The sequence below is a fragment of the Lithobates pipiens genome, unplaced genomic scaffold, assembly GCF_037356315.1.
Source record: "Lithobates pipiens isolate NorthernLeopardFrog02 unplaced genomic scaffold, aLitPip1_a1.2 Scaffold_23, whole genome shotgun sequence".
In the NCBI taxonomy this organism is placed as follows: domain Eukaryota; kingdom Metazoa; phylum Chordata; class Amphibia; order Anura; family Ranidae; genus Lithobates; species Lithobates pipiens.
In genome coordinates, this window is record NW_027507785.1 from 26,572,574 (window position 1) to 26,644,662 (window position 72,089).

At 45.9% G+C, this 72,089-nt stretch overlaps 1 protein-coding gene across 1 annotated transcript; it reads left to right on the top strand.

Moving 5' to 3' along the window:
* The first annotated feature begins 8,514 nt into the window (after positions 1-8,514).
* Positions 8,515-58,626, top strand: USP35 (ubiquitin specific peptidase 35). The gene is made up of 10 exons (XM_077451377.1): positions 8,515-9,241; positions 10,986-11,121; positions 18,222-18,351; positions 21,286-21,387; positions 22,894-23,052; positions 35,097-35,290; positions 46,403-46,496; positions 50,023-50,129; positions 51,975-53,208; positions 56,703-58,626. The coding sequence occupies exons 1-10, from the start codon at positions 8,560-8,562 to the stop codon at positions 56,868-56,870; spliced, it is 3,006 nt and encodes a 1,001-aa protein (XP_077307503.1). The 5' UTR covers positions 8,515-8,559; the 3' UTR covers positions 56,871-58,626.
* The last annotated feature ends 13,463 nt before the right edge of the window (positions 58,627-72,089 follow it).

Here is a 72,089-nt window from a genome sequence, read left to right on the forward strand (position 1 = left end):
TGGGATAGTCACATTCAGCTATGCATTCTGTTTTTTTAGCCCTGAACACGTCCTCTTTAAATGATGGCGAGGGCCAATCCAAATTCTATGCCTTGTTTATTATTCATAAGAATTATCTTGCAAGAATTTATTGGCACAGCAAAGCATGATCTCAGCAAAAGAGGATCAGAGATATAGGGTGAGATAGCAAGATTCTATTTAAAACCTGATCTACGGACGTATTAAGATGTGCTAGCTAGGAAGATTACTGTCAGCCTGAGGAAAGAGATAGCAGAAGTTAAAGCACAACTCCGGTCTCCTGTATGACAGTATACTCAAGTTTCAGTATGTACACAAACATATATTTTTCTTGCACTTTTTGTTTACAAGTTTAAATCGGTATTTTCTTGCTAGAAAATTACTTAGAACCCCCAAGCATTATTCTTTTTTTTTTAGCAGACACCCTAGGGCAGTGATGGAGAACCTTGGCACCCCAGATGTTTTGGAACTACATTTCCCATGATGCTCATGCACTCTGCAGTGTAGTGGAGTATCATGGGAAATGTAGTTCCAAAACATCTGGGGTGCCAAGTTTCGGCATCAGTGCCCTAGGGAATAAAATGGCGTTCATTGCAATATTTTATGTCACACTGTATTTACGCAGCTGTTTTGCAAATGCAATTTTATTTGAAAAAATACACTTTCATGAATAAAAAAAAAAAAAAAAACAACAATATATATATATATATATATATATGACAATTTTTTTTTACAATGTGAAAGATGATGTTACACCAAGTAAATAGGTGCCTAACATGTCACTCTTTAAAAATCATTCAAGCTCATGGAATGGCGACCAACTACTTTAAACGCCTTTACAAGTTACCTGTTTTTACAGAGGAGGTCTAGTGCTGGAATTATTTTTCTTGCTCTAACGTTCATGGCGATGCCTCACATGTGTGGTGCGAATACCGCTTACATATACGTGTGCGACTTACGTATGAGTTCACTTCTGCATTTCCCACGGACAAAGTGCCACGCATGCTCAGATCAAATTACGAGACCAAAGCTATTGGCTACTAGCCTCTACGTAGTCCCATTGTACACAAGAACGTCACCACATTCCGAATGATCAGATTTTCTGCAACGTTGTCTGACCGTGTGTATGCAACACCAGTTTCGGACAAAATCCGTCGGAAAAAAAATCCAACGTATTTTGTGGTCGGAATGTCCGACCGTGTGTACAGGGCATAACAGACTAAATATTGGTAGTTGGCCACACTCAACTGAAATGGTTCTGGAAGCCGGGCACTCACATCGGCTCGGGGGGCATGCAGCGGTCACCCCTAGTGGCCACAGGGAAAAACAACGTAACATAACGTTGCTTCGCCCAGCCGTGCCATTCTGCCGCAGTACAACTGCAGCGGCTGTCGTCAAGTGGTTAAAAGAGAAGTTTGTGTTTTTTTTTTTGATTTTTCCTTTTTAGTAATCATACTTACCTAGGTGGATGCTGCATCTGTCTTCAGCCGGCTCTAAGGATGAGAACTGAGCAATCCGTAAGCAGAGAGCTGGTGAATGTCAAGGACTGACCCTCTGCTCTGCCTCCCCCCAATGCTCGCTGGATTGCTGAGCTGTGGAGGGGGTGAAAGCAGCTGGCTCAGGATCTCAGCGGCTCGCTGAGTGGATCCTGACCAAATGCTCATGATATATACAATAAAGGCTTTGTGATGACAGCTGACAGCGGGCTTCAGCCCGCTGTCAGCTGAAAAAGGGGTCACAGGAGTGCCGAATGAACTGCATGCTGTACTTCTCCTTTAAATGACAGATTAGAGTAGACTGATGTGCTTGAAATTCCAAACAATGGCCATGATTTTGGAAGCCATGATGTGTTCTTCTTATCCCATGTACGTTAAGCAAAGCTGGATTGAGGCCTTCAAGCAGCCCATTGAGAGCGAACAATGCTGGTCACTGCTGGAACATTTCTCCAAGGCCTTCTTCTTGGGTGAGCCCCATCTAACTACTACTAGATATACCATGAACTGGATAAATGAGTACCTTCACAGACACTGATAGACTGTTTAAATGTTTCAAAAAACTTACGAAAGACTGCTCACGTTTGACTGCCTTGCATTTCCCTGAATAAAGCAAGTACATCCTATTGGAGATCACTTTGCAATGCAGGCAAAGCAGGTCAAATGCAACCTTTCCTGACAGACTCCATGGCAGCAACGTGTGGGGTTAAGTCCCGCCTCCACTACCCATAGGACACTACTCCCATAAATCTTTGCTCCCTGCCCCTGGCCGTGTTCTTTTTTTGTCCTCCTCCGAAGGACCCAGAAGTGGTCTTCCTACCTGAAGATTTATCATCCCCACGATCGAGGTCGGCCGGTCTGCGACTCTGGGTCTGGAAAGTCGCATTACTCCGCTAAGCCCTAGCTATTAGCAGGGTATGGAGTGGGCAGTGGAAGAGGCGCTGTGAAGAAGCCACATGTCCTGGCCACTGGCAGGCAGGCTGCGCATTGGTCGGATAGCCAGCTATTAGCAGGTGACCTGTTTTGCCCCCTGGAAAGTCCGGTGTCATCTTACCTTATCTTCGGCCGAGTGATCGATCGTGGTGGGAGTGGTGAGAGGTTCTAAAAGTTCTTTATGGCAGCAGTTTTTGTATCTTATTATTTGTCTTCGTTTGTTTCTGTTTGTTTGTATGTGCAGGCATGGCGGCTGGTTCTTCCGCGTTCCAGCCGCCGTTCTACTTCCGGGTTTGCGTTTTCGGCCGTACTGCGCATGCGCGAACGCGGTTGAGATCGAGGCTTGGTTTCGCGCATGCGCGATAGCGGCAAAATGCCGCTGTTTCGCGCATGCGCACAGGCACGGCGGTGACATCACAGGGGCGGGCTATTTAAATGTGGAATTTGTCTGCAAGCTTTGGGAATGCTTGCGGGCTGTTGCGGTGACTTCCCCCTGCCTCTGTGTTGCATCCACTGGTAAGTGGCATTCTGGGATAGGGAGGCTATCCCTTCCCTGTCCCTTGCACTGATCCCTTGTCATCTTTTCAGCGCGTATGGATATCGCTGAGGACATGGATTCCTTACCGCCTGCTTGTGGCCAGCCCTCTCATAAAAGGTATTTCTAATGATCACCTGAAGGTCTGGTGGGGGAGGGGTATGTATCTGTTAGCTCTGTCCTGATGTCTTGTCTCTTGTGGTTTCTTGTCTTGTGTCTTTTTCAGCCCTTCCAGGTCAGAACAGCATCGCAACTCTCATAGAGGGAGCGACTCCTCCAAGTCGCATCACCGGCACTCCTCTTCCAAATCTAAACATTATGGTTCCTCCTCAAAATCAGGACACCGTAGTGAAGAAAGATCGCACTCCTCGAGGACTCAATCTAGTCACTCAGCTAGTGCTTGTTGGGGGTGCAGAGCTCTTGTACCGGCAGGAAAATCTTTATGCGATCCTTGCTATGCCAAGGCTTCTAATGAAAGGGGTGACGCGGATCAACAACTTAAAACCCTGGTGGAGAAAGTTGTTAAGGAGTCCCTCAGAAATATTGAGGGCCAGTCCTATGTTCCCCCGGCAGAGCTGCCACTTTCTCCAGGAAGGGAGACTCAGCTGCAGGATACTTGGGAATCCTCTGCGCATAGCCACCCCTCAGCTGCCATATCTGACAGTGACTCTGATAAAAGTGATCCCTGTGTGGGCTTTGATTTCGCTCTACTGCCTCCTCTGGTCAGAGCTGTTAAAGAGACACTGAACTGGGAAGATTCTGTGGCTGCTCCTTCCAAACAAAGAAAATTCTTTAAGCAATTAAAGAAGGAACGGATTAATTTTCCTTTTATTTCTGAGCTAGGTGAGATTATCACAGATGAATGGGGCAAGATGGAGAAGAAAAATTCCATGCTATCAAAGGTTTCGAAACTCTATCCTTTCAATGAAGAAGAGGTGAAGCATTTGGAGTCAGCACCGTTGGTAGACGCAGCAGTCATGCGGCTGGTGAAACATGTCACACTTCCCTTAGAGGATACCGTGTCTTTTAAGGACATTCTGGACAGACGAATTGATGCTGATTTGAAGAGAGTGTATCTCACAGCAGGAATGGCCTGTAAGCCAGCGTTGGCTCTGGCCGCTATGTCCAAAGCAATGGAGATATGGACAGATAGTGTAGATGAGACACTTAGAAATATCTCTGAAGATACAGCTAAGAGCTCGCCTATCCAAGAGCTTAGGCTGGCCTCCGCCTTTCTTGGGGAGGCCTCTATCGACATTATACGCCTGGTGGCTCGGGTGATGCTTTCTTCTGTTACGGCTAAACGGGCTCTTTGGCTCCGCCCCTGGCTGGCAGACCCAGCCTCAAAACAAGTATGGTGCCGCATCCCCTTTGAAGGGTCCTCCCTTTTCGGCAATAAGTTGGATGAGGCTATTACCCGAGCCACTGGTGGAAAGTCGGGGTTCCTCCCCCAGGACCGGCGTTTGCAAGCCCAGAGAAGGTCTTTTCCAAAGAGACAGTACCAGGAACGAGCCAGGGAAGCTCGCAGTTACAGACCAGGCCGTGAATTTTCCAGGTCCTGGAAATCAAGACAATCCTCTTTTAAAAAATCTACAAAAAGTGATTTGAAGGGAGAGAGGGAACCAACTAAATCCTTTTGAGGTTGGGCCTGCTCAGACAGGGCAGGTGGGGGCTCGTCTTTTCCACTTTCGCCATGTCTGGGCGGCCTCGATCCAAGACTTCTGGACCATCAAGACAGTCTCCTCAGGTCATGTTTGGACCTTCAAGGAATCTCCCAGACTCAGATGGGTCCCCACCTCTCTCCCAGCCTCAGACGAAAAAAGGCTAATTCTTCTAGCCTACGTGGAATCTTTGTTGGCTCAAGGCGCCATTATCCATGTTCCAGTCATTCAGCGAGGCATGGGAATCTACTCTCCTTTGTTTATGGTCCGGAAAAAGAGCGGGGCCTGGAGGCCGGTCATAGATCTAACCCACTTGAACAGTTTTATCAAAAAAGAAAAATTCAAGATGGAGTCTTTATCCACAATTCAACAATCGGTCCAAGCAGGGGACTGGATGGTCTCCATAGACCTCAAGGACGCCTATTTTCATGTCCCAGTTGCAGAAAATTACCAGCAGTATCTCCGCTTCTCCGTGGGCGAAAGCCATTTTCAGTTTACTTGCCTTCCCTTCGGGCTATCAACTTCTCCTCGTGTATTTTCAAAAGTATTGTTGGCAGTGGTAGCTCTCCTGAGAACCAAAGGGATTCGTCTACATCACTACCTAGACGACCTTCTGTTGTTGGCTCAAGACAAGGATCAACTTCTGGTACACAGGAAGCAGGTCATCTCCACCCTACAGGAATTTGGGTGGATCTTGAACTTGGAGAAGAGCCAGCTGGTCCCATCTCAGCGGCTGGTGTTCTTAGGGGCCCTATTCAACACTGTCAGAGGCACCATCTCATTGCCAGAAGAGAAGTTGTCAGTGGTCAGGGACAGAATCCGTCCAGCCCTCTCTGCCTCTCATCTCCAGGCTCTCCAGTGCCTGAAAATTATAGGCACTATGGTAGCGACAATTCCGATGGTGAGGTGGTCACAGTGGAGGATGAGGCCCTTTCAGAGGGGTTTCCTTCTTCAATGGTCAGGCAGCAAAACCCAGCTGATTCGGATCACCTTATCCATGAGGAATTCCCTTCTGTGGTGGCTCCAACGGGAAAATCTCTGCAACTGCCATTCCATTCTCCCCATCTCATGGGTCACCATAACAACAGATGCCAGCAACAGGGGTTGGGGCGCCCACTGTCTGGCGGAAATGGCTCAGGGCACCTGGATTCTCCCCTCCAGAGGGACGGTGTCGAACATCCTGGAGTTAAGGGCAGCCTTTCAAGCTCTGCTAGCCTTTCGGCATCTGATTTCAGGAGCCTCGGTCTCTCTCAGGCTAGACAATACCACAGCAGTGGCGTACATAAGAAGGCAAGGGGGTACCCGAAGTCTATCCCTTCTCCAGGAGGTGGAACCGATCATGACCTGGGCTCAGAGGAACTTGAAGGATCTGACAGCATCTTATGTCCCAGGGATTCAGAACGTTCAGGCAGACTTTCTTTCCCGGATACTTCTGGACAACAACGAGTGGTCTCTCCACGAGGAAGTGTTCAGCTGGATCCTGACAATGGGGTTCTCCCCAGAAGTCGACCTGTTTGCCTCCCCTTGCAACAAAAAACTAGAGAAGTATTATTCAAGGTACAGGGATCCTCAAACCTACGGGGTGGATGCCTTGACGGAGAAATGGTGGTTCCACAAGGCCTATGCCTTTCCCCCAACTCCTATTATTCATCAGTTCCTGAGGAGACTCAGGTCAGAGACAGCAGAAGTGATAGCCATAATCCCTTATTGGCCCAACAGACCCTGGTTTCCGCTTCTGATGCTCCTCAGTGTCAGGGATCCAATTCCTTTACCATCCAGGCCAGACCTTCTGTCTCAAGGGTCGAGATTACATCCTTGCCCGGATCACCTGCGCCTAAAGGCTTGGTTTTTGAAAGGGGACGGTTGAAGGCTTTAGGCTGTCCTGAAGAAGTCATTCCCACTCTTCTTAGTGCTCGAAGAAGCAGTACTAACCGGGTATATGAGAGAATTTGGGCGAAGTTTGCAGATCACTTGTCTTCAAGATCCAGTTCCTGTAATACCCTGACAGTCCGGGACGTCTTAAGCTTCTTGCAATCGGGATTGGATATCTCCCTTTCGGTTAGTTCTCTCCGGGTCCAGGTTTCAGCAATTTCAGCCTTTTCCGGAGTCGCATGGGCCAATCATCCCTTGGTCCAACAATTCTTCAAAGGAGCAGTCAGGCTTAGGCCACAAAGGAAGCCTAGATTCCCCAAATGGGATCTTCCATTGGTTCTAGATTTCTTCTCTCAACTTGTCAGATCGCTCTCAATCAGAGAATTAACCCTTAAAACCTCTTTTCTGGTAGCCATAACCTCGGCGAAGAGAATCTCCGAAATTCAGTCTCTAGGTGCAAAGGAACCTTTTCTCACCTTCTTTCCAGATAGGGTGGTCCTAATTCCGATGTTGGGGACAAATCCCAAGGTGACCTCTGTTTTCCATGAAAACCAGGAAATCACTCTTCCTACCTTCAATTCTGCTGGAAGTCAAGATCCACATCCACTCGATTTGGGAGTTACTCTAAAACAATATCTGGATATTACAGCTTCTTTTCGTCAATCTGACTTCCTCTTCGTGCTATTTAACGGGAAAAGTAGAGGCGCCAAGGCCTCCGTTAGATCCATCGCTGCTTGGGTGGTTCAAGCAATTCAATGGGCTTATAGAGAGAAGGGCTTGGCTCCTCCTGAGGCGGTTACAGCTCACTCTACCAGAAGTCTCTCAACCTCATGGGCGGCTTCACGCCACGTTGCACCTGATGTAATCTGCAGAGCGGCCTCCTGGTCTTCTATTCATACTTTCATGTCTCACTATTGTGTTGAGCCAGCTTCTTTATCCTCTGTTGATTTTGGTTTGAAAGTCCTGTCGGCCGACAGTGTTAAATAAATCTTTTGTTCAGCATTTTTTGCCCACCCGGGTGTGTTTGGCGAGTTATTTCCCACACGTTGCTGCCATGGAGTCTGTCAGGAAAATGGAAAATTCCTATCAAAATACTTACCGTAATTTTCCTTTCCTGATGGACTCCATGGCAGCAGGAGTTCCCTCCCAAAATGGCTGGAGTAGGCTAGTTACCGAACACGGCCAGGGGCAGGGAGCAAAGATTTATGGGAGTAGTGTCCTATGGGTAGTGGAGGCGGGACTTAACCCCACACGTTGCTGCCATGGAGTCCATCAGGAAAGGAAAATTACGGTAAGTATTTTGATAGGAATTTTCCATTTTTACGTTTTGTAGGCCTATGCCTTTGAACTGCGTTGCATTCAAATGTAAGCCCTTGTACACACGGTCGGACATTACGACAACCAAATCCGTCGGATTTTGTCCGTCGGATTTTGTCCGAAACTGTTGCATACACACGGTCAGACAAAGTTATCAGAAAATCCGATCGTTCAGAACGTGATGATGTTATTTTGTTACGACGGGACTACGTTCAGGCTAGTAGCCAATAGCTTTGATGTAGGAATTTGATCTGAGCATGCGTGGCACTTTGTCCGATCTGAATTCTCTACACATGATCAAAGTATGTCCGATCGGAGCATTTTGTCGGAAAATTTTACCAACAAGTTGGAAAACTTGGTCCGTCGGAGTATAGACAACACACAGTCGGAATATCCGACAAAACGGTCCGATCGGACACATTGCGTCAGAATCTCCGACCGTGTGTACAAGGGCTTACAGTCAGTGTTCAACAGCAACACCTGTACATAAACCCCTAGCCCTCCTTGTAATATATTTTGATAAAAAAAAAGATTTTTCCTTGTGATAGAGGATCTGAAATAATCCCTGGACATCTGAAATCCTTAGCAAATATGCCCTGTGCAGTCATATACTGTATGTTCCTTGCAACCGTTTATGTTCTCTGTAAATGTAAATTTCTCAAATTGTCTTACAGCTTCCCTGTTGGTAATTTATAAACAAGAATAGATTGTAGCGCCTGGACAAGAAACCATGGACAAGATTTTGGAAGCCGTCATGCAGTCTACGTACCCCATGTATGTCAAGCAAAGCTTGGCTCGAAGAGTGATTGAGGCCTCCAAGCAGCCCATTGACAGTGAGCAGTGCTGGTCAATGCTAGAACTTTCCACCAAGCTTTTCTTTTTGGGTGAGTCACGTTTTGCAAGGGAAACTGCCAGAGAGGTTCTGGAGGTCTATGGAAGGTACCATCCAGAGGAATTTGAAGAATTTTTCAATGTCAGGTTCATCTTGAACCTCCTGCAAGAAGGATATGGATCTCTTGGAAAGAGGCATGCCTTCATATTGGACTACATCCATCTTGGGCTTCAGTTTGTTTCAGAAAAACCCTCCACAGAGGATATTTTCAGACTGCTGAGGGTTGAAGTGCTCCGTATTGTCTGCGAAAGGCCAAACCTTAAAATTTGTGTGAGGATCAGCAAACTTCTAACTTCCTACTCACAGTGCATCCCAATGGGACATCACCAGGTCTTGTTCTGTCAACAGCTAATCCGATGCTTGGGTCAGTTTCATTGCCATTCTGAAGACGAGGAGGGGGTGATACAGTTCCTGGACCAGGTTAACAGAGTTAGTGGGCTACTGCAGAACATCTGGAAGCTAGAGACATCTTTGATCCTGCCATCCTTAAAAGAATTATTTGCTGTCATCTCATCAACAGGTATGAAATACTATGTAAGCCATAAATACTTTACATATAGCCATGGCTATGGTCAGCAAAGCTTTCAAAGAGACGGGGACAGATTATTCTGATTTTGCTGAACCTCTGGCTTTGAAACCTTGGGTCCATAAGCCAGAACTAGTATGAAGATAAGTACTTCGGCCTTTACTCTTAAGCCGCGTACACACTGGCGGACTGTCTGTCCAACTTAGTCCACTGAAACACATTTCATCGGACAGTCCGCTCGTGTGTGGGCTTCAGCGGACTTTTTCAGCGGACAGTCTGGCGGACTAAGTCTTTCGGAATTTCCGTAATACAGTCCGTCCAACTTTGGTTTCAGCGGACAGTCCGCTCGTGAGTAGGCTAGTTGGACGGACTAAGTATGGCGCATGCTCAGAAAGGATTTACACGGCCGAAGGTTGCATTGCTGAGTATTGGACGTCCTATTTCTAGTCCCGTCGTACGTGCTGTACACGTCATCGCGCAAACTTTCGGCGGACTGTCTGTTCATCGTGTGTGGTCAAGTCCGTTCATTCAAAAGTAGGACGGACTGTCCGTCGGATTGTCTGACGGACTTAGTTGGCCAGACAGTGCGGCTTTACTTTCCTGATCTTTAATGTTCTCTCTGTTCCATGTATGTGACCTAAAAGGTATTGAAGCTAGAAGGTCATAATATGTTCACAAGGAGCTCAGCAATGGTAGCCTCCATATTTCTTTTAGGAATTATTCACTTTAGGCAGTAATTGTACAATGTCAGATGGTTCTCATTTATAACTTCATCATGGCATTAGGATAGCAATGCCTGTTCTCCTGTGTCTGACATTATCATTCAGTAGCCAGATTGTCAAACCTAGTGTAAATTAGGGTAACCTTGTCATTCCCCTAGCGCCATTATTATTATACATGATTTATATAGCGCCAACAGTTTACGCAGGGCTTTACAATGTAGAGGGGGGACAGCACAATTACAATACAGTACAATACAGAAAGGACAGGCCCTGCTCATAGAGCTTACATTCTAAAGGGAGGGGGTGGTACAAAAGGTAATAGATGCCGGGAATGATTTGATGGGGATGGCTCGGGGACAGTTGTTAGGTGGGTGTGGGATAGGTTTGCCCCAATAAGTGAGTTTTCAGGGATCTCCTAAAGGTGGACAGGGTAGGGGCTGATCGGATATACCAGGGCAGGGAGTTCCAGAGGATGGGAGAGGCTCTGGAGAAGTCCTGAAGGCGAGCATGAGAGGAGGTAACAAGGGAGCTAGAGAGCAGGAGGTCCTGGGAGGAACGGTGGGGACGATTTGGGTGATATCTGCAGATGAGGTTGGTGATGTAGATGGGGGCGATGTTGTGGATGGCTTTGTATGTTGTGGTTAGCATTTAGAATTTTATATGGTGGGGCAGGGAAAGCCAGTGAAGGTATTGGCAGAGAGGGGTAGCAGTCACAGATCGGTTATAGAGGTGTATTAGTCTAAAAGCAGCATTCATAATAGACTGAAGAGGGGATAGCCTGCGTAAGGAACATGAGCAACATAAGCATAAATGTAAGCAACATAAACTAAGCTAAAAATGTTAGGCACCAGATTTACTTTTTAGATCTCTTGGCTCATTGGGCTCTGAGTTGTTCCAAACCCTGCAATGAGCATTGTGGCTTGGTGTTCAGACTCTGAGCTGCAAAGATAATAAATAATTAAATAATAAAATAATAGGAGGTGTGCAATTTAAGGATCTGTTGATGTGCTTCACAGATGAGTTGGAGACTCCCTCTAATTCCTTGGCGAGTGTGGTCCAGTACATTCCACTGGAGCTCATGGAAGGTGTTGTCCGAAATCTGGCCAATGCTGACAGCATCACAGATGCACAGATGATGACTGCCATCAACAGGTAAGTGTATCTGAAACACCTGCATTGCTACATGCCATGGTAAAAAAAAAAAGAAAAAAAAATCAGGATGTTACATTAGGAACAAGATTTTCCAGCTACCATCGTTGGGTTTCTATTGACCTTTAAATAATAAAATTTTACCACCAGCCAAAGGTAAAGTTGGAAACCCGTGTATCGGACTGCTGTTGCCACCAGGGGCCTAGCTATGTGTGATGAGACCCCATTACAAAACCATTCAGGCATAGGCATATTAAGGTAGAATGGGGCCCTGGGTAAGGTGGCAACTGTGTTCCCCCCATTTCTTCCATCAACATTGATAAGGGTTGCAAACGGTAAAGAGAAACTTCCCCATTTGCTTTTTCTATACTGTATGTGCATGGCTCCACCAGACACCAACAGTCAATGAGTCTATTCTCCTTATAAAATGGCCGATAGGTGTAAAGCTTTGTTTTCAATAATAAGTAATGTCACTTCAGCGCTCACTCAGTCCTACATCCAATGGGGTACATGTGGTGCGCCAAACAATGCTGCCCTCCTCAAGCAGGGAAAGTCCAGAGATAACTGTAAAAAGACACAAGGGGGGTGCAAACGCCTAGTGCATTGCCACCACCAATATTTCTTCAATACAGAAGCCAAAAAACACTCACAAAGATGAGAAGGTACAAGTGTAACAATACACCTCTCCAGCTTCGGGCGGTACAAACATGGCTGCGGTTGGAAGGCTGATGCGTTTTGGTGGACAAGCAACCTTCCTCAGAGCTGACCCAACCAGATGCAGTTCCACAATTTATATCTTCACATATTCCAAAGAACCTTCCCTTGACATGCTAAGGTGGGGCTCTATGAGAAGATATAAATTGTGTAACTGGATCAAGTTGGGGCAGCTCTGAGGAAGAGAGCTTGTCCCCCGAATTATGGAAGCTTTCCAACCGCAGCCATGTTGGTATTGCCCCAAGCTGGAGAGATGTATTGTTACACTTGTACCTTCCCATGTTTGTGAGTATGTTTTTTGGCTACTATATTGAATACAATGTGGTGGTGGTAATGCACTACATGTTTTTGTGACCCCCCCCTATGTATTTTTACAGGTGTACAGCTTTGGCCAATCGTGGTCTCCCCTGGTTTACTGCAGAAAGGGTTTATTTGGGCCCCCTGAACAATCACTGGGCCATAGGCTCCAGCCTAGGTCACCTAGGATGATCTGGTAGAAACCACTAGCATTATTATCCTCAACTATGGCTATAGTAAAATCACTATGTTGGAACCACCCTGCAAGGCATTCAAAAGTAGGGCGGGGACAAGGGGTGGCTGTCCTGGGCACTTTGGTATCATGAGAGGTGGGGGGACATCACAAGGATGTTTGGGGTAGGGGATTTGTGTTGAGGTGGGGGTGAAGTGGGCAGAGGAGGACACTACACTACCGTGAGGGGTGAAAAGTGGGCAGAGGAGGAGTCTGGGGGGGGGGGGGTTACTGATGAAGGGGGTGAATACAAAAATGTAAGGGAGCACGGATATAAATGTCCCCCCTTATATCAGAACCTCCCCCTAACCTTAGTATATTCACTCAGCGGAAGGTGGTCTCTGGTCACCAGCAGAGTTCCCCACATTAGAGTTCCTGGCATTGCCTTTTACATGAGAGTCTGCAGGATTCCCCCTTACAGTACAAGGGGGAACTCAGTCTGCAGACCCTGATGTAAGTGGGAACTCTGATGTAAAGGGGAACAGAGGGGACTCTGATATAAGGTGGTCTCTGGTCACCAGAGGACCCCCTTACATCAGAGTTCCCCCTTAGATCATGATCTGCAGCGTTCCCCTTTATGTCAGAGTTCCCTTGCACTGTAAGGGGGGATCCTGCACACTCTGATGTACGGGGGAACTCTGTGCTGGTTGGGTTATATTACCCTGACCTTCATGTAAATGGAAAAATATGTTTTTTGACTTTTTTGTTTAACTTAAACACCTTGCTGATAGCACTAGCTACATGTTTATGGCTTAAATATTGACATTTGCACTGTTTAGCGCTGAAAACAGCCATTTTTGGTACTTTTTGCCACATCAGTAAAAGAATGTGACTCTGTCAGTAAATATCATGATTTTTGCCAGTAAAAAAATTGGTGCCGCTTGTACATTTTCTTAGAGATTCCACCCAAAATTAATATTTTAATTGTCAGTAAATCCAAATTTTTGTCGCGTTATAAGCTGCAACAATACTTCCCCTTGCTGAGCTTGCTTTAGGTTTCTTTCTAAAAATGCGTCGTCAAATATTAGATAGTAAATACCTGGTGACCCAACCAGTTCCCATTTTTTCCGTATGGAGAGTGGCAACGCTGTGCTAGCTAATTCTGAGTCTTAAGTGTCGCCGCTCTTTCTGCACATCAGTGTTGCCATCAGCGCCCCCCCCCCCCCCCCCAAGTGAAATTTTATGAGGGGGGGGGGAGGGGGTTGACAATACTGATGTGCAGAAAGAGCGGCGACACTTAAGACTCAGAATTAGCTAGCACAGCGTTGCCACTCTCCATACGGAAAAGCTGGGAACTGGTTGGGTCACCAGGTATTTACTATCTGATGATGCATTCTTAGAAAGAAACGTAAAGCAAGCTTAGCTAGGGGAAGTATTGTTGCAGCTTATAACGCGACAAAAAGATGGATTTACTGACACTTAAAATATACGTTTTGGGGGGAATCTCTAAGAAAAAGCAAAATTGTCCTTTTATGCCAGGTGAGAAAAGAAATAATATTCTTTCATCGTGTATGAGATTTGGACGGCACAATTCTCCTAAGATATTGATTGTTGGGGGAGGAGCCTCTGGAGACATATTATTATTACTGACCTTGAGTGCGCCTTTCCTGTGCGGGTGATGCGGTGGACGGAGAGTACTGAACAGTAAATGGAAGTTCTTACATGGGATTTAGCAACCAGGCTGTTGATGTCCGTTATCCCTGATAAATGCAGTATACATACACTTTTATTAGTAGTAGAATTTTTTTATGTTTTTTTTTTTTCCTGATTTGATCTTTTTCCTGTAAGTTGAAGTATTGAAGTCTGAATCCCTTTTTAACCACTTCAGCTCCGGGAAGGTTTTACCCCTCCTCTTCCTGACCAGGCCAATTTTTGCGATACGGCACTGCATTACTTTAGCTGACACTTTCGCGGTCGTGCGACGTTGTACATAAATAAAACTGATGTATTTTTTCCCCACAAAGAGAGCGTTCTTTCATGGTGTTTGATCACCTCTACAGGATTTTATTTTTATTTATTTTTTTATTGTTTTTTACTACCGGTACTAATGGCGGTGATCAGCGATTTTTAGCAGGACTGCGACATTGCGGCGGACAAATCTGACATTAATGGCCCGTACACACGATCCGAATATCGTACGACCGTTTCCGCTTAATAGTTGCAAGTAGAAATTGAATAGCTAAAGTCACGAAAATTCTCGTGCGACACAATCGGAAGTGACGTCATGTGTTGTAATGTATTTGTATTGAGTTTTCGGATGACAACTGTACTGACTAACCGAAAATCATACGATCTGGAATCGTACGAGGAAAATTATCGCGCATGCCTGATCGAATAAGATCGGATGAACGGTCGTGATCGGCTGTCGAAAGTAGTGTACATACGTTCCGAAAATTGTACGATCCTCGGACAACCGTTTTTCGTACGATATTTGGATCGCGTGTACGAGCCATAAGTGACACTTTTTTGGGACCAGTGACACCAACCCAGTGGTCAATGCTAAATAAAATGCACTGTCACTCTATAAATGACACTGGCAGGGGAGGGGTTAACACCAGGGGAACGATCAAAGGGTTAAGTGTGCTCCTAGGGAGTGCTTTATAACTGTGTGGGGGGGGGGGAGAAAAACAGAGATCTGTTTCTGCTTAGCAGAAACAAAAGATCTCAATTTTTCCTCCCTCACAGAACGGTGGTCTGCCTTGATTACATAGGAAGAACGCCGCTCTGCCTCTCCTGTGAATGATCAAGGGGTCCCGGTGGGCATCGCGGCCGCCAGACACACTGATTGGCTCCCGCTATGACCAATCACAGGGGGAGTGAGGCTCCGGAGGCGTGCGTGTGCGTGCTCCAGAGCCGAGAAGAGGAATCACTTACAGGGGGGGCTGGGGGCTGCCCTGCCGCAGTATATGTATAAGTAGAAGTCTAATTATAACTGAAGCCCCTTTCTTCAATCCAAAATATTAATGTGCAAAGTTTCATATTTTTCAATATCATATTTTTTGGGTGCTGACCATAATAAAGGATATATATATATATATATATATATATATATATATATATACCTTTATATTCCCTTTAAGAGGTTACTCCCACCTCCAGGTGACCAGGATATTGACAATCAAGTATTTTCGGCGTGTGCACTGTTTGCCCCCACCCCCCCAATTTTTTTTTACCACCACCTGCCACTGCTTGCCACCACCTCCTAGTTGCAATTGAGCAGCTCTGCCCCCACCCCCAGCATTGACTCTTCAGCTCAGCTCCCCCCCGCCCCACAGAAATGATTTGGCAGTTTAGTTCCTCTTCTCAGAGACCCTGATCTGAGATCAGAGGGCTGAAAAGCTTTCTGAATTACTACTGGTGTGGGGGGAGGGGGGGGGGGGTCAAAGAGAACTGAGCTGCTGATTTACTGCTGGGAGGGGGAGCAGGATGAGCTAAGCTGCTGAGTTGCTGCTGAGAGGTGGGAGCAGAAGAAGCTGAGCTGCTGCTGGGAGGAGGGAAGTAGGAAGAGCTGAGTTGCTGAGTCACTGCTGAGTGACAGAGTAGGGGTGATAAGCTGTTGGGTCACCGCTGGGATGGTAAGCAGGTAGAGCAGAGCTGCTGAGTCACTGCTTAAGGGGGAGCTGAGCTGGTGAGTCCCTACTGGTGGGGGAAGCTGAGGTACAAAGTCACTGCTGGGAGGGGGAGCAGAGAGAGCTGAGCTGCTGAGTTACTGATATAAAGATGAATTGGAGCTGCTGAGTCCCAGCTGGAGGAGGTAAGCAGGGAGAGAAGAGCGGCAGAGTCACTGCCAGCAGGGGGAGCAGGAAGAGCTAAGCTATTGAGTCACTCCTGGGGGGGGGGGGGGGGGCGAGCTGTTGTTTGGTCATTGTTGGGGAGGGGGTCGTGTTGTTTGGTCATTGTTGAGGGAGGGAGCTGTGTTGTTTGGTCATTGTTGAGAGGGTGGTCATGTTGTTTGCTCATTGTTGGGGGGGTTGTGTTGTTTGGTCATTGTTGGGGGGGCCCGGTTGTGTGGTTATTGTTGGGGGGTTGTGTTGTTTGGTCATTGTTGGGGGGGCCCGGTTGTGTGGTCATTGTTGGGGGGGGCCCGGTTGTGTGGTCATTGTTGGGGGGGGGGCCCGGTTGTGTGGTCATTGTTGGGGGGGGGCCCGGTTGTGTGGTCATTGTTGGGGGGGCCAGGTTGTGTGGTCATTGTTGGGGGGGTTGTGTTGTTTGGTCATTGTTGGGGGGGCGGTGTTGTTTGGTCATTGTTGGGGGGGCCCGGTTGTGTGGTCATTGTTGGGGGGGGCCCGGTTGTGTGGTCATTGTTGGGGGGGGGGGCCCGGTTGTGTGGTCATTGTTGGGGGGGGGGCCCGGTTGTGTGGTCATTGTTGGGGGGGCCAGGTTGTGTGGTCATTGTTGGGGGGGTTGTGTTGTTTGGTCATTGTTGGGGGGGCGGTGTTGTTTGGTCATTGTTGGGGGGGTTGTGTTGTTTGGTCATTGTTGGGGGGTTGTGGTGTTTAGTCATTATTGGGGGGGGGGCCCGGTTGTGTGGTCATTGTTGGGAGGGGAGCTGTGTTGTTTGGTCATTGTTGGGGGGGTTGTGTTGTCTGGTGGTCATTGTGGAGGGGGGGGGGCTGTGCTTGGTCATTGTTGGGGGGGGTTGTGGTGTTTGGTCATTATTGGGGGGGGCCTGGTTGTGTGGTCATTGTTGGGGGAGTTGTGTTGTTTGGTCATTGTTGGGAGGGGAGCTGTGTTGTTTGGTCATTGTTGGGGGGGTTGTGTTGTCTGGTGGTCATTGTGGAGGGGGGGGGGGCTGTGCTTGGTCATTGTTGGGGGGGTTGTGGTGTTTGGTCATTATTGGGGGGGCCTGGTTGTGTGGTCATTGTTGGGGGGGCCAGGTTGTGTGGTCATTGTTGGGGGGGTTGTGTTGTTTGGTCATTGTTGGGGGGGCGGTGTTGTTTGGTCATTGTTGGGGGGGTTGTGTTGTTTGGTCATTGTTGGGGGGTTGTGGTGTTTAGTCATTATTGGGGGGGGGGCCCGGTTGTGTGGTCATTGTTGGGAGGGGAGCTGTGTTGTTTGGTCATTGTTGGGGGGGTTGTGTTGTCTGGTGGTCATTGTGGAGGGGGGGGGGGCTGTGCTTGGTCATTGTTGGGGGGGGTTGTGGTGTTTGGTCATTATTGGGGGGGGCCTGGTTGTGTGGTCATTGTTGGGGGAGTTGTGTTGTTTGGTCATTGTTGGGAGGGGAGCTGTGTTGTTTGGTCATTGTTGGGGGGGTTGTGTTGTCTGGTGGTCATTGTGGAGGGGGGGGGGGCTGTGCTTGGTCATTGTTGGGGGGGTTGTGGTGTTTGGTCATTATTGGGGGGGGCCTGGTTGTGTGGTCATTGTTGGGGGGGGGTTGTGTTATTTGGTCATTGTTGGGGGAGGAGCTGATCAATTTAGTCCCTGCTAGGGGGTGCGGTGGAGCAAGAGGAGCTGAGCTTATGAGTCACTGCTGCTGGGGGGGGGGGGGGGAGCTGACCTGTTGAGTCACTGCCGGGTGGGAGGGAGCTGTGTTGTTTGGTCATTGTTTGGGGGGGGGAGAGCTGAGCTTTAGGAGTCACTCCTGGGGGCAGGGGGAGCTATGGGGGAGCTATGCTGTTGAGTCATTGTTGGGGGGGAGGAGCTGAGTTGATGAGTCCATCTGATAATGGGAGCAAGGAAAGCAGGGAAAGCTAAAGTTACAAAGTTACTGCTGGGAGGGGGAGCAGGGGAGCTGAGCTGCTTGGGAAATGACTTGCTTGACTTGAACCTTGAGGATTAATTGTTCCACAATGCCTAGAGCTATATAAGCCAATCAAAGTTCATCTGCAGTTGACCTCTAATATACATCCTCTGTTTACAGGATGATTGACTGGGTGTCGTGGCCTTTAGGAAAGAACATTGACAAGTGGATCATCGCCCTTTTAAAGGGACTGGCAGCCGTGAAGAAGTTTAGTATTCTTAATGAAGTCTCTCTTGCTAAAATTCAAAAGGTGAGTTTAGTAGTAGCCACACGTTACCGCGCTCACTGTCAGAGACATGTTCCTTCATGTTGCCCACAAATACTAAAATTAAATTTTTTTAGCCTAAAAACACACTTCAACATAATACATTTTGTGAAAGCAGAGACCCTCTGGATCTTATTATTTATTAATTTCTTTACTTATTTTTGTAAAGGGTTAGGGGGTTAAAGGTTAGGGGCAGTGTTAATTTTGACATCAAATTTCAATTTAGTTTTAGTTCTAGTCTTTTGACCAAAATGCCATTTTAGTTTTAGTCCTATTATAGTCATCTGAATTGTTTTAGTTTTATTCAAATTTGAGTCAACTAAAATCTCCAGTACATTTTAGTCTTCTAAAATAAAATGGGTTTAGTTACATTTTAATCCATTATTTAAGCATTTCTCTAGAATCGCAAAACTCATTATATACTCCTGGGAGTAAAAATCGAATAACATTATTATTTGTGGTATATTTGTGGTTTGAACATGCACTACTCCTGTTCGACAAGCACAACTTGAAGAAAAAAAACAACAACATTGGCTGTGATAAAAAAATAAAACTCCATTGGCTGTGATGCCATTGCACTTAATACCTGAATATATTATGTTAAATATTAAGAAAAAAAAAAAAAGAAAAGCCTTTTTCTTATTTTTTTTTTTTTTAGCAACTTAGTAGATTCCCCCCAAACATTCTTATGTGGTAACACAGTGTTAATTTTGACATCAAGTTTCGATTTTAGTTTTAGTTATATAGTCTGTTGACTAAAATGCCATTTCAGTTTTTGTCCTATTTTAGTCCTATTTAGTCGCCTAAAATAGTATTAATTTAGTAGACGAAAATATTTTAGATGACTAAATTAACACTGGTGAGGGGTTTATTTATTTATTTAGTTATTTACCTATTATTTATTTATTTTGTTAGGCTAGGGGTTAATATTAGAGTTAGGAGGTAGGGTTTAGTATTAGGGTTAGCAGTTAATATTAGGGTTAAGTGTTGGGGGTTAGGGTTTTTTTCATTTATTTTATTTATTTATTTTTATTTTATTTTTTATTATTATTAATAATTATTTTCATCGAATTATTTCATTTGAGCAGAAAAAATGCTCCGAAACGCGCAACAAAACGCATTAAAACGCTCAAAAAAGAAAAAAAAAAGTCCAAAACTTTTTTGAGCTTCAGTCGTTTGACTTCAGGCGACTTGTAGCGGAGATGTGAACCAACTACATAGAGAATAATTGATTTTTTTTTCCTCCTCCAGCGTTTTGGAGCTTCGAGCTCCCAGCTACAAAACGCTGAGGTGTGAATGGGGGCCTTAGACCTTCTTAGGGAGTGGGGGGCACCACCAGCTGTCAGAATGAACACTGCCTGCATATACAGGTGCTGTTTGGGTGAGTTATCCACCTGGCCCCTTCAACAAAAGCCAATTTGGGAAAAAAATCTAGTTTTATGGAACCAACAGGGCCACCCACGGCCTGAATATTTGCTGATTCAGTGGGATGAAATACTGTCTCCATGTTCCAGCACGGGGCTTTTTAACAATACTCAGCACATTTTGTTCTAATAACATCTTTCTGCAAAGTCATCCTAGCACACAAAACCTATCCTCTGAAGAAGACCCTAAATGTATGGGTCGAAACGCGTCAGTCATTGTTATACTTTATTATGGAATGTTGTGTATAATTTCTATGTTTGCAATTCTTTGTATTTGGTATGGGTATTCCCCCTTAAGAGCTCATATTTTAACCACTATTTTAACTGCCATTGAATATCATACTTTAAAGCGGGAGTCCACCGGGACTCCACGTTTTTTTTTTTTTTAAAAGCCAGCAGCTACAAATACTACAGCTGCTGACTTTTAAAATAGTGACACTTACCTGTCCAGCGCGCCCGCGATGTCGGCACCCGAAGCCGATCTCTAGGTCGTCTGTCGGGTCCTGCCGCCGCCATCTTGGGTATGGGAATCAGGAAATGGAGCCTTTCGGCTTCATTTCCCGGTTCCCTACTGCGCATGCGCGAATCGCGCTGCGCAATAAGGACGCTCCCCGCTGCCTCTGGGATCTGTGTGTTTCCCAGCAGGCAGCGGGGCACTTGCGGGAAGAGGCGGGCACTTGCGGAAAGGGGCGTAAGTTACGCCCCTTTCCACAGAGAGCTATCCCGGAAGTGGGTGCAGTTACCTGGATTATCCAGGTAACTGCACCCCCCTCCCCCCTGAAAGGTGCCGATTGTGGCACCGCAGGGGGGGGAGGGTTCCGATGAGCGGAAGGTCCACTTTAGGGTGGACCTCCGCTTTAATAAAGGATCTATTTTTCAAACCCATGTATTCTTTCAACTACTTTACATTGCTGCTTAAACCCCCCCCCCCCCCCCCCCCGGGGACCTTTCCCATTTTTTTGTCCATTTGGGGTGTGTTACCTCTCCCCATATGTATCTTTCCCATGCAGCATACAAAACCTTATATATATATATATATATATATATATATATATATATATATATATATATATAGGAACCCAACATTAGCATATAAGCACTTAGTAATGAAATGTATTATATGTAAGCATAGGCTAAGGATGAGCCAAAGGAAATTGTCATAATTTGGCCTAATATGACTGCATGGCCACATTTGGTCTCTGTCATTGGCCAAATAAGGCCATGTGTCCATTTGTGGTGAGGGATGTTACCAGGACCAATCCCCAGCCCTTTGTAGTTTTGGGGGCATGAAGCTGGGCTGCTATCATTTTTTTACATACTTATTTTCATTTATCAACACTCACTAACAATAGGGCCAAGGGGTTCAGGACACTGATTAACCAATGAGAACTTAACAGTACCGAAGTAGGTTCCTGTAGACCCTCCCCCAAGGAACACTAGAAATCCCACTGTTTTCCTAAACCTAATATGTATGTTTATACGGGTCTGTTTCCAGGTATTCTCCAAGCTGCTGTACCCTGTGGTCCGAGAGGGAGCTCTCTCTGTCCTTCGATATATGTTACTGAGCTATCAACACTCCCCTGAAGCATTCCACCTGGTAAGAATGTAGAGCACAACCACACTCAGACTGGGAGAGAGAGGAGCAGGGATGCTGCAAACTAATGTGCTGATAGGGACCTGCTGGTAAGAGGAAAGAGCAGACAGGTGACCTTATAAATCTCCTGCTGCTCCTTCACTGACCAATCAGCAGGCTGGAGATCCAAAGAGGACATGACTTTATTCCATCTACAGTCCTTAAAGCCAAATATAGCTTTCACCCCGATTCGGCTACATATATTTCATATCCAACAAAACAAAGTGTTCAAAGTACAAGAGTAGTAAAGCCTGCTGCAGAAAAGGACCCTTGCTCTCTGTGTGGAGGCAGTAGGCTCTCTGCAGTGGTCTGACGTGTGCCCCCTGCTGAGTCAGAACCAGAGCTCCCCATTCCGATGGTATAATGAGCTTTGCTGATTCCAGGGCTATAGGTCTGACATGCACCACCCCTGCTCAGTCAGACCTATACCCCTGGAATCACCCTCTGAATGGGGTGCTCTAGTTCTGACTCAGCAGAGAGACCACTGCCTCCACACAGGGAGCAAGGGTCCTTTTCTGCAGCATGCTGGTTCTTTTCTGCAGTATGCTGGCAAGGAGCGGGTGATACTACCCAAGTTGTGGCTGCTTTCTCTTGAAAATGGACTCTAAAACTTTGAACGCCTTTTGTTTTCATGCATCTGGAATGCATTTAGCTGATTTAAAATAACATTTTATTTGGGCTTCAAGTGTAACAGTCACCAGGCTGTGCTTGGCAGCAGAGCTGTGTAACTCACAGGACTGGATGGATGGAAATATAAATTCTTTGGTTAAAATAATAATAATAATAATAATAAAAAAACTTCCTGTATTGAAGTACAGATTTGACTCTAAATTTATGGCAAACTCAGACACATGGGGTCTTTTTATAAAAAAAAAAAAAAAAATTTGCATAGCTATTCACCCAGTAAATTTTCATTTACATTTGCTTTGTGTGAAATCAATATTCTTTGGGCTGTTTTTTCTTCTGAACGTATGGTCTTTTATTATAGTCCATAGTAAAACACTGCATTATGACCACTAGATGGAGCTGAGGAGCATACATCTGTGTAACAAATGTAACAATTCAAGAGAATGTTAGAGGGAATAAATGTAACTAATGGTTCTCTAGAATTGTTACATTGTATTTCCTGTCACAAAGGACCTACAGTATGTTTTTCCTATGCTCTTCAGCTCCCTCTAGTGGACATAAGGCAGTATTTTACTACTGCCCATAATAAAAGAACATTCGTTCAGAAGAAAAAATAGCCTAAAGAACATTCCTTTTTCCCCCAGTTTGCACAGAATGGATGTACATGCAAATTTGCGAGATGAATGGCTATGGAATTTTTTTTAGAAATAGACCTCAACAGAGAATAATTAAAAAATGGAAATGCCGTTGAACGAAACCCTTACAGCAGCATTGCTCCTTGTAATGATTTCCATTATTTGCTCTCTCTACAATCCATCTGAAATCCCTCTTTTGCTCCCACAGATCATTCCTCACGTCCCCCAAGTGGTTTCCAGTCTCTCTAATGAGAACACAAATTCAGCGGCCAGTTGTCTGGAGCAGCTGGCGGAGCTCGTCCACTGTATGGTCTTCCGATTCTCTGGATATCCCGATCTTTATGAGTCGATCATGGAATCAATAAAGGTGTTCATTTTATCTACAAAAGGTTGCATGTATCAAAGTATCTTATAGCCCTATCATGAGTATAAATTATATTTTCTCTATGTGCTGTTCATTGGGAACCGGGTCCTTTACTCACCATTCAGCGGCCTTCTGAAAGTATGTTCTTGGAGTAGTACATGGAGGCAGAGACTTCATTCCTCCACAAGTTCTATCCCTCTTAGGCCTCACCTGCCTCATTGGGTACTGTGTCCCCCGTAATATGTCTCCAGCCTCTGACCATCTCCTGTAGAATGTCTTCAGTCTCTGACCATCTCACAGGTCCACCATCTCATCAGAGTCCCCCCTCCCCCATCACATATCAGAGGTTCCTTCATCAAATTGGTGGTCCCCCCATCACATCAGTGTCCCTCCTTTACATCATCGATTCCCTATCACACCAGAGACCCCCCTCATAACTTCTTGTCAGAATCTCTCCTTCAAATCAGAGGTCCCCATCACATCAGTGGCTCCCTATTACATTAGAGTCCCCCATTTACCCCACCATCTTCATAGCGTCCTTCCATCACAGAGCCAGGACCGTTTTTAAGGCAGGGCAAAAGGGGCAGCTGCTCTGGGCTCCATCATTCTTGTGGGGCCCAAAGCAGCTGCCTCATACGTGCCAACTATCCCAGTTTAAATTCCATTATCTCTTGAAGTTTTAGTCCCGTGTTGTGTGCCGATATCTCAGTGTAAAGTTCTGTTGCTGCTGCCCAGCTCTGCCCCATTGCCATGTATAGATAACTCACCTGCAGACCCTGTGTTTACATGTAAATAACCTGCATTGATATGTAAATATCAGCATAATTAATATGTAACTATCCGTGGACCCCGTGGCATTGATATGTAAATAAAGGCAGTATTCATATGTATATCATGCCCTCCTGAGGTCATATCTACCATCACTTCTGCTGAATGTTGCCCACTGGGGAGGTGAAGGAGCATGCTTGAGGGTCCTGCCTACAACTATAGTCATTAAGCTTAACATCAGCCTGTTCTGCAAAGGTCAGCTAATTAGAGGCGGAACCCTTCTTCAAAATAACATAACAGGGTGCTACAGCACCCTACATTTTGGTTTATGCGAATACACACATTTCAGCCGATGCATGAGGGTGTCATTAACAATTAGTGGCATCTGTTAAAGGACAACATGTTTCTGTGGTGTCAGGAAAGTGATCTTGCATGTATTCCCGACACACACAAATGTGAACATAAATGTCTCAGTTACATTGGCGGTCAGTGTAAATCCCATTACATTGGGGCTTAGTGTACAATCCTTTCATTCACACTAGTGGCCAGTGTGAAGGTCCCCCTTACATTGGCGGTCAGTGTAAATCCCTCTTTACATTGGTGGTTACTGTGAATGCTCCTATTACATTAGTGGTCAGTGTAAATCCCCCTTACATTGGTGGCCAGTGTAGAAATCTACCTTTATTGGCTGTTGATGTATATCCCCCATTACATTGGTTGTCAGTGTAAATTCTTCTTAACATTGGTAATCAGGGTACATTTCCCTTTACATTGATGGTAAGTGCAGAATTTCCCTTACACTGGTGGTCAGTGTAAATCCCCCTTTAAGTTGGTGGTTAGTGTAAATCCCCCCTTACATTGGTGGTCCGTGTAGAAGTGTCAACTTACATTGGTGGTCAGTACAAATCTCCTCGACAATGATTGTCAGTGTAAATTCCTCCGTACATGGAGGTCATTGGATTTTCCCCCTTAGACTGGTGGTTGGTGTAAGTGCTCTTATTACAGTGCAGAAATCCCTCTTTTCTATTGGTGGGTGGCATAAAATCCCCTGTTACATAGTAGTCAGTGCAAATTCCCCCTCACATTGATGGTCATTGTAAATTCCCCATTACATTGGTAGAATCCCCCACTATATATTTGCCAAAGATTTCCAGCTTTGCTCTACATGATTCAGAATTTGCTACAGTGTACTGCCTCCTAACTAATCCAACCCCCCCGCTACTGCTACTGATATCATCAAGCCCCCATCACTGCCACTTCCATAATTTCCACTGATCCCAGGAGTCCTAGGATCTCTAGGAGTTCTCTGTCTATCGATGGGTCCTCTCACCTCCCCAGTCCATGGTGTGCAGGCAGTGAGGAGATGATGTGCTGTAACCTTTTAGCAACCAATCAGTAAGCAATAATGCTGTGCACTAACCTCTTGCAACCAATGATTGAGCGGTAAGGGTATGTAGTAACCTCTAGGAACCAATCAGTGAGCAGTAATAATGTGCAGTAACCTCTAACAACCAATTAGTGAGTGGCAAGGATGTCTAGTAACCTCTAGCAATCAATCAGTGAGCAGTATTGATGTACAGTAATCTCTCTAACCAATCTACCAGCAGAAGTCATGTGCTGTAACCTCTAGAAAATAAACAGTGAGCCATAATGTGTGCTGTAACCTCTAGAAGCCAGTCAGTGAGCGGTAATGATACACTGTAACCTCTGGCAACCAATCACAATCGCTGCCTGATCTGATCCAGTAAGCTGTTTTTGAGTCTAGCTGCTATTTATTGTTTGTCTTAAAGCCTGTAGAGAGCGAAATTGCATGGGATATTGGGCCCAAGAAAATGTTTGCCCAGGGTCCAATCAATATTAAAGATGGTCCTGGCCCTAGAGCAGTGATGGCGAACCTTGGCACCCCAGATGTTTTGGAACTACATTTCCCATGATGCCCATGCACTCTGCAGTGTGGTTGAGCATCATACAAAGTGTAGTTCCAAAACATCTGGGGTGCCAAGGTTCACCATCACTGCCCTAGAGTCTCACTAGTTGTTATGATCCTGACAGCCAACCCACTTACACCATGGGAACTCATGACGCTGATCAATGGCAAACTGGTCTTCATGTTCTCAGCACCCAGGAGAACCCGGATGACACCCCAGGATGCTGCGGCACGCTGGTTGAGAATCACTTCCCTAACCCTACCTACCTGAATTGGGGGGGGGGGGGGGGGGGTGCTTCGCGTTTAAGTCCAGGATCGTTTAGAATGAATTACCATGGCAGAGAAACTGTGCAGAGTAGAGGTGGCAATTCCTTCTTCTTCCTTACGTAGATCTGCAACGCCTCCTCCAGCCCCTTAACAGAAGATCCATGGCTCTATACAGATGTGGAGTTGGGGGAATACATTGATGGAGAAGGAACGTTACACCAATGATACTTTAATTGAGTTGAGGGTCGAATGCTCTGCAGTCGTTTTTGGGGAACAAGTAGCATTAGCCTTTAAAGTGGTTGTAAACCCTTACAACACACTTTGACCTACAGGTAAGCCTAGATTAAGGCTTACCTGTAGGTCCAAGAAATATCTCCTAAAGCTACACGGTTTAGGAGATATTTGCCGAAAGACAGGCACCGCTGTCTACGACGCATGCGCTGTAGACATCGGTGTGCAGGCGCACTGAGCGTGGCACCGTCAACGACGAAGAGGCCGCACATGTCGGCTCCCGTGCGCATGCGCGGGAGTGACGTCATCGCGGCTTTGCCGAATGACAGCGGCGGAGCAGCGAGACCCACTGAGAAGATGGATGCACCGGACTACAGGGGACAGCGGTGACTTTGCTGGCTCCTGTGTCAGGTAAGTGACACATAATGGGCTACTATGCGATGCATAGTAGTCCATTATGCTTTGCCTTTGCAGGGAATGAAAGAGGAAGTAAACTCATCAGGGTTTACTTCCTCTTTAACAAAAGATCTGTGTGTTACTCATCATAGTGCACACATAGCTCTTCTCACCTGTTAATCTCTGGACTCATTTTATGTTAATCCTTTAAATCACGCAGGGCAGCACTGAGTTGCTTTAGAATCATATAACATGCAGCTTGTTTATTCTGTGCTTTGCTATTGATAGAGCACTTTAGGAAAATGCATGACGTGCCTGAGAGAAAGCCAATTAGATGATTTTCTGCATGTTTTGGGGCTTGTATATACACTCACCAGCCACCTTATTAGGTACACCTTTGGCTAGTTCCGGGTTGGACCCCCTTTTGCCTTCAGAACCGCCTTCATTATTCGTGGCATAGATTCAACAAGGTGTTGGAAACTAGACATGTGCACTGACAAAAACTTTGTTCGTTTTCATTTCATTCGTTTTATTGCTTTTTTCGTAAATTCGTAAATTTGACAATTCTGAATTTCGAATTTCCGGATTTTCTCATTTTCTAATTTTCGAAATTGGAAAATTCAGAAATCCCAAAATTTGAAAATCTGAAAAAAAAGAAGAAAATCAGTTAAATTTGAAATAATAACTAACTAATAATAACTAACTATTAAATTATAGGAATTGGAATTTCCTTTCAAATTTGGCTGTTAGTGAATGTAACGAATACAAATTTATATGAGGTTACGAATTATACGAAATAATGAATGCTGCTTCTAAACAAATGGAATGGAAGCAATTAATAATAAATAATAATAATAAAAAGGTTTTATTATTATTATTGTTATTTATTATTATTAGATTGTTACATTCCATTCGTGTAGATACGGCATTCGTTATTTCAGATAATTTGTAACTTGGGATAAATTCATACTCTTTACGTTCACAAACAGCCAAATTTGAAAGGAAATTTCAATACCTATAACTTAATATTTATTATTAGTTATTATTTCAGATTTTAGGGTTTTCGATTTTTCAGCGTTTCATTCTTTTGAATTCTCAGATTTTCATTCTTATTTTTGGATTTTCAAATTTTCGAATTTTCGAATTTCCAAAATTTCGAATTTCCAAAATTTCGAATTTCCAAAATTTCGAATTTCCGAAATTTTCCAATTTTCAAAAATTCGGAAATTTCAGAATTAACGAATTTGTCAAAATTTGTTTAAAAACGAATTTGGAACTAAACGAATTGCACATGTCTATTGGAAATGTTCCTCAGAGATTTTGGTCTATAGTGACATGATGGTATCACACAGTTGCTGCGCATTTGTCAGCTGCACATCCATGATGCAAATCTCCCGATCCACCACATCCCAAAGGTGCTCTCTTGGACTGAGATGTGGTGAGTGTGGAGGCCATTGAAGTACAGGGACCTCATTGTCCAGTGGTGAGATGATTGGAGCTTTGTGACATGGTGTATTATCCTGCTGGAAGGAGCCATCAGAAGATGGGGACGCTGTAGTCATAAAGGGATGGACATGGTCAGTAATAATACTCAGGTAGGTGGTGGTGCTTAATACGATGCTCAATTGGTACTAAGGGGCCCAAAGTGTGCCAAGAAAATATCCCCAACACTGTTACACCACCAGCCTGAACCATTGATACAAGGCAGAATGGATCCATGTTTTTATGTTGTTTATGCCAAATTCTGACCCCACCATCTGAATGTTGCAGCTGAAATCGAGACTCATCAGACCAGGCAACGTTTTTCCAATCTTCTATTGTCTAATTTTGGTGATCCTGTGCGAATTGTAGACTCAGTTTCCTGTTCTTAGCTGACAGGAGTAGCACCCGGTGTGGTCTTCTGCTGCTGTAGCCCATCTGCTTCAGGGTTTGATGTGTTGTGCGTTCAGAGATGGTATTCTACATACCTTGGGTGTAACGAGTGGTTATTTGAGTTACTGTTGCCTTTCTATCATCTTGAACAAGTCTGCCCATTCTCCTCTGACCTCTGACACCAACAAGGCTTTTTCCACCACACAACTGCCACTCACTGGATATTTTCTCTTTTTTCTGACCATTCTCTGTAAACCCCGGGAGAAGTTGTGAGTGAAAATCCCAGCAGATCAGCAGTTTTTGAAATACTCAGATCAGTCCATCTGACACCAACAAACATGCCACGTTCAAAGTCACTTAAACCTCCTTTATTCCCAGTTCCGATGCTCGGGTTGAACTTCAGCAAGTCGTCTTCACCACATCTAGATGCCTAAGTGCACTGAGTAGGGATGAGCCGAACACCCCCCGGTTCGGTTCGCACCAGAACTTTCGAACGGACCCCAAATTCGTACGAACTTTAGAACCCCATTGAAGTCTATGGGACTCGAACGTTCGAAATTAAAAGTGCTAATTTTAACGGCTAATATGCAAGATACTGTCCTAAAAAGGGTTTGGGGACCTGGCTCCTGCCCCAGGGGACATGGGCCAATGCCTAAAATGTTTTTAAAAATGTCCGTTTTGGCGGGAGCACTGATTTTAATGACGATTAAAGTGAAAAAAAGTGAAATATTCCTTTAAATATGGTGCCTGGTGGGTGTCTGTAGTATGCCTGTGAAGTGCCACGTGTTTCCCGTGTTTAGAACAGTCCCTGCACAAAATGACATTAAACGGAAATAACACCATTTAAAACTGCTTGCGGTTTTAATGTTATATCTGGTTCCTGCAATATGGTTGAAAATCATTGAGAAAAATGGCATGGGTAGCCCTCCCTGCCCATTACCAGCCTATTTGGGTCTTGTACGCATATTAAGGGGAACCCCGTACCCATATTAAAAAAAGGAAATGCGTGTGGCCCCCAGGCCCTATATACTCAGAACAGCAGTATACAGGCGGTGCAAACAAGACAGGGACTGTGTAGGTTTGTTGTGTTAAGTTGAATCTGTTTGTCATTTTCAACTGGTACATTTTTAAAGTGTAGCTCCAGTCAAAAAAACTATTTTTAAGCTTTTTGGAAAACATGGGGAAGGGTTATCACCCCTGTATGATTTGTTTTGTCGTCCATCTTTTTTCATCTCACTTGCTGTTGTCTCCTTCCGTTTGCAAGTAGGAGATGTTTGTAAGTTGGATGTTTGAAAGTAGGGGCCTGCCCTATATGCTCTGCAGAAATGGCGGAACAAGGTGTTGGTTTTGCCACAACATTGTAAGCCCTCAAAGTGACTCTTGGTGGGCGCTGGAGCGCCCTGCTGTGAACGATTATATCAAGAATTGTAATTACATGCCATTGTTGAACAGTGGTAGAAAAATTGACCTTTGGTGGTTGTGGTGCTGGTGCCACAACACTATAAGTCCTCACAGTTACTCTGGGGGGGCACAGGAATGGGCCCTCCTGTGAAATATTATATCAAGAATTGTAATTACATGTCCCTGTTAAACAGGGGCAGAAAAATTGGGCCTTAGGCACTGGTGCTGGTGCCACCACACTGCAACCTCTCCCATATACTCTAGTTTTATTGCAGGAATTAGCCCTGCTGCAAAGCATTGCATCAAAAATTGTACTTAAACGCCTCTGTTAAACAGGGGCAGAAAAATTGGGCCTTAGGCACTGGTGCTGGTGCCACCACACTGCAACCTCTGCCATATACTCTAGTTTTATTGCAGGAATTAGCCCTGCTGCAAAGCATTGCATCAAAAATTGTACTTAAACGCCTCTGTTAAACAGGGGCAGAAAAATTGGGCCTTAGGCACTGGTGCTGGTGCCACGACACTGCAACCTCTCCCATATACTCTAGTTTTATTGCAGGAATTAGCCCTGCTGCAAAAGCATTGCATCAAAAATTGTAATTAAACGCCCCTGTTAAACAGGGGCAGAAAAATAGGGCTGATGGCATCACCCAGAACCAGAAATGTTCTTCCAACATATCAGCGGAGGAGGAAGAGGATAGACAATCAACATAACAGGACAGTCACTCAGCATCAGCATAGGCAGTCTTGAAGGGATGTGATATTTCAAAAAAAATTATTCGGTTACATCAGCTTCAGGTGCTTGGTAGCTGTTGGTGATCCAAGACTGATTCATCTTGATGAAGGTCAGTCGATCAACTGATTCGGTGGACAGGCGCACCCTGTGATCGGTAACAAAGCCACCAGCAGCACTGAAGGTGCGTTCCGAAAGAACGCTGGATGCAGGACAGGCCAGTAGCTCAATTGCATACTGTGCAAGCTCTGGCCAGTGATCCATCCTCAAGACCCAGTAAGCCAGAGGATTTTCGGTGGGAAAGGTGTCCAAGTCTGACCTTGCCCCTAGGTATTCCTGCACCATGTAAATCAGACGCTGGCGATGGGTGCTGGAACTGATCATACCTTGGGGCTGCGGACTAAAAAATTGTCTGAAAGCATCAGTCAGACGGCCACCTTCTCCACCGCTCCTTCTGACCGATACCTCAGCAACACGTTGTCCAGGACCAGGAGTTTGTAACCTCCCAGTCTCTGGAAACGCGTTGCACAGACCTTTCTGCAAGGCCTCCCGGAGATGTCTCATCCTCTGCTCCCTCTGCGATGGCAAGATAAGGTCGGCAACCTTACCCTTGTACCGTGGATCAAGGAGAGAGGCCAGCCAGTAATGGTCCCTCTCCTTGATCCGAAGAATACGAGGATCCTTCCGCAGGCTTTGCAGGATCAGGGAGGCCATGCAGCGTAGGTTAGCTGAGGCATTCGGTCCGGAGTCCTCTGGGTCACTAAGGACAACATGATCCACAGCTACCTCCTCCCAGCCACGTACAAGTCCACGTGTTTCTTGGGACTGTAAATCATCCCTACAAGACTGCTGCTGCTGCTGCTGAGTGCCAGCCTCCACCTCCATGCTGACACAATCATCCTCCTCCTCCTCTTCCTCTTCCTGTGTGATGGGTGGCACAGCAGGAACACTGTCTGGATAAAGGGGGCCTTGAGAGGTAAGGAAGTCCTCCTCTTCCTGCCTCTGTTCTGCCTCAAGTGCCCTGTCCATTATTCCACGCAGCGTATGCTCCAAGAGGTGGACAAGAGGTACAGTGTCACTGATGCATGCACTGTCACTGCTCACCATCCTTGTGGCCTCCTCAAACGGTGACAGGACAGTGCATGCATCCCTGATCATGCACCACTGGCGTGGTGAGAAAAAACCGAGCTCCCCTGACCCTGTCCTGGTGCCGTAGTCTCACAGGTACTCATTGATGGCCCTCTGCTGCGTGTGCAGCCGCTGCAGCATGGGCAACGTTGAGTTCCACCTGGTGGGCATGTCACATATAAGGCGGTTCTTGGGCAGGTTCAACTCCTTTTGGAGCGCAGCCAGCCGAGCATAGGCATTAAATGATCGGCGGAAATGCACACAGACTTTCCTGGCCTGCTTCAGGACATCCTGTAAGCCCCCCAAGAACCGCTGCACCACCAGGCTAAGGACGTGAGCTACACAGGGCACATGGGTCAGTTGTCCCTGTCGGAGGGCGGAGAGGAGGTTGGTGCCATTGTCGCAAACCACCATTCCTGGCTTAAGCTGGCGTCATGTCAACCACCTCTCGGCCTGCCCCTGCAGAGCTGACAAAACATCCGCCCCAGTGTGGCTCCTGTCCCCCAAACAAACCAGCGCAAGCACGGCATGGCATCGTTTTGCCTGCGTACTTGCGTAGCCCCTGGAACGCCTACGGAGCACCGCTGGTTCTGAGGACAGAGCACTGGAAGAGGCCATGGAGGAAGAAGAAGAGGAGGGGGTGGAGGAGAGAGGTGTTTCACAACCAATAGTAGCATTTTGGAGGCGTGGTGGCGGAACAACCTCCAACACTACTGCACCTTGTCCTGCATCCTTCCCAGCAGCCAGAAGAGTGACCCAATGGGCCGTGAAAGACAGGTAACGTCCCTGTCCATGCCTGCTGGACCATGAGTCAGCGGTAATATGCACCTTACCGCTGACCGCCCTGTCCAGCGAGGCAAGGACATTGCCTTCCACATGCCGGTAGAGAGCCGGAATCGCCTTCCGTGAGAAAAAGTGGCGTTTGGAGACCTGCCACTGAGGAACCGCACATTGTACAAACTCACGGAAGGGGGCCGAGTCTACCAACTGAAAAGGCAGCAGTTGAAGCGCTAGCAATTTAGCCAAGCTAGCATTCAACCGCTGGGCATGTGGATGGCTGGGAGTGAACTTCTTTCGCCGGTCCAGCAGCATGGGCAGGGATATTTGCCTGCTATAATCGGACGTGGGTGTACTGCTAGCCGAGTGCCCAGAAGCACTTGGCTGTGACACACCTAATTCTACACCTTCATTCCTCTCAAAACAGGTTTCAGAGAGGACTGAAGGTCTAGTGGGGTTGGAGATGCCAGCTGATGAGGAGCAAGGAGAGGTCCACCTTGTTCTTTGGTGTGGGTCTTTGAGGTACGCTTGCCAACGAGCTGCATGGCAGGTCAACATATGTCTGGTCAAGCATGTGGTGCCCAAGCGGCTGATGTTTTGGCCACGCGAGATACGCTTGAGGCATATGTTGCAAATAGCAGCAGTGCGATCTGATGCACTCGTCTCAAAAAAGGCCCACACCAAAGAACTTTTAGAATAACGCGCAGAGGCAGCGCCCTGCACAGGCGGAGCTCTGCGGTGTGATTCAGTTGGTGTGCTGCCCCTAAGCTGGCCCCGGAGGGCATCCTGCCTCGTTGGACATGTGCCTCCTCCTCCTCCTCCTCCTCTCTCCTACCAGGCACCCACGTGGAGTCAGTGCCCTCATCATCCCCTCCCTCTTCATCGCTGTAGCAAACCTGGCAATATGCTGCAGCTTGTGGAACATGACTGCCAGATTGCTGTCCTTCTTGAGCATCCCCTCTCTCTGCATTCACACTACTGTCTTCCTCTAGCTGAGTGTCCTCATCAGAGCCTACAAAACACTGGGCATCCTCCTGGAGCATGTACCCAACACTGTGCTCAAAGAGTTCAGGAGACTCCTCAGGAGGATGTGGTGGGTCTAGGGAAGGAGTCACTGATGATGACATTGAGACGAGGGAAGACGATGCGTTGGCAGCTGCTTTGCAAGTACCCTGAGACTGGGTGAGAGAGGATGAGAAGGATGAAGAGGGCTTGGTCATCCACTCTACCAAGTCGTTGGCTTGTTGCGGTTCAACATGTCCAGCTGCCGAAAAGAAGGACAAGTGTGTCCCATGGCCACGTGCTGATGACAATGCACCGCGTCCACGACCAGCACTGTTGTCTCTAGACACAGAGCCTGCTTGCCCTCTTTTATCAGCTCGCGCCTGTCTGCCTCTCCTGGCTGGCCTTCCAGACATGGTAATGGCCTGAAGGGAGTTGGGTAAAACAGCAGTTGGGTAGTGTATATTGTGCTGGAGGCACACAACACCCACTAACTCCTGCAGCTGCCTTTATCATAGAACACCAGAGATAAAGGGGTATACTGTACTGGAGGCACACAACACCCACTAAGCCCTGCAGATGGCTCTATTAGAGAACAGCAATAAAGGGTAGATACAGGTGTATATTGTGCTGGAGGCACAAAACACCCACTAACTCCTGCAGATGCCTTTATTATAGAACACCAGAGATAAAGGGGTATATACAGATGTATACTGTGCTGTGCTGGAGGCACACACAACTTCCAATAACTCCTGCAGATGGCAAGTGGGCTCAAATAGAGAAGAGCTATGTAGGTGGATATAGCGGTATGTACTGGGTACAGAGCACGCAGACAGCACGCACAAGCTCTTAACACTACTGACTGCAAGCTCTATTATAAAAGATAGATCACTAGCTATATAGGTGAGGTGAATATAGCGGTGTATACTGCGGTCAGAGCAAGCAGACAACAACCACTACAGAAGAGCAAGATCGAAAATCGGCCGATAACGATCGGTGTATACTGTGTTGAAGGTACACAGAACACCCACTAACTGCTTCAGACGCCAACACACTACACAAGGCCGCCGCGCTGGCGGCCTTATATAGTGTGGGGCGTGTACTACACAGCCTGAGCTATGATTGGCCACAGGCACCCTGCCTGTGGCCAATCATGGCTCTCCTCGCTGCTGGCGCTGTGATTGGCCAAGCATGCGGGATCACAGTGCATGCTTGGCCAATCATGAGCCAGCAATGCACTGCGATTGCGCAGTGCATTGTGGGCCGTGAGCGCCACACGAATTTGGCACGAACGGCCCATAATGTTCGGAATTCGCCGAACGGGCGAACAGCCGATGTTCGAGTCGAACGTATGTTCGACTCGAACACGAAGCTCATTCCTAGCACTGAGTTGCTGCCGTGTGATTGGTTGATTAGCAATTTGTGTTACCAAGCAATTGAACAGTTGTACCTAGCCGAATGTATGCCTGATTGGCAAGTTATTATAAGGGTATTATTATAAGGGTATTCAGCATGCAAAACTTCCTGTGTTTTTCTTTCAAATAGAAACTCCCGGTACCAAATGAAGACCGGATAAAACAGTTGCTGGGTCAGAATGCCTGGACATCGCAGAAGAACGAACTGGCTCCATATTACCCCAGACTGGTATCCAAATCGGACACGGGTAAAATCGGCCTGATTAATCTGGGAAATACATGTTATATGAACAGCATCCTGCAGGCTTTGTTCATGGCTTCTGAGTAAGTGAACATGGAGAACATTTATATGATAGTAATGAGACTCAATAATTGTGATGGGATATTGATCTTCAGTTAACCAATAGCTACATTGTGAATGTTCTAAGCTCATCTACAGTACTTGGCAATAAGTTCCCTGGTATATTGTCTTGGGATGTACAGAATGATGGGACCCGTCGCTTTAATTAGGTTGGTTTGTAGTTTTATGGAGACCAGAAGGTGGAGGGAGCACAAGATGCCTGAAAGCTTCTATATAGCACACAGTCTTTAGTCTTCTTATCCTTCTAAACGTTCTCTGTCCCTCTCTCCCAAGGTTATACTGGCTGAAAACCACTTCCATTGTGGAGGACAGCTTCAGTTTGCTTCCTCTAGGCCCAAGTGGAACTTCATGACAGTCAGTATCTTCAGGGGTTCTTCACAGGAGGACTCCAAATCCCATAACACTGGATATCTCACCTCTAGCACACCCTGCCGGAGCCAGCGTACACAGCAAGTGACTGGGATGAACCATTCCATACTTAGAGCATCAACTCTCAACCTTTTCTCAGTCATAGCATCCTATGAAAGTATACAAAATCTTGAGGCCCCCCTCAGGTTGCCCATCACATCACAGTCCCCCTTCACCACAGAAGCCCCCCTTCTCATCGGAGGTTCCCCATCACATAACAGCCCTCCTTCTAAACAGAGGTTACCCATCACATCACAGCTCCTCTTCACAACAGAAGCCCTCCTTCTCAGAGGTTGCCCATCACATCACAGCCCCCCTTCTCATCAGAGGTTCCCCATCACATCACAACCCCTCTTCACATCAGAAGCCCCCTTTCTCATCAGAGGTTGCCCGTCACATCACAGCCCCCCTTTACATCAGAAGCCCCCCCTTCTTATCAGAGGTTGCCCGTCACATCACAACCCCTCTTCACATCAGAAGCCCCCCTTCTCATCAGAGGTTGCCCATCACATCACAGCCCCCCTTTACATCAGAAGCCCCCCCTTCTTATCAGAGGTTGCCCGTCACATCACAACCCCTCTTCACATCAGAAGCCCCCCTTCTCATCAGAGGTTGCCCATCACATCACAGCCCCCCTTTACATCAGAAGCCCCCCCTTCTTATCAGAGGTTGCCCGTCACATCACAACCCCTCTTCACATCAGAAGCCCCCCTTCTCATCAGAGGTTGCCCATCACATCACAGCCCCCCTTTACATCAGAAGCCCCCCCTTCTTATCAGAGGTTGCCCGTCACATCACAACCCCTCTTCACATCAGAAGCCCCCCTTCTCATCAGAGGTTGCCCATCACATCACAGCCCCCCTTTACATCAGAAGCCCCCCCTTCTCATCAGAGGTTGCCCGTCACATCACAACCCCTCTTCACATCAGAAGCCCCTCTTCTCATCAGAGGTTGCCCATTACATCACAGTCCCCCTTCTCATCAGAGGTTCCCCATTACATTACAGCCCCCCTTCACATCAGAAGCCCCCCTTCTCATCAGAGGTTGCCCATCACATCACAGCCCCCTTTACATCAGAAGAAGTCACCCCTTCTCATCAGAGGTTGCCCGTCACATCACATCCCCTCTTCACATCAGAAGCCTCCCTTTCTCATCAGAGGTTGCCCATCACATCACAGTCCCCCTTCTCATCAGGTTCCCCCTCACATCACAGCCCCCCCTTTACATCAGAAGCCCCCCTTCTCATCAGAGGTTGCCCATCACATCACAGCCCCCCTTCACATCAGAAGCCCCCCTTCTCATCAGAGGTTGCCCATCACATCACAGCCCCCCTTCTCATCAGGTTCCCCCTCACATCACAGCCCCCCCTTTACATCAGAAGCCCCCCTTCTCATCAGAGGTTGCCCATCACATCACAGCCCCCCTTCACATCAGAAGCCCCCCTTCTCATCAGAGGTTGCCCATCACATCACATCCCCTCTTCACATCAGAAGCCTCCCTTTCTCATCAGAGGTTGCCCATCACATCACAGTCCCCCTTCTCATCAGGTTCCCCCTCACATCACAGCCCCCCTTTACATCAGAAGCCCCCCCTTCTCATCAGAGGTTGCCCATCACATCACAACACCTCTTCACATCAGAAGCCCCCCCTTCTCATCAGAGGTTGCCCATCACATCACAACCCCTCTTCACATCAGAAGCCCCCCCTTCTCATCAGAGGTTGCCCATCACATCACAGCCCCCCTTCACATGAGAAGCCCCCCCTTCTCATCAGAGGTTCCCCATCACATCACAACCCCTCTTCAAATCAGAAGCCCCCCCTTGAGTTGAGTTCCCCCTTCACATCAGAGGCCCCCTGATAATATTAGAGGCCTCCCATCATGTCAGGGGTCCCCCATCACATATTAGATCCCCCTTTATACATGAGCAAGGCTGCTGCTATAAATCACAGATACAGCCTGTCTGACAGACAGGGCCGTCTTTAAGGCAGGGTAAAAGTGGCAGCTGCCCTGGGCCCTGTCATTGTTGTGGGGCCCAAAGCAGCTGCCTCATACTTGCCAACTATCCCAGTTTAAATTCCCTCTTCCCTTGAAGTTTTAGTCCTGTGTTGTGTCCCGATATCTCAGCGTGAAGTGATGGTACTAATGCTGCCCAGCTCTGCCCTATTGTTATGCACAGATGACTCACCTGCAGACCAGTGGCGGCTGGTGAAGTTTTTGGATGGGGGGGCGCCAGACCCCGCCCATCATGACCCCGCCCACCATTTTGGCCCCTCCCACTTCTCATAAAACACGCCCCTTATGTAATCGGAAAAAAAAATTGACGTGGGTTCCCCCTCCCAGAGCATACCAGGCCCTTAGGTCTGGTATGGATTCCAAGGGGAACCCCCTACGCCGAAAAAACGGCGTGGGGGTCCCCCCCAGATCCACACCAGACCCTTATCCGAGCACGCTACCCGGCCGGCCAGGAAAGGGGGTGGGGACGAGCGGGCGCCCCCCCCCTCCTGAGCCGTACCAGGCCGCGTGCCCTCAACATGGGGGGGTGCCTTGGGGGAGGGGGGGCGTGCGGCCCCCCACCCCAAAGCACCTTGTCCCCATGTTGATGAGGACAAGGGCCTCTTCCCGACAACCCTGGCCGTTGGCTGTCGGGGTCTGCGGGCGGGGGGCTTATCGGAATCCGGGATCCCCCTTTAATAAGGGGGCCCCGGATACCGGCCCCCCCACCCTATGTGAATGAGTATGGGGTACAATGTACCCCTACCCATTCACCTGTGAAAAAAAGTACAAAAAAAAACACAACACAGGTTTAAAATATTTTATTGCACAGCTCCGGGGGTCTTCCGTCTTCGGGGGTCTTCTCGCCGGACTCCTCCGCTATCTTCTTGTAGCTCTTTTGCTAGCGGAGGAGTCCGGTCTTGTCCCCCTCTTCGGTTCTTCTGCCGGGCCACCGCGCCTTCTTATAGCTCTTTTAGAGGCGGTGGGCCGGTCTTCTGCTGCCGCCGCCGCCGCCGCCGCCCGTTCTTCTTCTTCTTCTTCTTCTTCTCCTTCTTCTCCAGGAGATGTTGCCTAGACGATCTCCCTGGCCGGAATGCCAGGGACGCGCTGCGCTGCTACTTATATAGGGACAATGGGGCGGTGTCACATGGGTTGATGTCACATGGGTTGGTCACATGGGTTGATGTCACATGGCGACTGTGACATCAACCCATGTGACCAACCCATGTGACATCAACCCATGTGACACCGCCCCATTGTCCCTATATAAGTAGCAGCGCAGCGCGTCCCTGGCATTCCGGCCAGGGAGATCGTCGAGGCAGCATCTCCTGGAGAAGAAGGAGAAGAAGAAGAAGAAGAACGGGCGGCGGCAGCGGCGGCGGCGGCAGCAGCAGCAGAAGACCGGGCCACCGCCTCTAAAAGAGCTATAAGAAGGCGCGGTGGCCCGGCAGAAGAACCGAAGAGGGGGACAAGACCCCCGAAGTCGGGAGAAGAGGCCGGCGGCGAGGAAGAAAGCCGGACTCCTCCGCTAGCAAAAGAGCTACAAGAAGATAGCGGAGGAGTCCGGCGAGAAGACCCCCGAAGACGGAAGACCCCCGGAGCTGTGCAATAAAATATTTTAACCCTGTGTTGTGTTTTTTTTTGTACTTTTTTTCACAGGTGAATGGGTAGGGGTACATTGTACCCCATACTCATTCACATAGGGTGGGGGGCCGGTATCCGGGGCCCCCTTATTAAAGGGGGCTCCCGGATTCCGATAAGCCCCCCGCCCGCAGACCCCGACAACCAACGGCCAGGGTTGTCGGGAAGAGGCCCTTGTCCTCATCAACATGGGGACAAGGTGCTTTGGGGTGGGGGGGCCGCACGCCCCCCTCCCCCAAGGCACCCCCCCATGTTGAGGGCACGCGGCCTGGTACGGCTCAGGAGGGGGGGGGGCGCCCGCTCGTCCCCACCCCCTTTCCTGGCCGGCCGGGTAGCGTGCTCGGATAAGGGTCTGGTGTGGATCTGGGGGGGACCCCCACGCCGTTTTTTCGGCGTAGGGGGTTCCCCTTGGAATCCATACCAGACCTAAGGGCCTGGTATGCTCTCGGAGGGGGAACCCACGTCAAATTTTTTTTCAGAAATTTGGCGTGGAGTTCCCCCTTCAGAGCTCATTCTCTGATTGGCCACGGCAAAAGTCGCCTGGCCTGGGGAAACCTTTCTGGCTGTGAAAGCTTTTTGCATTCATTCAGCTAAATGCACGAACATTCTCCACAAAGTCGAGGCTAGAAAGCCTTTATGCGGTGACTCACCTCTCACTGTCTGGCAGCTCCGCTCGGGCTAAGGAACGGAGCTGCCTACGTCACTTCCGGGTTTCGTGAAGCAGCCGAAAGCCGGAAGTGACTGCCTGTCTAAGAATGACAATGCTCCCGCCCGTAGAATCACAGTGATTTTATGGGCGGAAGCTAGTCGGCGTTCTGCAGTGCGCCGCAAGGCGGGTTTTTAACCTGCAAATGAAGCGCCATGGATGCAATCTTGTGATTGCATCGACGTGGCGCTTCTCATAGTGCACTGTGACCGGCGCCACAGTACACTATGTTAAATTGTTAAATTAAATTTTTATTTTTTTTTTTATTTTTTTTATGTCTTAAAGGGCCCGTTTTTTTTTTTTTTTTTTTTTACTTTTATTTTTTTTTTTTTTTTTAACTTTTTTTTTTTTTTTACACCTAGGGAGAGGGGGGGCGGCGCCCGGGCGCCCCCTATGGGCGGGCCGCCACTGCTGCAGACCCTGTGTTTACATGTAAATAACCGGCAATCATATGTAAATAACTGGAGAATTCATATGTAAATAGCGGCGGGATTCATATGTAAATAGCTGAGGGCGGCGGCATTCACATTTATATCATGCCCCTCTGCAGTGAAGAGATGATGTGCTGTAAGCTCTAGCAACCAATCAGTGAGCACTATTGATGTACAGTAATCTCTAGCAACAAAAGCGGAATTTCCATCAGAAAAATCTTGGATGGTTTTTCTGACGGAATTCTGCTCAAGCTTGGCTTGCATACACACGGTCACACAAAAGTTCGCTGAACTTTCGACCGTCAAGAACGCGGTTAACGTAAAACACTACAACGAGCCGAGAAAATGAAGTTCAATGCTCCCAAGCATGCGTCAAATTGTTTCCGAGCATGCGCTGGAATTTTGCGCGTCGGAATTGCTACAGATGATCGGAATTTCCGATCGAAACTTTTTCCGACTGAAAAATAGAGAACCTGCTCTCAATCTTTTGCTGGTGGGAATTCGGCCAGCAAAAGTCCAATGGAGCGTACACATGGTCGCATTTTCCGACCAGAAGCTCTCATCGGTCTTTTTGCTGGTGTGTATGGGGCATAAGAATACTCAGGCCGCGTACACACGCGGGGACTGTTCGCCCAACTTTGTCCGTCCAACAGTTTCAGCAAACAGTCCGCTCAAAATTAGCATGGACGGACATGCCCACACACGACGAACGAACAGTTTGCTGAAACCGTGCGCGATGACGTGAACAGCACGTACGACGGGACGAAAAATACGACGTCCTATACACTGCATTATAGCTTTCGGCGTGTAAATCCTTTCTGAGCATGCGCGCAACTTTGTTTGACGAACAAGCCTACACACGAGCGGGCTGTTCGCTGAAACAAGGTTTCAGCGGACAGTTTTTCGGAATTTCCGAAAAACCTTGTCCGTCCAACTGTCCGCTGAAACTGTCCGCTGAAAGCCCACACACGAGCGGACTGTCCGCCCAAACACTGTTCAGCGGACAAAGTTGGGCGAACAGTCCGCCCGTGTGTACGCGGCCTCAGAGTGTGTCCTTGTAGAACAGCAACCTGCATTTAACTACATTCCAGGATGAGATCCCAGAGGGAGGATGTTTACGGTAAATATTGATTTACTTTTCTGTTCTTTGGCATTCAATAATGTGTGTGGGACTAAAATAGCAGCAAGGAATGACTTTTTTAAAGATAATTTTAAATTGCTGTGTCATCGCAAAACTGCGGCATTGCCGAGGGTCTAGAATTTCCTGAACGGGTTTATTTTTACAGCATTTCAACGCTAGTTTTTTTTAAATTTTAAACCATTGCAATTTAAAGCCAGTGCCATGCGCCCAGACACTGCATGAAATGGATCACAATAGTATATAAAAGCTGCACCAAGGTTACAGCACCTTGAAAAAGTATTCATACCCCTTGAGATTTTCCACATTTTGTCATGTTACAACCAAAAACGTCAATGTATTTTTTGGGGATTTTATGTGATAGACCAACACAAAGTGGCACATAATTGTGAAGTGGAAGGAAAAAAAACAAATGGTTTTTGAAATTTTTTACAAATGAATATTTGTATTCAGCCCCCTTTACTCTGATACCCCTAACTAAAATGTAGTGGAACCAACTGCATTCAGAATTCACCTAATTTAGTATATAGAGTCCACCTCTGTGTAATAAAATCGCAGCTGTTCTGTGAAGCCCTCAGGTTTGTTAGAGAACCTTGGTGAACAAACAGGATCATGAAGGCCAAGGATCACACCAGACAGGTCAGGGATAATGTTGTGGAGAAGTATAAAGCAGGGTTAGGTTATAAAAAAAATATCCCAAGCTTTGAACATCTCAGTGAGCTCTGTTCAATCCATCATCCAAAAAGTATGGCACAACTGCAAACCTACCAAGACATGACCGTCCACCTAAACTGACCAGCCGGGGAAGGAGAGCATTCATCAGAGAAGCAGCCAAGAGGCCCATGATAACTCTGGAGGAGCTGCAGAGATCCACAGCTCAGGTGGGAGAATCTGTCCACAGGACAACTATTAGTCGTGCACTCCACAAATCTGCCCTTTATGGAAGAGTGACAAGAAGAAAGATATTGGTGAAAGAAAATCATAGGAAGTCCTGTTTGCAGTTTGTGAGAAGCCATGTGGAGGACACGTCAAACGTGGAAGGTGCTCTGGTCAGATGGGACCACAATTGAACTTTTTGGCCTAAAAGCAAAACACTATGTGTGGCGGAAAACTAACACTGCGCATCACCCTGAACACACCATCCCCACTGTGAAACATGGTGGTGGCAGCATCATGTTGTGGGGATGATTTTCTTAAGCAGGGTTCAGGGAAGCTGGTCAGAGTTGATGGGAAGATGGATGGAGCCAAATACAGGTTCCCCTTCCAGCAGGACAACGACCCTAAACATACAGCCAGAGCTACAATGGAATGGTTTAGATCAAAGCATATTCATGTGTTAGAATGGCCCAGTCACAGTCCAGACCTAAATCCAATTGAGAATCTGTGGCGAGACTTGAAAACTGGTGTTCACAGACACTCTCCATCCAATCTGACAGAGCTTGAGATATTTTGCAAATAAGGAATGGGCAAAAATGTCCCTCTCTAGATGTGCAAAGCTGGTAGAGACATCCCCAAAAAGACTTGCAGCTGTAATTGCAGTGAAAGGGGGTTCTACAAAGTATTGTATCCACAATGGCTCAAAAGTGATATGGTCCAGAAATATTTAAACAGAAAAAAGGTGGATGAAGCACCTGGACCAGATGGCATCCACCCATGCATCCTAAAATAATTGAGCATTGTCTTTTCAAAGCCTTTGTTTCTAATTTTTATGGACTCGTTAATGACTGGAATGGTACCACTGAATTGGCGTAGGACCAATGTGGTGCCCATATTTTAAAAAGGGACCAAAGTCTTTACCAAGTAACTATAGACCTGTTAGTTTAACTTTTATAGTTGGGACGATACTGGAGACAGGGCCGTTGCTACCACTAGGCAAATTAGGCACCCGCCTAGGGCGCACTGCTACCTAGAGCGCCCGCCTACTGTTGTTCCTACTCTCTTCTCTCTGCAGCAAGCAACTAAGTCTCAGCATCAGCAGGCAGCCGCCACTCCATTCACACATAGTGTCAGAGGCGGCAGAGGACTGTGTCTGTGTCCCGACTCCAGAATGAGTGGAAGCAAGAAAACATTCATTGATGGGCTCTGGTGAGGCTGCATTTGATGGGCGCTGGTGGGGCTGCATTTGATGGGCGCTGGTGGGGTAGCATTTGATGGGCGCTGGTGGGGCAGCGTTTGATGGGCGCTGGTGAGGCTGCATTTGATGGGCGCTCCATTAAAAAGGTGGGGTATATATGGGCAAGGCAAAGCAGTGGCGTGAGGGGTGGCCCGGGGGGGGGGGGGGGGGGGGCGCAAAATGAGGTTTCGCCTAGGGTGTCAAAAATCCTTGCACCAGCCCTGACTGGAGAGATTAATAAAAGACCACATAGACAAGTTCTTGCAGGAAAAAAATATTTTAAGCAACAGACAGCATGGATTCATGAAAGACAGAAGTTGTCAGACAAACCTGATTTCTTTTTATGAGGAGGTAAGTAAAACCTTGGACAGAGGGGTGGCGGTGGACGTGGTATACTTGGATTTTGCAAAAGCGTTTGACACAGTTCCCAAAAACACATGTGTAAGGTAAAATCTACAGGCTTGGAAAGATCAGTGAGGGGGGATTATGGTGTGGGGTTGTTTTTCAGGGGTTGGCTTTGGCCCCTTAGTGCCAGTGAAGGGAACTCTTAAAGTGGTTGTAAACCCTCGTGGTTTTTCACCTTAATGCATTCTATGTATTAAGGTGAAAAATCTTCTGTAGTGCAGCTGTCCTCCAGAGCCCCCCATTACCTGAACGCGATCTTTCCAGCGACGAGAACGAGCCCAAGAGCTCCAGCCGCTGTCTCAGGTCCTCATTGGACAGATTGATAGCAGCAGGAGCTATTGGCTCCTGCTGCTGTCAATCAAATCCAGTGACACGGGGGCGGGCCGAGATGCACCAATGAACACAGCAGCAGGACTCGGAAGCACGCCCGCATGAGTGCCCCCATGGAAAGCGGGTCACTCGATGCAGGGAGGAGCCAGCAGCATCGCTGGGGGACCCCCAGGAGAGGAGGATCAGGGCCACTCTGTGCAAAACCCTTGCACAGAGGAGGTAAGTATAACATGTTTGTTATCTAAGAAGGGAGAACACAGGAAGCGCCACCTAAGTGCATTATTACAAGCAAATTTTAACGGAAAAGTTGCTGTAAACACTCACAAGAGGAAGTAAAAACATAGGCTCATCTGTAATCTGATGTTGTAGTGGGGCTCCAGGTGTCCAAGAAAGAATCCAATGGGCTGCACTGTGGCCTGGAGAGTCAGCAACACATCCTGTGGCCACCAGGAAGGCGTCCGGAACCAGCATGGAACGCACGAAAATTACGTCACAAGCAGCTGGGCTACTTCCGGGATCCCTGCTACAGTTCAATGGGATAGGCAGACAGGCTACGTGCTCAGAGCTCAGCTCCTTCTACAGGTGGTGGCAGCATCATGCTGTGGGGATGTTTTTTCAGCAGTCGGGACTGGGAAACTGGTCAGAGTTGAGGGAAAGATGGATGGTGCTAAATACAGGGATATTCTTGAGGAAAACCTGGACCACTCTGTGTGTGATTTGAGGCTAGGACGGAGGTTCACCTTCCAGCAGGACAATGACCCCAAACACACCGCTAAAGCAACACTTGAGTGGTTTAAGAGGAAACATGTAAATGTGTTGGAATGGCCTAGTCTAAGCCCAGACCTCAATCCGATAGAAAATCTGTGGTCAGACTTAAAGATTGCTGTTCACAAGCGCAAACCATCCAATTTGAAGGAGCTGGAGCAGTTTTGCAAGGAGGAAATGGGCAAAAATCCCAGTGGTAAGATGTGGCAACTCATAGAGACTTATCCAAAGTGACTTGGAGCTGTGATAACCGCAAAAGGTGGCTCTACAAGGTATTGACTTTAGGGAGGTGAATATTATTATTATGAACATTGACTTTTTCTGTTATTGTGTCCTATTTGTTATTTGCTTCACAATAAAAAAACCTTCAAAGTTGTTGGCATGTTCTGTAAATTAAATTATGCAAATCCTCAAACAATCCATGTTAATTCCAAGGAGGCAACAAAACGAGAAAAATGCCAAGGGGAGAAGGGGGGGGGGGGGGAATACTTTTGCAAGATCACCAGACAAAAAAAAGAGAGAGAGAGAAATGGTTTCATGTTTCTTGAATTGTAGTGAGTGTTCTCTCCTCTCAACATTCCCTGCACCTATTTTCCTGTACAGGTTTATTTATTGCTGACTTTTAGCCACAAATGTCCAGAGGTGAACAAGTAGAAAGAAACAAAAAAAAAAAGCTATGACAAATAATGAATTCTGAGGCCTGGTGCTGCCCATTCTAACCCTGCTGCCCTTGGCACTAGCCCACGACTTCAGTTATGGTACATAATACAGCCATGGCGGGGTACCCTGAGCTCCCACAGGTGCAATGCAGCAGAAGTATAGTACCCTGTTTCCCCGAAAATAAGACCTAGCGAGATTGTCAGTGATGGCTGCAATATAAGCCCTAGCCCCCAAATAAGCCCTAGTTAAAGTCCTTGTAGGTCTTATTTTCAGGATGGGGCTTATTTTCGGGGGAAACAGGGTAGGGCTTATTTGGGGGGTAGGGCTTATATTGCAGCCATCACCGACAATCACGCTAGGTCTTATTTTCGGGGAAACAGGGTAGGTGTAAAAATAGAAGAGAATCCATCTTATTCCGATCGGACTCCAATAAACGTGGGAATAATGTTGATTTCCATTAATGTCCATTGACTTTGTGTTGTCAGTTTCAGACACTCAGTGCTCTGCCTGCGGGACAGCAGCTCCCAGCCTCTGATGATGAAGCTGCAGTACCTATTTGCTTTTCTTGAACACAGTCAGGTAAGTGTTTTTTTTTTTTTTTTTGTTTCAGTTTTTTTTAACCACTACAATACCGGGCACTTTCACCCCCTTCCTTCCCAGCCCAATTTTCAGCTTTCAGCGCTCTAGCGCTTTCAGTGACAATTGCGCGGTCATGCTACACTGTACCCAAATGAAATTGTTATAATTTTGTTCGCACAAATAGAGCTTTATTTTGGTGGTATTTATTCACGACTCCGTTTTTTTTTTTTGCGATATAAGCGCAAAAAAAGCGGAAATTTGGAAAAAAAACTATATTTTCTTTTTTCTATTTGAAAAGAAATCCAATAAAATCAAATTTTGTCATAAATTTAAGCCAAAATGTATTCTGCTACATGTTTTTGGTAAAAAAAATTCCGTTAAGTGTATAATAATTGGTTTGTGTGATCACGGACATATGTACGCAAATGATCATGTACATATGTGTGCAGGTGATCACGTACATATGTGTGCAGATAATCATTGGGACATGTGATTTTAGTGGGACATATGTGGGGGACAAGTTTTTATTATTAGGGACATGTGTTTTTATTATTTGGGGACATGTATGTTTTGGGGACATGTGTGTTTTGGGGACATATGTGGGGACTGTGTTTGTACTGTGTGGTGTGTTGTGTGTTTACACTACACTGATGATCAGTGAGTAAAAAGCTGTAAAAAGCAGCCCATACTCACTGATCATCAGCCGGCTGCAGCGTTCTGCTCTCCTCTCCTCAGCGGTGACTTCCGTGTGAGGAGAGGAGAGCCGATTGCCTAGCAACCGGCTGTTTGTTTACATCACATGACGGCCGTGATTGGACACGGCCGTCATGTGATCAGGAGGGCCAATCACAGAGCCCTCCTGCCGATCTGAGATGTGCCGTGTCCGGGTGACACGAGCACATCGGGATGGCGCCGCTGCGCGGGCACGCGCGCGCGCGATCCCGCTACTCCTGAAGGACGTTCCTGAACGTCCTATCAGGAGTAGACGGCTCCCACCCGGCCGTATATATGCATTGGCCGGGTGGGAAGTGGTTAAAGCCCAAGTGAAGTCACAGAATTAGATTTTCAGTCAAATAAACATTGTATCCACAACCTCCATTTTCTCAGACTTACCTTTTGCTTTCCTTTCACAGCAGTTGGACAGTATGCCTAAATATGATGAGGCACCAGGGTCAGACCACCCTGCCCCGGTGTACAATATACTATAACAGACCTGGACAGACATGCCCCTTTCATCACTCATCTATGCCAGCATAGAGCACTGGAGGGGGGAGCAAGTTTTCACTAAATTGATTGTAAAGCTTTGTTTTCTTTTTTATTTCTTAACCACTTCAGCCCTGGAAGGATTTACCCACTTAATGACCAGGCCATTTTTTGCGACACGGCACTGCATTGCTTTAACTGACAATTTTGGGGACGTGCGATGCCGTACACAAATAAAAGTGATGCCCTTTTTTTCCCCTGTTTTCTTTTGGTGGTATTTGATCACCTCTGCAGGTTTTATTTTTTGCTCTATACACAAAAAAAATAAAATGTTTTACTTTTTACATAAATACATATCTCCAAAAAAAAGTCAAAAAAAATGTTTTCAGCAGTTTAGACCAATATGTATTCTGCTACATATTTTTGGTAAAAAAATAAAATAAATCCCAATAAGCGTATATTGATTGATTTGCACAAAAGTTATTACGTCTACAAAATAGGGGAAAGATTTAGGGACTTTTTATTTTTTTTTATTGTTTTTACCAGTAATGGCGGCAATCTGCAATTTTTAGCTGGACTGCGACATTGCGGCGGACAAATCTGACCCTAAGTGACACTTTTTGGTGACCAGTGACACCAATACAGTAAGCAGTGCTATAAAAATGCACTGATCACTGTTTAAATACACTGGCAGGGAAGGGCTTCACACTAGGGGGCGATCAAGGGGTTAAGTGTTCCCTAGGGAGGTGATTTTTTACTGTGGGGGGAGTGGACTAACGGGGAGTAGAGAAAGATCTCTGTTCTGGATCAGCAGATCTCTCTCGCCTCCGCTGTCAGAACGGGGATATGCTTTGTTTACATTGGTAGATCCTTGTTCTACCTCTGGGAGGAGTGATCGCCAGTGGCCGGTGGACATCAAGTCCGCCGGACCCGCGCTCGCTCCCCCCTCGAGCAGTCGGCGTGCCGCCGCCGGCATACACGTGCCCAGACAATCACATGTACGGACCAATGTACGGTTCACACAGCTGAGCCGGCCTTGCCACAGTATATCTGTGGTGGGTGGTCAGCAAGTGTTTAAAATACCAAACATGTTGAGAGAGAGAGAAAAACGCTGCTAAATGCAGTATGTAAAAGTGGCAAAAATTATGTATTAAATGTCGGTTAATAGCTTTTAAGTTTCCAGTGTTGAGAAGAGGTTTTCAAACGTCATGTGTACATGAAGCCTAAGCCCTTGAATGAATGAATGAATGAAATACTTGTATAGCGCACAATGCGAACTGAATCGCCTCTAGGCGCTTGTACACATGGTCTGAGATTCCGACTACCAAATCCGACGGATTAATTCCGGAAGAGGTCCAGAAGTGATGTTGCATACACACGGTTGGACTAAGTTGTCAGAAAATCCGATTGTACATAACGTGATGGGGTTATTTCGTTAGACAGGACTACGTTCAGGATAGTAGCCAATAGCTTTGGTCTAGGAATTTGATCTGAGCATGCGTGGCACTTTGTCCGTCGGAGTAGGCTACACATGATCGGAGTATATCCGATTGGAGCATTTTGTCGGAAAATTTTACTGCCAAGTTGGAAAACTTGGTCCGTCGTATTTTCCGATGGAAACAGTCCGATGGAGACCACACACAGTCGGAATATCCGACAAAACGGACCGATAGGACACATTCCGTCGGAATCTCCGACCGTGTGTACAAGGGCTAACAGTCCATGTTAAAAACAAAAGGGTTTAGTTTGCACACATTTGCAAATATATATGCGTAAGCTGCAGCGGCCACGTCACGGCACCCCAGTGTGCTGCAGCCCTAACTCTATAATTTTGAGAAATATATTGGCAACATGCGCAGACGAAACTTCTTGTTTTTAACGTGAACTGTTTAGGGTCAGTTTGGTTTGTTGCAGTTTGAGTCCTAACCTGGTCTGTAACAAGGAATAAAGATATTTAAAGGTAGATGTCCATCTGGGCCTAAAGAGTTCCCATGAGCTTGTGGAAGAGGTATAAAGAATTTTAACTTGTGGAAGAAAGTGAACAGATACTACTAGATATTGTTTTTTGGTATCCTTTACCCCAACTATCATTCTTTTGGCGACTGAATTAATACATTTGTGCAAAAGAAGGTTGAAGGCCTTGACGCCTCTCAGTACTGGAAGGTTCAAGGACTGTCCGAGTGCAGCTACTGGTAAGATCACCTGTAGGGAAAGCAGGAGAGCCTGTTAATATCCAAAATGTTGGACAATTTTAATATGTTTTATTTTATTATTATGTGAAAATATTGTAAGTGAAATTATTGATTCAGTTTTTGTTCCACAGCGTCCTGCAGTCTCACCGGAAAGTTTTTTGGCTTCTTCTTGGCCTCCTTGGTTTACTCCCGGCATTCAGCAAGACTGCTCAGAATATCTGAAATATCTCCTAGATCGGTAAGCAGAAGCACAACTTCATTTTACCACAAAAATAATACCTCTGGTTCGCTTTTAAAAGGGGCATTTTCCGATTTTAACCCCACACCACCTTCTCCCTCTCTAGAGCAGTGGTTCTCAACCTTATTAGGTCCAGGGCCCGGTAAATTCTTCTGAAACCTTCTATGCCCCAACATTAAAAAAAATCAGTTCATACTCACAAAAAAATATGGGAATACAAAATATGTACTGAAATTCTAGAAGGCTTTGGATGGGGCTGGGTGTCACTCTGGGGGGAAGAAGGTTTTAGAGAGCGTTAGGAGACTCTGCAGCAGATATAGTGGCCTTTTTAGGTCATAAGGTCTCTAGAAGGAGCTGGAGGCAATTTTTGGAGGATGGGGCCTTGGAGGAAGCTGGAGATTTCTACATGAAGCTCGGCATTTTGTTGGAGCAATGTGGGAGGCTGGAGGGCAATGCAGGGGTTAGTGCTGCCAACAGTGTTCCAGAGTGCCCCCTATCGGGAGCTGGGGGCTCTTTGGAAAGCTGAGGGGTCACTATATGGGGCTGGAGGTGTTGTCAAAGGTTGGTAGGCATGAAGGGCTCCCAGCGTGGCTGTGGGCACTGTGAGGCCGCGTACACACGGGCGGACTGTTCGTCCAACTTTGTCCGCTGAACAGTGTTTGGGCGGACAGTCCGCTCGTGTGTGGGCTTTCAGCGGACAGTTTCAGCGGACAGTTGGACGGACAAGGTTTTTCGGAAATTCCGTAAAACTGTCCGCTGAAACCTTGTTTCAGCGAACAGTCCGCTCGTGTGTAGGCTTGTTCGTCAAACAAAGTTGCGCGCATGCTCAGAAAGGATTTTCACGCCAAAAGCTATAATGCAGTGTATAGGACGTCGTATTTTTCGTCCCGTCGTACGTGCCGTTCACGTCATCGCGCACGGTTTCAGCAAACTGTTCGTCCGTCGTGTGTGGCCATGTCCGTCCATGCTAAGTTTGAGCGGACTGTTTGCCGAAACTGTTGGACGGACAAAGTTGGGCGAACAGTCCGCGCGTGTGTACGCGGCCTGATAGTTTGCGTAGTGCCTATGGTAGCTGGGAGACACTATAGTAGGTTAGAGGATAACCAGCTAGCTGGAGGTCCTGGAGGAAGGAGACTGTGGATTTGCAGTGGGCTATGGCCCATTATTTGAGAACCACTGCTCTAGAGTATGTCTATTTTTTACTCTTTTGTGTAGTGAAAAGCAGGCTTGTAAAATTACCAGGCTTGTAAAGTCCTTGCAGGAGGTTCTTACTGATGTAGGCACATCACCATAACTATCTCATAAGAGCCTTTTTTCTACATAAATTTTGTGGGCAGGAAAGGAGAAAGGCAGAGTTCTGTAGTCCAGCGGCCTTACAACACTGATTGGAATTTAGGATCAGACAAGGCACCATTTTATCATGCCAAATAGAAATGTAAGAGCTCACTGACATTCTAGCACAGGGATATGCAATTAGCGGACCTCCAGCTGTTACAGAACTACAATTCCCATGAGGCAGAGCAAGACTCTGAGAACCACAAGCATGACACCCAGAGGCAGAGGCATGCTGGGACTTGTAGTTTTGCAACAGCTGGAGGTCCGCTAATTGCATATCCCTGTTCTAGCAGATCAACAGGTATTTTTTGGACCTACAGCATTTCTATGGGTAAAACATAGGGAAATGTGTATGTTTTGCAGAGATGTACTAAACATTAAGCATACACTTTAAAGTATTTTTTACCTTTGTTAACATTTCTTTGTGACACCCAAGTGTGATTTTTATTTTATTGAAGATATTTTTTTATTTTTGAGACTTTTATCTCTAATTTGCTGTTCTCCTTAAAGGCTTCATGAAGAAGAGAAAACTGGAAAGAGAATTTCCCAAACCTTGGCCCAAACTAGCAGTAGTTTACAATCGAAAAAGACCCTCTTGGGCAACAGGACATTAATAGAGCAGATGTTCGGTGGAAGAATTGTTACCAAAATTCGATGCCTGAAATGCCAATGTGTGTCGGCAAGGGAAGAAGCTTTTACTGACTTATCTTTGGCTTTTCCTCCAAGTGACTGCAACAAAAAAAAGCTTCCTCAAGCTCCTAATTCTTCCTCTCCACCAGAAGGAGAGGTAGGACCATATGATGCTCACACAAAACCCAAAGCTCATCCCTTACAAACCACGGACTGTCTAGATGATGTCAGGTGGCAACAGAAAATTGAGGAAAATCAAGGTAAAGTGAGCCCAGCTGAAGCCTTGAAAATTCATGGAAAAGATTCCACTAAGGACAAAGATGAAAATAATTGTATGGTGGTTGGCATTCGGAATTTGAGCACTGCCAACTCCTTTGAAAAAGCGGGTGCCAAGAAATGTTCCCTTGCCCTTTCTGATCTGATCAACCATTTCTTATGCCCAGAGATGTTGACCGCAGACAATAAATATCGATGTGAAACTTGTCTGTCCTTACAAGATGCAGAGAAAATTGTGGAGCTTTCCACTGGTCCACGATACCTTATTTTGACTTTGCTTAGGTTTTCATTTGATTTGAAGGCCATGAAGAGGAGAAAAATCTTGGACAATGTATCCATTCCAATGATTCTCAAGTTACCTATCCATGTGCCTTCTTCCCCTCAGCCAGAGAATGCATCTATAGAAAGGGGCAGTAGATATGCCTCTATGAAGGTACACCAGTCTGCAACCTATGACTTGTGTACCGTAATTGTACATTCTGGACTGTCTTCCGAAAGCGGTCACTATTATTGTTATTCTAGAGAGTGCATGGACACTGTGAGCCACAAACCACCCAGTGCTGATATGAAAAGGTCTCCTCCTGACAAACATCTGGACATGGAAATCCAGTGGTACCTCTTCAATGACACCAGAGTGACCTTTTCATCCTTTGAATCTGTCAGCAACATAACATCCTTTTTTCCCAAGGATACAGCTTATGTGCTCTTCTACAGGCACCGGCCATATGGCCTTCCCGAGGCAACACAAGACTTAGAAGCAGCCAAGCCACATGGTGATACCTCTCTGAACAAGGAGCTAATGGAAGCAATTACTAAAGATAACATCAAGTATCTGCAGGTGAGCTGCAGTCTTTTTTTCAGCATATCCACTTCAGTCCCAGAGCCATTTTGTAAAGATTTTGCACACATGTTAACCACTTCAATACAGGGCACTTATACACCTTCCTGCCCAGACCAATTTTGAGCTTTCTGCGCTGTCACACTTTGAATGACAATTACACTGTACCCAAACTAAATTTTTATCATTTTGTTCCCACAAATAGAGCTTTCTTTTGGTGGTATTTGATCGCCTCTGGGATTTTTATTTTCTGCTAAACAAATAAAAAAAGACCGAAAATCTTGAAAAAAAAAAACATGTTTTTTTTTGCTTCAGTTACAAAACTTTGTAAATAAGTAAGTTTTCTCCTTCACTGATGGGCACTGATGGGGCTGCAGTGACGGGCACTGATAAGGCGGCACTGATGGGCACCGATGAGGTGGCACCAATGAAGTGGCACTGATAGGCGGCACTGATATGTGACACAGATAGACACTGATAGGTGGCACAAATGGGCACTGATAGGTGGCACGAATTGTCATGGATAGGTGACACAGATTGGCATGGATGGGCGGCATGGATAGGTGGCACAAATGGTCATGGATAGGTGGCACGATGGGCATGGATAGGCAGCACGATGGGCATGGATAGGCGGCACGGATGGGTGGCACGGATGGGCATGGATAGGTGGCACGGATGGGTACTAATAGGCGGCTAGGATGGGCACTGATAGGCGGCATGGATGGGCACTGATAGGCGGCATTGTAATTTAAAGTTTTGTAGGGATGGATGCCAATCAGTGCCAAACAATAATGCATGCCAATTAGTGATGCCCATTGTGGGCACTGATTGGAATCCATTATGGGCACTGATTGGCATTCATTATGGGCACTGGCTGGCATCCCTGGTGGTCTAGGGGGCATACCTGGTGCTGGGCATCTCCTGGTGGTCTGGTGGCGTCCCTGGTGGTCCAGTGTGGGCATCCTCGGGGGGGCTGTGCTGATAATCGATCAGCACAGACCCCCACTGTCAGAGGAGCAGCCGATCGGCTCTCCTCTACTCGTGTCTGACAGACGCGAGTGAGGAAAAGCCGATCACCGGCTCTTCCTATTTACACTGTGATCAGCTGTGATTGGACACGGCTGATCACGTGGTAAAGAGTCTCTGTCGGAGACTCTTTACCGAGATCGTAGTTGCGGGGTGTCAGACTGACAACAACGATCGCCGTGATTTGTCTCCCCCCCTCCCATGACTCATTCCATACCTCCCTGTCCCACCCCCCCCCCCCCCCCCCGGACCCCCCTGGTTCACAAACCTGTAGAAATTCTAACCCTAGAGAAAACGGAGACGGGGCTACGCCCACAGGGTCAGGAACGCCACCGCTTTCTTCACTCAGACAAGCCATACCCCTCCTCGGAGGGGATAGTCTCAGACGTAGATGGAACCCATGTTTAGGGGACCGTCCAGGCCGACCTCATGGTGAAATCATGGAGATGATAGATCCGCCTGAGGCGGTATAGATGAATAACCATCTGTTTAACTGCCATTGTACTGTTATTTATATTACTGTTGTTTTGATCCCTGTGGACTGGTCTCCTTGTGCTAAATAAAAAATTTGAAAAAAAAATGCACATTCTGAAAGCAGAGACCCTGGAGAAAAAAAGAGTGGTATTTGCTATTTTTATGTTACATGACATTGGCACAACGGCTTATTAAACCCATATTTTTTGGTTAAAAAAATACACATTGTGCAAGTTAATTTTAGTGCACACAAACACAATATATTACTCTATTATTTGGTAAAAGACAAAAGATCAGGTTGTGCCAAGTAAATAGATACCCAACATGTAAAACCTTAAATCTTCATGCCACCGTGAAAATTGTGCATAGGCGACAATTTAACAGCCTCTACAGGTCATCATTTTAGATTTAAGCATGAATAATGGGGCCTTGTATTATTGCAGTTGTATGTTTTTGTACATAGGCGCCCCAGTGCATGTATTTATGTATGTATATTAAAAAACATATATATATTTATCACTTTAAATGTTTAAAACCTTTTTCTACAAAACTTTATTGCTGTCACGTAGCGGACCAATAGACCCCTATGTCATAGCGTGTAGGCTGTGACAGATTCTGTTGATGGATAGTCCCCTGATGTCTCCCCTACTCTCCACTGTAGCTAAAGGAGTAAAGATTGTGCTCCATTAGCTGCTCCCCTAGCCAGTGCTGCCAGAGAATGACAGCTCTGAACCAGGAAGTGATGTAATACTTGCTGTACCACCTGCTACTTGTAAGGGGGCTTCTGATTGTCAGACAGTTGGTGCCAAATCACTCAAGCTCCTGCCCTGCTTCTTCTAGAATAGGACTACAACCCACGGCTGGTAGTACTTAGCCTTCGCCATATTGTGCTCCTTTCCATAGGCCTTCCAACGGTATTCCCGGCCATTAGCCTTTATATTCACAAGAAAGCAATGTCTATATATAAGTTATATTTTCAACACGGTACTAATGCTCTTCAAAGAGGGCTGTGATACATAACATCACACAGACATACCAACAGATGTTTTCTGCATACATCGTCATACACATAAGTGGCCAAGTTGTAGTAGTCATTGTGAAAGCCACACACTGCACATCAATGATAGGCCATCTTCTCTTAGTATCTCTCTCTATCTCCTCTTTTTGGGAGCACCACAAGGACTCAACTTCCCATATACTATATCTTCTCTTCAAACAGAGATTTCACAAGGTGAAGCATCCTGCTCTGTCAGCCGAGAATAACAAGGTGTCTTCTACAGTATACCAGTCTCTCTTCTATGTTCCCCTCCATTAAGGGTACTCTTTTGCTTCCCTGGGTCATCAGTACTCAATCAGAGGGCTCTGACTTGCCTGTTTATGCATCCACCTCACATCTCCCTTCATGACGTTCCAGATACAGAACTGCTGCAGCTGCACCTCTGAATTCAGTACACTTCTCCCAGGTGTCATTAGAAGTCCGAGGGGCATCAGTACTCAGAGAACACTAGCCTGGCCTAGAAGGCCTTTTGCATCCCACTCGTAGTCCAGTTAGACCATATTTCCAGTCCACTTAGACCATGTTTCTTGAGACAGTACAACCACGGTTGGCTCTTCTACCTATTGGACTATCTCACTTGGGTCCCTCTGCCCTATGTTGGGCTTTTGCAGTAGCTGCTTACATCTGCAAGGCTGAGGGATGTTTGGTTCCTATGCCCCATCTGACTAGGACTTCCCTCCTCCTGCCATTTATATGGGTGCTCTCCATTTATTTTTTATTTTATTTAAACAGAATTAGGTTATGTTTCCTTTTGCAGTGCATATAATTCTTACCAGAGAACCTATTACAATAATAAGTGTGCTTTTGCCATGAGAATCAAAAACTATATGGATATTAGAAGGAAATTTTAACCGGCGGGACTGTTGATATCGAAAGGTGTTTTTAAAGTGTTCCAGAACTTGTTACAGAACTTTTGGATTTGTTTTCTTTTTCCTAGGAGCAAGAAAAGGAAGCAAGGAACACAGCAGCTTATATTTCCCCGCTACTGAAATCTCCTTTATGGTGGCAGGACTTCGACAAGGACAGCGATGATGACGGCTCGTCAGGAGGACTCGGCCCATCTGCTGGAGGGGCTTCTGGATCATTTCATGGTCTGGTGTTCTAGAAGATCCTCATGTGATGACCCCTCAGCATAATCATTGCGCATATTTATTTTTCCTTTGACTGGGGTATATAGACTGCAGATCATAGAAGGGTGGGTGCAGCTGATGGGACCATGATCCCTGATCAACACCATCAGGAACAAGCTGAGACCTAAATCAAAACTTTAGCTTTACACCCAAGAAAAGAAAAAAACACAACCGTCTACCATATGCATCCATTTACCATGTATTCATTTTTGAATTTCTTAACTACAATACTGGGAAAAAAAAAAAACATTAAAGGACTTCAATGTAAACTATCCAAAACCGAACCAGAATGACTGCAACAATAAAAATGCCCCCTTAAAAAGTATACTTTTATTTCACATAAAAAATTAAATCCCTATAACCAATAAAAAAAAAACGCCCTTATTGTTAGTCACAATATTCATATATTATTGTTATTTCAGAAACATTACCCCCATAATACACATCCAATGTACCCAGTAGAAGAAACTATCTATCATGATATGGTCTGACTGTTGAGATATAGTGCTAATTATCAACAACGTTTATAACTTACAAAAGATTTTGTTTAAAAAAGAATATTCATAAAATGGCAACATTTCCTTGAAATGCTTCAACTCAATTTTGCTCATCCCTTTTAGCCATACACACATCAATTAGATTCATTTTTTTTTGTCTTATATAAATGTTCAATTTAATCTGGGATTTTTTTTTATGAATATTGTTTCGATTGACCGCGCATCTTTTTGTTGGTTTCAGTCAGTTTAAATTTTAAAGTGAATAGTCAAGGAAAATGTTTAAATATTACCACTTTTACCATTTAATCAATTTTGCATTTAATTGAGAATATTTAAAAAAAAATCCCATTGAAAGGCCTGAAAATGTTTCAATCTGCTTAATGACTTTTTCTATTGTACCTGAAAAAAATATTTTAGAATTCAGTTTTAGATTTAATTGGAAGTAACCAATGAAAACATTAAATTTTTGTTTTTAAATCTTTGGTTTTTGAAATTACACAGATCTTTGGTTTTTGAAATTACCATCAAAAGGCCAAAACTTTTCCCATGGAATTTTATTAGTCTTAAAAGATCAGTTTTAGATTCAATCGAAAGTAAAAAAAACTCTAAATTGAAAGATACATTCATCAACCTTTTGTTTTTAAAAATCTCATGAAATGGCCTGGAAACTTTTCAGTCTGCCTAAAGAAATTTTTTATCAAAAATTAGTTTAAGTTTCATTTGGAAGCTACTAATGAAAACATTAAATTGAAACATTTCATAAATCTTTGTTTTTTGCTTAAATCCCATTAAAGGGTCTGGAAATGTTTCAATCTGTTTAATGAACTTTTCTATCAGAACCAAGAAAATGTTTCAGATTCAATTGGAAGTAACCAATATAAACATACCATTTTTGTTTTTTTAAATCTTTGATGTTTAGAATTATGTAAATCTTTATTTTTTAAAATTACCATGAAAAGTCATAGAAACTTTTCAGTCTGCTTAATGGGATTTTGTTAGTTTAAAAAAATTAATTAAAATATCAGTTTTAGATTCAATTGAAAGTAAGTAAAACTTTAAATTTAAAAATACATTCATAAACTTTTTGTGTTTTAAAAGGCTCATCAAATGGCCTGGAAACTTTCCAGTCTGCCTAAAGAAATTTTGTATTAAGCCTGAGAACATTTTTCAAAAATCAGTTTAAGAATCAATTGGAAGCTACTAATGAAAACATTAAATTGAAACATTTCATAAATCTTTGTTTTTTGCTTAAATTCCATTAAAGGGTCTGGAAAATTTTCCAATCTGTCTAATGACTTTTTCTATCAGATCCAAGAAAATGATTCAGATTCAATTGGAAGGAACCAATGTAAACACACCATTTTTGTTTTTTTAAATATTTGATGTTTAAAATTACGTAAATCTTTGGTTTTTAAAATTACAATGAAAAGTCATAGAAACTTTTCAGTCTGCCTAATTTTTTTTATTAGGTCTAAAAAAAAAAAATGTAAAAGGTCAGTTTTAGATTCAATTGAAAGTAAAAAACAACTTTAGATTTAAAAATACACTCATAAAACTTTTGTTGTTAAACATCTCATCAAATGGCCTGGAAACTTTTCAGTCTGCCTACAGAAATTTTTATTAAACCTGACAACATTTTTAAGAAAATAGGTTTTAGATTTAATTGGAGGTTACTAATGAAAACATTAAATTAAACAATTTCATAAATCTTTTTTGTTTTTTTTTAAATCCCATTAAATGGCCTGGAAACTATTCAGTCTGTCTGTTTTAAATTATGTATTAGTCAAAATAAAATATATAATAATATATTTATATTATTTAACAAGACATGCGGCCATTCACTAAAATTAGAAGAAAAGTGGTTTAACCTTAAACTGCGTAGAGGGTTCTTTACTGTAAGAGTGGTTAGGATGTGGAATTCCCTTCCACAGGCGGTGGTCTCAGCGGGGAGCATTGATAATTTCAAAAAACTATTAGATAAGCACCTGAACGACCGCAACATACAGGGATATAAAATGTAATACTGACATATAATCACACACATAGGTTGGACTTGTGTCGTTTTTCAACCTCACCTACTATGTTACATAGTTACATAGTAGGCGAGGTTGAAAAAGTTACATATGTAACTATAATAATAATAAATAAATAAAAATAAAAAATGGCTTTAAAAATAGCTTTAAATGTGGGTCAATTATAATTAAATTTAGTCAGAATATCATATCATCTATTGCAATGTTTCTCAACTACAGTCTTCAGTCTTCAAGTACCCCCAACAGGTCATGTTTTCAGGATTTGCCTCAGATGAGATGGCTGTGGTAATTACTAAGGCAGTGAAACTGATCCAATCACCTGTACAAAATAATGGAAAGCCTGAAAACATGACCTGTTGGGGGATACTTGAGGAACTGGAGTTGAGAAACATTAATCTAATGAACTGAATAATTCAATAGTTATAACATCCTCCCATATATATTGACCCATGTTTTACATTGTAAGCATTTTAAACATATATAATATAACGTATAATATATTACAAATCAGTACAATTTGATTGCCATTATATATACATTTGAATATTTTGAGCAGGCATTTTTAAATTAAACTCTAGGCTGATTTAAAAAGACAGTTATGTATTAATTCAATAAATCAATTAAATTGAATTATAAAATTATTATTAAATAATTATATTATTAAATGTATTATTATTATAATAATATATATATATATATATATATATATATATATATATATATATATATATATATACATATAACATTATTAATTATTATAATTACTATTATTATTACTACTATACAGGATTTATATAGCGCTGACAGTTTACGCAGCGCTTTACAACATTAGGGCAGACATTACAAGACAATTAAATACAGGGGGAATCAGAGGGCCCATTATATTATTAGATCATATATTATTATCATTATAATAATGATAATACTATTATTATTAAATGTAATCATTACAATAATAATAATATTATTAAATGTAATCAGTATATATATATATATATATATATATATATTATATTTATACTGATTACATTTAATAATATTATTATAATTATTATAATGATTACATTTAATAATATTATTATTATTATTATTATTATTATAATGATTACATTTAATAATATTATTATTATAATAATGATTACATTTAATATTATTAAATAATAATTATTATTAAATTATATATTATATTATAAATTTAATTATTAAATCAATATGTGCATTTTTAAACTACAGTTTGGCAAAATTACTTTTTTTTGGCAGCATTCAGACAGGAAAGGGGAGGAGCTAACCCTAAGAGCCAATCAGGTGCCCCTGCATTGCACTATGCTGTTTATCTAACAGTGGCAGCTTCCCCATGCCTATAATCGCATCTTGCTGCGCATCTAAAACTGATTTAATTCTATTTATTTAATATTAAATTAATTTATGTAACAATTTGACTTAAATTGTATTAATAAAATAAATGTTATAATTTATGGCATTAAATGTTGTATAAACTATTATTTGTTAAATTAATGTAAGAATCAGTTAATTGATAGTACCTACATTTTGCCTTATAGTACCATGGCAAGTGCCTTAAAAAGTATTTAGAGGAATCTGGATCTTGAAAAGACTTTGGTTGTCCTAAGTGGTGATGTATATTGACATTGTATTCTTTTATGTTATTTAGTGAAATAGTGCACACTATTACAAAGCGATAAACATAGACTAGACTCCGCCCTAGAGGAGCCTTCTTTCTGAAATCCATGCCACACTCTTACACACTTGTTAGGAGACATTACTTATGAATGCTGTTATGGGCAATGTCTAGAATGGAGTTACATAAAAAAGCACATTAGCTACTTATTCATTTTAAATGACATTATTAACTGAAGCAGAACTCTATACCATTTTTTTTTTCAAGCTTTGGGTGCAGTTTAGTAGTTTTGATACCCCTTAATACTGTCAGTGACCTAGGCCAGATGTCTCCCACCTTAGATCCTACCAGAGAGAACCTACCTACCCGAAGATTCTTTCTATGGTGGGACACCATCAGGGTCAGCTTTCTAGGCTGAAGATGGGAGGAGACCCCCCTGGGTATTGGGTGGTAGAAATATCACCAACGCACAGCTAAAAAATAAAGATTTGGGCAGCGATCGATGTTTAAAACAGGGTCCTACATCTATTCACAAGCTTTTGGTTGACAATCATGGAGCTCCCTTGTGTTTCCAATTGGCGGAGCATGCTTGGACTTCTATAATGCCTACAATGTCTCTGTTGCACTACACCGCTTCCAACTCTTATGTACACTTACAGGAATGTTAACTAACTTTACAGATATTAAAGTTTGTGAAATAAACAGAAGCAGCATTAAAAAAAAAAAAATGATGTCTTTCTTTCTAAATTACTGTAGATCTGTCATTGTGCTTAGCATTAGTGATGGACGAACTTCCGACGGGACGTTTCGCGAACGCGAAACGCGAACGGACACAAACGTTCGCGAAAACGACCGTTCGCCGCGGGCTCCATTGACTTCAATGGGAGGCGAATTTCGCAAACCTTTAGGTCGAATTTGCGGCCACGGGGTAATTATTAGGGGGTAGCACGTAGTCCCACCACCTGGACAATAGCATAATACATGTATGAGGTGAATTTGGGATCGATAACTACAAGCATTTTTTTTTTATTTGGGAAATTGTTCTGACAATTCAGGACTATGGAGCTAATGAAGACAATGGAGGAGAGGGAAGGTCAGGGACCAGGGTAGGCAAACAAGAGGGTGCAGGAGATACAGAGCACTGACAGCAGCACCGTAATACAGAGCACTGACATCAGCACCGTGACATACAGCGCTGACAGCAGCTCCGTGACATACAGCGCTGACAGCAGCTCCGTGACATACAGCGCTGACAGCAGCTCCGTGACATACAGCGCTGACAGCAGCTCCGTGACATACAGCGCTGACAGCAGCTCCGTGACATACAGCGCTGACAGCAGCACCGTGACATACAGCGCTGACAGCAGCTCCGTGACATACAGCGCTGACAGCAGCTCCGTGACATACAGCGCTGACAGCAGCTCCGTGACATACAGCGCTGACAGCAGCTCCGTGACATACAGCGCTGACAGCAGCTCCGTGACATACAGCGCTGACAGCAGCACCGTGACATACAGCGCTGACAGCAGCTCCGTGACATACAGCGCTGACAGCAGCTCCGTGACATACAGCGCTGACAGCAGCTCCGTGACATACAGCACTGACAGCAGCTCCGTGACATACAGCGCTGACAGCAGCTCCGTGACATACAGCGCTGACAGCAGCACCGTGACATACAGCGCTGACAGCAGCTCCGTGACATACAGCGCTGACAGCAGCACCGTGACATACAGCGCTGACAGCAGCTCCGTGACATACAGCGCTGACAGCAGCTCCGTGACATACAGCGCTGACAGCAGCTCCGTGACATACAGCGCTGACAGCAGCTCCGTGACATACAGCGCTGACAGCAGCTCCGTGACATACAGCGCTGACAGCAGCACCGTGACATACAGCGCTGACAGCAGCTCCGTGACATACAGCGCTGACAGCAGCTCCGTGACATACAGCGCTGACAGCAGCTCCGTGACATACAGCGCTGACAGCAGCTCCGTGACATACAGCGCTGACAGCAGCTCCGTGACATACAGCGCTGACAGCAGCACCGTGACATACAGCGCTGACAGCAGCTCCGTGACATACAGCGCTGACAGCAGCTCCGTGACATACAGCGCTGACAGCAGCTCCGTGACATACAGCACTGACAGCAGCTCCGTGACATACAGCGCTGACAGCAGCTCCGTGACATACAGCGCTGACAGCAGCTCCGTGACATACAGCGCTGACAGCAGCTCCGTGACATACAGCGCTGACAGCAGCTCCGTGACATACAGCGCTGACAGCAGCACCGTGACATACAGCGCTGACAGCAGCTCCGTGACATACAGCGCTGACAGCAGCTCCGTGACATACAGCGCTGACAGCAGCTCCGTGACATACAGCGCTGACAGCAGCTCCGTGACATACAGCGCTGACAGCAGCACCGTGACATACAGCGCTGACAGCAGCTCCGTGACATACAGCGCTGACAGCAGCACCGTGACATACAGCGCTGACAGCAGCTCCGTGACATACAGCGCTGACAGCAGCTCCGTGACATACAGCGCTGACAGCAGCTCCGTGACATACAGCGCTGACAGCAGCTCCGTGACATACAGCGCTGACAGCAGCTCCGTGACATACAGCGCTGACAGCAGCTCCGTGACATACAGCGCTGACAGCAGCTCCGTGACATACAGCGCTGACAGCAGCACCGTGACATACAGCGCTGACAGCAGCTCCGTGACATACAGCGCTGACAGCAGCACCGTAAGCAGCCCCAGGAGGAAGTCAGCACAGCACAGGGATGGTGTGATCCCCTCATAATAAGAACCCCCAGGAGGAAGTCAGCACAGCACAGGGATGGTGGGAGCCCCTCATAATAAGAACACCCAGGAGGAAGTCAGCACAGCACAGGGATGGTGGGAACCCCTCATAATAAGCAGCCCCAGTAGAAATATGACACCGCTCAACCTCTTCAAAGAGGAGGGTAGGGGCATATAGTACGGTGTGCTTTTTTGGGTCAGGGAAGTGAGCCAAATGAATTAAGAAGGTCTGTGTGCTTGATTCCAAAAATTGTTTATAGACATATACATGGTCTACTGATCACATGTGTTGAATTCCTCCGAGATCCATGCCTCATTCATTTTTAGAAATGTGAGGTAGTTAACACTGTCGTGAGCTAGGCGAGTACGCTTATCGGTCACAATCCCCCCTGCTGCGCTGAACGTCCTTTCGGACAGGACACTGGATGAGGGGCAAGCCAACAGTTCGATTGCAAATTGGGCAAGCTCTGGCCAGAGGTCAAGCCTGCCCACCCAGTAGTCTAGGGGTTCATCACTCCTCAGAGCGTCCACATCGGCCGTTAACCCAATGTAGTCGGACACCTGACGGTCTAGGCGTTCCCTGATGCTGGATCCGGATGACACCTGTCGATGGGTCGGCTGAAAGAATGACCTCATATCCGAAGTCACCAACACATCTTCAAACCGGCCTCTTCTTGCAGGCGCTGTTGGATTGGTACCCGCAAATCCTTCTCTGGGAGTGGGAATTGCTCCTCTGCCAGCGCACGCAAAAGCAGAATGCAGCATTTCTCGAAGCAAGGCCTGGAAGTGCTGCATTCTGACAGCCCTCTGCGACGGCGGTAACATTTCCGCCATTTTGTGTTTGTACCGGGGATCTAAGTACGTTGCCACCCAGTACTGGTCCTTGACCCTCATGCTTTTTATACGGGGGTCCCTATTAAAACACTGGAGCATGAAGGCCCCCATTTGCACTCAAGCGGAAGGTATGTGGTGGTGGTGGTGTTGTTGGTGGTAGTGTCTTTGGGGGTGCACATAGCAGAGAGTGAAGAAGAGGGTGCAGATCGAGAGGATGAGGAGGGTGCAGAAGAATAAGGCTGAGTGAGCCACTCAACCAAGTCTGGTGCGTCCTTTAAAGTAATTGAACGCACCTTCTGCAACTTCCCACTTTGGCTCAAGGCTGTTGCTCCTGCCCTACCCCTACCACCCCTGCGGAAGGGCCTGCCTCTTCCTCTGCCTGTCATTTTTTAAATCACCCTGTGACAAAACTCTTAGTCCCTATACCGCTGAAGGACTGCTGCAGTATAGGGCAGCGGTCAGCAGTAGTGCACGTCAACCCTATGTATTGTGGACCGATAGCGGTCCTTACAGAACAGCAGACTGTACTGCACTCAGGCCTATGTACCGTAGCACCCTATACCAAGTTACCAGTCCTTATAAAAACTTTTGTGGACCAAGCAGGTTGTGTGTTAGTGTTTAGCAGACTGTGCGTCAGTCCCTATACCGCTGAAGGACTGCTGCAGTATAGGGCAGCGGTCAGCAGTAGTGCACGGCAACCCTATGTATTGTGGACCGATAGCGGTCCTTACAGAACAGCAGACTGTAACGCACTCAGGCCTATGTACCGTAGCACCCTATACCAAGTTACCAGTCCTTATAAGAACTTTTGTGGACCAAGCAGGTTGTGTGTTAGTGATTAGCAGACTGTACGTCAGTCCCTATACCAATGAAGGACTGCTGCAGTATAGGGCAGCGGTCAGCAGTAGTGCACGGCAACCCTATGTATTGTGGACCGATAGCGGTCCTTACAGAACAGCAGACTGTAACGCACTCAGGCCTATGTACCGTAGCACCCTATACCAAGTTACCAGTCCTTATAAGAACTTTTGTGGACCAAGCAGGTTGTGTGTTAGTGATTAGCAGACTGTACGTCAGTCCCTATACCAATGAAGGACTGCTGCAGTATAGGGCAGCGGTCAGCAGTAGTGCACGGCAACCCTATGTATTGTGGACCGATAGCGGTCCTTACAGAACAGCAGACTGTACTGCACTCAGGCCTATGTACCGTAGCACCCTATACCAAGTTACCAGTCCTTATAAAAACTTTTGTGGACCAAGCAGGTTGTGTGTTAGTGTTTAGCAGACTGTGCGTCAGTCCCTATACCGCTGAAGGACTGCTGCAGTATAGGGCAGCGGTCAGCAGTAGTGCACGGCAACCCTATGTATTGTGGACCGATAGCGGTCCTTACAGAACAGCAGACTGTAACGCACTCAGGCCTATGTACCGTAGCACCCTATACCAAGTTACCAGTCCTTATAAGAACTTTTGTGGACCAAGCAGGTTGTGTGTTAGTGATTAGCAGACTGTACGTCAGTCCCTATACCAATGAAGGACTGCTGCAGTATAGGGCAGCGGTCAGCAGTAGTGCACGGCAACCCTATGTATTGTGGACCGATAGCGGTCCTTACAAAACAGCAGACTGTAACGCACTCAGGCCTATGTACCGTAGCACCCTATACCAAGTTACCAGTCCTTATAAGAACTTTTGTGGACCAAGCAGGTTGTGTGTTAGTGATTAGCAGACTGTACGTCAGTCCCTATACCAATGAAGGACTGCTGCAGTATAGGGCAGCGGTCAGCAGTAGTGCACGGCAACCCTATGTATTGTGGACCGATAGCGGTCCTTACAGAACAGCAGACTGTACTGCACTCAGGCCTATGTACCGTAGCACCCTATACCAAGTTACCAGTCCTTATAAAAACTTTTGTGGACCAAGCAGGTTGTGTGTTAGTGTTTAGCAGACTGTGCGTCAGTCCCTATACCGCTGAAGGACTGCTGCAGTATAGGGCAGCGGTCAGCAGTAGTGCACGGCAACCCTATGTATTGTGGACCGATAGCAGTCCTTACAGAACAGCAGACTGTAACGCACTCAGGCCTATGTACCGTAGCACCCTATACCAAGTTACCAGTCCTTATAAGAACTTTTGTGGACCAAGCAGGTTGTGTATTAGTGTTTAGCAGACTGTGCGTCAGTCCCTATACCGCTGAAGGACTGCTGCAGTATAGGGCAGCGGTCAGCAGTAGTGCACGGCAACCCTATGTATTGTGGACCGATAGCGGTCCTTACAGAACAGCAGACTGTACCGCACCCAAGCCTATGTACCGTAGCACCCTAGACAGACCAAGTTACCAGTCCTGATAAAGAGCTTTGTGGAACAAGTGAGTTGTGAATGATTAGCAGACTGCAGCAGAAGGGCAGCAGTCAAGTATAATATTCTTTCTATATTTGGAAGAAAGAATATTATACGTGTACAAGCCTATTACCGTACCACTGATACCAGTCCTGAAAAGAACCTTTGTGGAACTAATAGTAACAGCAAGTCTTTAAAATTATCCTCACTGCCTGACACACTGCTTCCTGCCTGTCCCTATACAAATTGGCAAAAAAGAGTAGGCTGGAACGATTAGCTGGAACAGCTCTTTTGTGGACCTGATAGTAACAGCTAATGATGATGATGATGATGATGATGAAGAAAGACTAATCTGGCTGAGCTGTCCCTAAAATAGCAGCATACAGCGCTCTGTCCCTTTATCTAAACTGACAAAAGAAACTCAGGCTGCTGACCTAACACCTATACCAGTCCTGAAAAGAACTTTTGTGTACCAAATAGCTAGCGTTTTCTCTGTCCCTACTCCACACAGGATCCTTTCCCTACAGTGACAGAAGAAAGAATGTAAAATGGCCACCGGATCGGGTGTATTTATAGGTTAGGGGGAATGTCCAAGTGTCCATGAGCTGTCATGTCTCAATTGGTTGTCCTGTAACACATGATAAACGTGTCACGAAAGGTTAAAGTTCTTGTATACATTAAACACGTAAGTCCGCCGGGGCGAACGACGGAAAAAGGCGTTCGAACCCGCGGACGGCGAAAGTCGGAAATTCGCCGCGAAACGACCGCCGGGCGAAACGTTCGTCCATCACTACTTAGCATACATAGTAGGTGAGGTCGAAAAAAGTCCATCATTTTCCAAACTCTGGGGGGATATTGAGGAGCGCCCAATACAGACGTTCATAACATTTAGGGGTCTAACTGAAATGTTTACTCAATAAGATTATCAGGTGAATCTGACGTGTTACGGGGGGGGGGGGGGGGGGGGGGTTAATGCCACCCCCTTCTTCAGGGCTTTCAAGACTGCAGTTTGCAATCTTGACAGTCTTGATCAAGCATCACTATAGGTCTCCTATGTGCATCTCACCATGGGCCCAATTATACACTATATCACCAAAAGTATTGATGTGCCTGCCTTTACACGCACATGAACTTTAATGGCTTCCCAGTCTTAGTCCGTAGGGTTCAGTATTGAGTTGACCCACCCTTTGCAGCAAGGTTTAGGAGTGTGTCTATGGGTGTCAGAAACCATGAATCAGACTGAGTCAGAAGTACAATTAAATCACACTTGTTTATGAATAAAAATAAAAGGTAAATAGAAAAAGCGTAGTCAAGCATAGCCAGAGTCCAGTAACCAGATCGGGTAATCAGCCAGGCCAGAAGTCAGGGATCCAAGTAGAGCAACAGCAAGCAGGATAAGGAGCCAGAAGGGATGTCAGCAAGCCAGTTCTTTAAACAAACCACAGGAGATGATTTCTAGTGATGTGACCAAGTGAAGGCAGAGGTGAAGTGAGCTGGAAGGCTTTAAGTAGGCAGGTCAGATGAGCATCATCAGGAACAGCTGGTAACTGTGGAGAGAGAAGAGAGCTGGCAATTAGCCGACAGCTGAGCGGCCAGCCCAGAGAAGGAAGGGCTAAGCCAGCCCTGACAATGGGAAGGTTTGACCATTCTTCCAGAAGTGCATTTGTGAAGTTAGGCACTGATGTGGACAAGAAGGTCTGGCTTGCAGTCTCCACTCTAACCCATCCAAAAGGTGTTCTATTGGGTTGAGGTCAGGACTCTGTGCAGGCCAGTCAAGTTCCTCCACCCCAAACTCACTCATCCATGTCTTTATGGACCTTGCTTTGTGCACTGGTCCAAATCATTCGGTGAAGGAAGGATTATGGTGTGGGGTTGGGCTTGAAGTGAAGGGAACTCTTAAGGCGTCAGCATACCAAGACATTTTGGACAATTTCATGCTTCTAACTTTGTGGGAACAGTTTGGGGGTGGCCCCTTCCTGTTCCAACATGAGTGCATACCAGTCCACAAAGTAAGGTCCATAAAGACTTGGATGAGCGAGTTTGGGGTGGAGGAAGTTGTCTAGCCTGCAAAGAGTCCTGACCTCAACCCGATAGAACACCTTTGGGATGAATTAGTGGAGACTGCAAGCCAGGCCTTCTCGTCCAAAATCAGTGCCTGACCTCACAGAAATGCACTTCTGGAAGAATGGTCAAACATTACCATAGACGCACTCCTAAACCTTGTGGACGGTCTTCCCAGAAGAGTTGAAGCTGTTAAGGGTGGGCCAACTGAATATTGAACCCTACGGTCTAAGACTGGGATGCCATTAAAGTTCATGTGTGTGTAAAGGCAGGCGTCCCAATACCTTTGGTCATATAGTGTATCTATGGCTTTGGCCCCGAGAAAGGGTGTGTAATTTCCCCCAAAAAATGTGTTGGAAATGAAATGAGCTTTACAATTGGACCCCTGAGTGTCATGAACTTTTGTCTTGGGTGCTTCTCAAAATCCACCCCAGAGTTTGTTATCTACTATGAGTTCTCCTTGAGGCTATCAGAGAGGCAACAGCCCTACACGGGAACAAGGTCCATCCACACTGCACTTTTATTGCATATCAGCTCCATTGAAGGAGGGCTTACTCTATTGTACACCTAACAGTACTAATACCCCGTTTCTTATAGTTCAGCGCTATCATACATACACATGAGCTCACGATTTCCCAGTCAAACTAATGCACTCTGATGCCAAGAAACTCACCTTTTGACCTTTTATTTACCACACAGGCATCCATATGTACCACTACCCCTTAGAGAGCTGCTAGGTTTTGGGTCTCCTTAATCCTTCACAGCCAGGCAGCAAGCATTTCCCCAGCTTGCATTCTCAGTTAGGAACCTGACTTTTTATTTAAATATTTTATTAAGGGAATATAAACTTTGATGGGAATAAGGGATTATGGGATGCCCAAACTGAGTTCAACATCAACTTGGAGATTATTATATTATTATTATTATACACGATTTATATAGCGCCAACAGTTTACGCAGCGCTTTACAATGTATGGGGGGGGGGGGGGACAACACAATTACAGTACAGTTCAACACAAAAGGTACAAGAGGGTCCTGCTCGGCCCTGCTCGTAGAGCTTACATTCTAAAGGGAGGGGGTGGTGGTACAAAAGGTAATAGATGCGGGGAGTGATTTGATGGGGGTGGCTCGGGGACAGTTGTTAGGTGGGTGTGGGATAGGCTTCCCTGAATAAGTGAGTTTTCAGGGATCTCCTAAAGGTGTACAGGGTAGGGGCTGATCGGACAGACTGGGGCAGGGAGTTCCATAGGATGGGAGAGGCTCTGGAGAAGTCTTGAAGGGGAGCGTGGGAGGAGGTAACAAGGGAGCTAGAGAGCAGGAGATCCTGGGAGGAGTGGAGGGGACGATTTGGGGCGATATCTATAGATGAGGTTGGTGATGTAGATGGGGGCGATGTTGTGGATGGCTTTGTATGTTGTGGTTAGCATTTTGAATTGTACACGGTGGTGTAGGGAAAGCCAGTGAAGGGATTGGCAGAGAGGGGCAGCGGTCACAGATCGATTAGTGAGGTATATTTGTCTAGCAGCAGCATTCATAATAGACTGAAGGGGGGATAGCCTGCGTAAGGGTAGGCCATGAAGGAGAGAGTTGCAGTAGTCAAGGTGGGAAATAATCAAGGAGTGAATAAGTTGCTTTGTGGTGTCATTAGCCAGGAAGGGTCGAATTCTGGAGATGATGCGGAGGTGAAGGCGTCAGGATTTAGCCAGTGATTGGATATGGGGCCTGAAGGAGAGGTCAGAGTCAAGGATTACACCCAGGACCCTGGCATGTGTGGAGGGACCAATGGTTGTGTTGTTGATATTAATGGTGAAGTCACAGGGGGGGATCGTGAAGGAGGAAATATAACAAGCTCAGTTTTAGAAAGATTGAGTTGGAGGAAGTGGTGTGACCTCCATACTGATATATCATTCAGTAAGTTTGAGATCCATGAGAAGATCGAGGGGATGAGTTGAGGAGTAAAGAGATAGATCTGGGTGTCATCGGCATAGAGGTGGTATTGGAAACCATGGGAGGTATTAAACTGGCCCAGGGAAGAGGTATAGAGCGAGAATAGGAGGGGCCCAAGGACAGAACCTTGGGGTACCCCAACAGAAAGGGGAGTGGAGGAAATGGAGTTGTGACACTGAAAGTACGCTGAGATAGGTAGGAGGAGAACCAGGATAAAGCAGAATCGCAGAGGCCAAGGGAGTGTAGTTTGCTGAGGAGGAGCAGGTGGTCAACTGTGTCAAAGGCAGCAGAGAGGTCTAAAAGTATGAGTATGGAGTAGTGGCCGTTGGTTTTAGCAGTTAGTAGGTCATTGGTGAGTTTTAGTAGGGTAGTTTCAGTAGAATGTTGTGGGCAGAAGCCAGACTGTAGGGGGTCGAGAAGGTTGTTGTCCATGAGGTAACAACTCATTTGGTCATGGACAAAGCGTTCAATGAGCTTGGAGGCAAACGGGAGCAGGGAGATGGGTCTTAAAGGGGTTGTAAAGTAAAAATTTTTATTTTTTTAAAATAACAAACATGTCATACTTACCTCCACTGTGCAGCTCGTTTTGCACAGAGTGGCCCCGAACCTGCTCTTCTGGGGTCCCTCGGCAGCTGTCTCTGCTTCCTCCCGCAGGTGCTTCTCACGTTAATGCGAGCTCCCTCGCATTGGTGAGAAGCACTGCGGGCGCGCTCCCGTGATACAGCCGGCGGCTATAGCCGCTCGCTGTATCACAAGGCCCCGCCCCCCGGCGCGCTGCGTCATTGGATGTGATTGACAGCAGCGCGAGCCAATGGCTGCGCTGCTTTCAATCCATCCACTCCAGCCAATCAGCGGCCAGGCTGAGCAGCGAAGAGGATGGCGGGGGCGAGCGCGGGATTTTCGAGGGGTCAGGTAAGTAAAACGAGGGGACTGGGGGCGCCAGCAGTGTGAGATGTTTTTTCACCTTAATGCATAGAATGCATTAAGGTGAAAAAACATTTACCTTTACAACCCCTTTAAGTTATTTAAACAGGTGGGGTCTAGTGA

Bases quoted from the DNA above. Each gene is read 5' to 3' on its own strand.
- USP35 (XM_077451377.1), top strand. From the start codon at position 8,560: ATGGACAAGATTTTGGAAGCCGTCATGCAGTCTACGTACCCCATGTAT. The intron at 9,242-10,985 runs GTATGAAATACT...TGTGCTTCACAG, and splicing joins TGCTGTCATCTCATCAACAG to ATGAGTTGGAGACTCCCTCT. The intron at 35,291-46,402 runs GTAAGTGAACAT...TTGTGTTGTCAG, and splicing joins GCTTTGTTCATGGCTTCTGA to TTTCAGACACTCAGTGCTCT.